This window comes from Nicotiana tomentosiformis, chromosome 7, assembly GCF_000390325.3.
Source record: "Nicotiana tomentosiformis chromosome 7, ASM39032v3, whole genome shotgun sequence".
Classification (NCBI taxonomy): Eukaryota; Viridiplantae; Streptophyta; class Magnoliopsida; order Solanales; family Solanaceae; genus Nicotiana; species Nicotiana tomentosiformis.
Window position 1 is genome coordinate 84,130,889 of NC_090818.1, and position 72,089 is coordinate 84,202,977.

The following is a 72,089-nucleotide window of genomic DNA, read 5'->3' on the forward strand; positions in this document are numbered from 1 at the left end:
TCTATGAACAGTAAAAAGTGGGTCCCTGTTATAGTATTTCTACTGTTAAAATAGTGTATCTACTGTTGAAACAGTGTATCTACTGTTGATGAACAGTGTATCTACTGTTTGAGTGGGGTCCGGCGGCTTCACTGTTGCTGTGGGTCCGGCGGCCTCACTGTTTTTGTGGGGTCCAGCTGTTTCACTGTGCTGGTCTCTTTTCCGCTTCTTTTATTTTGCGGATGAATTCTTCTGTATCATTTAAGTCTTCTTCAGATAATATTCTTTCTGCTTCAATGGGCTGAGAATCTTCAGCGATATCATCGTTGCTTGTTTCACTCTGCATTGACGTATTTGATTTTTCATATTGATTAATGGAATGAAGTAAATTTCTTTTGACCTCTTCCAAGTATTTATTAATCATCTCTGCTTTATCTCCTTCTTGAAAGGAGATCCTTCTGGCAATATGCCTTACTGAACTGTCATCAATTACCTCTTTCTGAGGTTTGCTGGAATATTCTTGGATTTTTATCTCGATTGAATCCAAGAGTTCTTGACCATATAAAGTATTTGTTTTGGGATCCTTCTTCATTAACTTGTCCCAAAAATTGTTGTAAAAAGTCCTGTATAAGCATGGGACTTGTTCTTCGGTGAATCCGACTTCTGGATTCCATTTGTGTATCCAGGGAATAGAAAATTCCAGAAAGAAATAAATCTGGTTGATTTTGTCTGGGTAGCAGATATGATCTGCGTGATATAAATTGTTTATAAAAGGAGAAATTTTTATCCATTCTTTGTATAACATGAGAAATGGATTAGGTAAAATTTTTATTGTTGGACCGTAGTATGACCACCAATTTAGAAACCAGTTAGGAATTGGCTCTGCAAATATCTTTGCACATACTTTAATAAACCAAGTATGCTTGTGTCTGTCATTGTTATAGTATAATACTTTATCAAATGCTTGGATATAATCCCAATAAGTAAAATTTATTAAGGCTTATCTGTCTTTCCTTCATTGTGGATATACCCCCACAACCTAGAGGAAGGTCATCACCTTTAGTTTAATTGAGAAGGCATGGCGGATTACCGCCCGCCACTTGATCCTGTTAAAATGGGCATCTTCTTTCACGGTTAGAACTGCTAGACACATGGGCTCAATAAAAGTATGTATTATATTATGACAGACCCCTTGCTTGAGTAAAGGGTTTTAACCTTCCATACAGTCATTAAACTATATATAAAATTCAAGTATATTTCAATTCTTTTCCTTACTGATTGTGCGGATTACCGCCAGTCTTTAAATATAAGGGTACTGAATTAGCTAGATTAAGAAAGCTTTTGAAGCTTACAATTCGGAGCTATATGGCCAAATTTACCACACTTATAACACTTAATGTCAGCCAGATCTCTCTTAGACCTATTTTTGATAAATCTAGTAGCCTTACGATGGGCTTTCTTAGCTTCACGTTCTTCTTTGGATCTATATCTAGATCTCTTTCTTCTATAAGGACTATCTTGGTTGGTAAAAAACTAGTTATACCCTCCAATTATACTTGGAACACCGTTTATTAACGCCGTTTATCCTTTTACCAGCATAGACTCGAAAGGTTTTACTGCTACTTATAAGGATAAAGAAATTAGTTATACTTTTGTTACAGATCTAGTAACTAGAAATATTAATGCTTTAATTGATATGAAGCAAAAACATGTTGATTCTTTACAATTAGAAATGTTTAGTATGAATATATTTGATACTTTGAATTCTACTAAAGTATAGGAAAAAATCAAATTGATTTCCGAACAGATTGCTATTGATATTTGTGCTGAGCATCCTAGTGCTTTTTGGAATCGAAAAAAGCATATTGTCACTCTTCCATATGAAGATAATTTCACTGAGGATGATATTCCTACTAAATCTCGACCTTGTCAGATGAATATCAGTCAAAGTCTTTTTAGTACTCATATCCTTAATCAAGACTGTTAAATCATCAAGTTTTTTATTAAGAAAACTAATGTTTTCACCCAAAACTTTAACATATAAACTCAAATAATTATTTTGAGAAATTAGTTTATTAATTTCTGTGATGTTGACTGCAGCAATATCTTCATCAATAAATTTTTGAAATGCAGTAAAAGTAATACCTGTATTATTAGGTAAAACAAAAGGCGCTTGAGGAGGGTAAATGACTTTAGTAATATTGTCATTCCCGTCTTTATAAGATCTTTCCAAAACTTTTATAAAAAGTGGTAAATAGGTGGTTATAAACCAAGGAACAAAATACATAATTTGATTATGTAAAGCACAAGTTTCATAAAACTCTTGAGAAATATTGTTTAAATCCTCCTAACTATAAGTATCAAAAAACCAAGTTTTAAACTGGTTCCATTTATCAGTGAAAAATTCTTTTTGAATATAACCTCTAGCTTGTGACCCTGGACTAAAATCAATTTGGTGTAGAATCATTTAGTATCATTGGGGTCAAAATCCATCTCGGACGCAGAAGGAATATCTTTATCAGAAATATTATCATTATCCTGAACAATATTTGTCTTAGGGTTAATCTTAACCCTTTCAACTGGCTTATCACCTACTTTAGCAGAAATTGTGTGTAAAGATGCAGTACGATTTCTAGCTGGTCCATAGACTGGTTCAACAGGAGAAATGTGTTGAATATCAGGCAATAGTCTACGACTAGTAAATGAATGTCTATTATAATTAGAACTAATAGTAGGCAATAGTCTATTATTAGAAAATGACTGTCTACTATAAGTGGAACTATTATCGTCAAACTGAATGCAAATCCTACCATCCGGATTTTGAGTAATATGAGAATACTCAGTATTATAATCTTTTGCCATGCAAGATTAGCAAGGGTTAAGCAAGGTAAAGATTTAACACGTTGCTTAATATTTTTGACCAAAGTAGTGTGACTATCAGTCCAAGGATTTTTATAATTCTTTTTTATCCTATCATATAAGGGGGCTAAATCACGTGATAGATCTTTATAAAAAGGCAAAATATAATTTAAACTTCCCAAAAATCTTTATAACTAAGTTCTATCAGTAATAACATCGGGAAATTTTGAGGCAAAATCAATCGATCTTTGAATATGAGTAATCTTTCCTTGACAAATATAATGTCTTAAGAATCGAATGTTAGTTTGGAATAAACTCATTTTTTGTTTTGAGATTACCAAACCATTTTGTATAACAATTCTTTTGAAAATATCTAAATGCTTAATATGCATTTCAAGTGTTTTGAAAAATACCAAAATGTCATCGATATAGACAATGACGAAGTCTAGATAGGGGTTGAAAATATCATTCATAATTTTTTGGAATTCTGAAGGGGCATTTTTCAAACCAAAAGGCATAACATTCCATTCATATTGCCCAAATGGAACATTAAAAGCAGTTCTATAAGTATGCTCTTTAAATATTTGAATCTGCCAATAACCAGATTTTAAATCAAATTTTGAAAATATATTGGCATCATATAATCTAGACAATAAATCGCTTTTATTAGGAATAGGATACCTAACCCATTTCAAATATTTATTCAAGGGCTTATAATTAATGACCAATCTAGGAACACCACGTTCCAATAGTATATACTATATTATACTATATATATAGCTATATATATATATATATATATATATATATAATTATATATCTTAAGCTGTATATAGTATAGTATAGTATATACTATACTATATATACATCTTAAGATATATATACCTTAATATACATCTTAGGATATATATATATAAATAAAAGCTCAAGTATATATGTATATATATTGAATATATCAAATATATAGTATAGTATTGTATATACTTGAGCTATATATATATATATATATATATATATATATATATATATATATATATATATATAAGAGCTATATATATACGAAAAAGTGTAATTATAAAAAAAAAATTGAGTTTAAAACAAAGTTAGGGGGTTAAATGCCTATTTATAAATAGCTAACGGCTATTTTGGCAGGTAAAACGGCCATATTTTAAATGCCATAAAGGTTATAATGTGGCAGATTTAATTTTTTTTTTAAAATTAGTCATTGGGCTCGGATAGTCCCGTTTAGGACCGCTTGAACCGGCCCACTTTCCAGCCGGTCCCGGTCTCGCGGGCCTCGCCTATGGGACCGGCCCACTACCCAGCCCACCTCCCCACGGTCCCGGTCCTATCCGGTTAGAACCGTTTAGGCCCACTGCCCATTTGGGCTTGCGGTCCTGGGCCGGGCCCGGTCCTAACCGGCCCACAAGTGGAATATTATAGGGAAAACCACGTGGTGTAACTAACTTGTACACCATATTTACCCTAAATAAATATAATTTAAAATAAATATCATCAGTAGCTAATTTTGTATTTTATAACAAAATATAACTACATCCGTATTATAGGTTATTTAGGTATTGCTCTGCTCCTCCCCAACCGCTTCTTCTTCCTATCTTCGGTGCTCTCCATCCGCTTCTTCTTCTTCTTCCTTTAGTTCGCCATTTTCTTTATCCTCTTTTCTCGATCTAGCCGTTTTCCCTCGATGATTTCGAGTTCCAGATCTGGCTGTTGTCATTACCTCCACCATCGTTGCCGGCGTCAACTAGAACGACGGCTTTTTCGGTGACCTTGCTTGCTGTATTTTGCTTATTGTATTTCTCAAATCTAGCTGGCTCAGATCTCGCAGAATTTGAGTGTATTATATATTTTTGGATGTAAATACAATTTATTTTTTGTATTTATGTATTCAAAAGGAGATCGTTTTTGCTGGATCCCTGTATTTTTTGAATTTTTGTGGTTTGAATACAACTGAATTAAATATAGTAAATTGAATACAGTGCAAAAGTAGCTATGAATGAATATAGTAAATTGAATACATCCGAATATTCCTATATTTTTCTTTTGTTGTTATTTGAATACAGTGAAATTGAATATAATGTAAAATAACTAAGAATGAGTATAGCCGAATATTGAATACACCATATTTCTTATTTTTTGTTGTTTGAACAATACAGTGAAATTGAATATAATGTAAAATATTTTAGAACGAATACATTCTAATTGAATTTAATGTAAAATATATAATAACAGAATACATCCAAATTGAATATAATATATATATATATATATATATATATATATATATATATATATATATATATATATATATATATATATAAAACACCAAATTGAATATCGTTTGGCAAAACAATTAGTAGCTAGGAAATATTACTACTATTTAGAAATGATAGTTGAGAAGGACGAACAATGGCAAACCTGTAATTTTAATGTTTAAACAATGGAAAACCTGTAATTTCAATGTTTATTTGGGGCAAATTAGTTACTAAAATTACACCTATTCCGTACATATGTTTTCTTCGTTCATATCGATTAATTCTAGAATACATTCGAGAGCTCTATTCTCTCTCTCACACACACAGACGTCATTTTGTTTCCTTCCCTTCTCTGTTTATAGCCTTCGTGACTCACTAACTGGTCGTGGTTTTCAAATTCCTCTGCTTTGGTTCGAGATTGTCTTGTGTTGTTGTATACCTGAGTTGCGGTAAGTTTTTTCCCCCTTTGTCCTTCTTTTTTATTCGCACTCTCCTTATTCCCTGCTTGCCCTACTAGAATGAAACTGTATTGAACAAAAGTTTTTTTCTTGTGTGCTTGGAATATATGCATTATTTATCTCTTTGACTCTTCTTTGTTTCCTTGACTTTCTTCAATTCAATAAGAGAATATTTTTCTTAATTAATGCATGTTGATTTTATTATTTTTCATGTTTCATGTTTTTGTTATTTTTTGGGGTTTCTAATTTTTACAATGCATGTCGTTCCCAGTTTGATTTTTGGTGGTTCCGGCATCCCTAAGCATTTCTGGGTGATCGTGATTGGCTCTTTTCTAGGTTAACAATTTATTTTATGTTACTTTTGCTAAGTTTCGTTGTGAATTCTGCAATTCAATTTCTATTCAAGGGTTGCACGAACTATTTTGCCATAATTTTAACTTAATTCTAAGTAGTTTTGTTATTGCCCGTAATTAACAATTTGAGATTCAAAATGCTTGTGTTTCCTGAATTATATTATTATTTTAATTAGTTGAGTTAAGATTGAGGTGCAATTAATGGATTAATGTTCTCTGTTTTTCTGTGTGTGTTGACTTGGTTGATTGATGGTTGTAGGTAAAGGGATTATTTTTAGCTTAGATGTGAGATCAGATTAGATTTAACATTAAATTTGACTCATGGTTGAAGAACTCACAAGAATGTGAGATTTATGATTGTAGGAGGTAATACTTCTTTTATACGATCACTGTGTATCTCTAATATATTTTAATTTGAGATAATTATTGCCATTGATAGGGCTCATTAGTGTCACGATCCGAAATTCTCACCTTCGAACCGTGATGGCGCCTAACATTTCACTTGCTAGGCAAGCCAAAGTTAAAATAATATTAGCCATTTTTAAATTTATTAATAATAAAGAAACAAATGCGAAAGTGAGGTCTGAAATATAGTGAATAATCCATAAAAATAACGGCGTCTAAATACCATCCCAGAATTATTGTCACAAGTGCACGAGCTTCTAAAATAATAAAAATAAAGGTCTGAATAAAATAAAGCTGTCTGAAAATAAACACACAGCTAAGATACAGTAGACGGGAACTTCAGAACTGCGAACGCCGCGCAGTTATACCTCAAGTCTCCTCTGAGTAGCTGAAATCCGAGCAAGTCTATGGTACGCCGCTGGAACCAACTCCGAAATCTGCACAAGAAGTGCAGAGTGTAGTATCGGTACAATCGACCCCATGTACTGGTAAGTGTTGAGCCTAACCTCGACGAAGTAGTGACGAGGCTAAGGCGGTTCACTTACATTAACCTGTACGCAATATTAGTAACAACATCAATAATATAAATAAATCGGGTAACTCATTTATAATGGTTGAAGCCAACTTAGTAGTTATAACCAATTATCATTTTCATAAATTCTGTTGAAGCGTGCAACCCGCTCTCACAATATATTCACATTCAATTTTATTGCAGCGTGCAACCCGCTCTCCCAATATTTTTCTTTTAATCAAGTATGTCATATATTTCTTTCATTCAAGTATATATATAGACTTTTAAATAAGTCTGTTGCGGCGTGCAATCCGATCCCCCAATATTGACTTTTCAATAAGTCTATTGCGGCGTGCAACCCGATCCTCCAATATGGACTTTTAAACAAGTCTGTTTCGGCGTGCAACCCGATCCTCCAATATTAACTTTTAAACAAGTCTGTTGCGGCGTGCAACCCGATCCTCCAATATGGACTTTTAAAACAGTCTGTTGTGGCATGCAACCCGATCCTCCAATATGGACTTTTAAAAAGTCTGTTGCGGCGTGCAACCCGATCCTCCAATATGGACTTTTAAACAAGTCTGTTGCGGTGTACAACCCGATCCTCCAATATATTCATTTCAATCAACTCTGTTACGGCGCACAACCCGCTCCTCCAATATATTTATTTACCAATTCTTATAGAATAAATTGCCCCGATAAATACAACAATTAATACAAAATTTTAAAACAACAATCATTCAATAGTTATGATTTAATTATGAAACAAGGAATGACAATTAGCAATTTATTATGAAAATCGGGGAGAAAATAGACAATTTAATATTTAATATGCTAAATGTCAAGTAGCAATTAATACACATAAATCAAATAGCATGTAACAATTATTACAGGAATTCAAGAATTAATATTTGTCAAGGAATAGGAAAGAAATAATTATTATAACAATTAATTCGTGTCTTAGAACAATTTATGATTTTCAAATAATTATGCAAATAATTAATTTGACGACGTATAGACACTCGTCACCTCGCCTATACGTCGTTCACATGCATTTCACATAACAAATAATTTAAGGGTTCTATTCCCTCAAGTTAAGGTTAACCACGATACTTACCTCGCTATGCAAATTCCAATAAATCACTCTACCGCACCTTTTTCTTTTAAATTTGTCTCCAAAAGTTTCAAATCTATTCACAAATAATTCGATATACTCAATACAAATCGTAGGAATTAATTCCATATGAATTTACTAATTTTTCGGATAAAAATCTGAAATTCACTTTAAAAATTGACAGTGGGTCCCACACCTCAAATCTCGAAAAAACTTATGAAATCCGAACACCCATTCCGAGACGAGTCCAACCATATCAAATTCCGACATCGAATTGACCTTCGAATCTTCGTTTTACATTTTTGGAAGGTTTTATAAAAATCTGATTTTTCTTCCATAAATTCATGATGTAAATGAGTATGGAATCATGAAATATAATTAATATAGGATAAGGAACACTTACCCCAATTTTTTCCCGTGAAAATCGCCCAAAAATCGCCTAAATCGAGCTCCCCAAACTCAAAAATAAGTAAAATGACTAAATTCCCTGTTTTATGGGTTTCTGGCGTTTTCGAGCGCCACAGGTAGCGTGGGCTGCCCGTGGCGCACTTTTCAGAACACCAATAATTCCCAGCGCCAGGACTAGCGCCCCACGCTACCCTGGGCGCTGGCGGCTACGAAAAATCTTTCCCGACACGAAAATGGGCATAACTTTCTCATACGATGTCCGAATTCGACGATTCTTTTTGCTATGGCTCCAAAATTTCAATACGAATCTAATGCTTCTATCAAAACTGAATTTGGAATTCATTTGCTTAATGGCATACAACTTATTCTTGAAGAAACGGCGTCGAACGTTCTTGAAATGCCAAAATTAAATTCTGTTGACCACCCGAAATCTACCCGAGGCCCTCGGGATCTCAACCAAATATACCAACAAGTCCTAAAATATTATACGGACTTACTCGGGGTCTCATATTACGTCAAACGATGCTGAAATTATAATTCACACCTCGTTTCTATCTTTTGAGTTTCCAAACTTTTCAATTTACAAATCTTGTGCCAAAACATGTTAAATGAATCCGGAATGACTTTAAATTTGGCACACAAGTCATAAATGACATAACAGAGCTATTTCAATTTTTTGAATCGGATTCCGACCCTGATATCAAAAAGTCAACCCTGTGGTCAAACTTGAAAATTTTTAGCCTTTAAATTGCTAGTTCCGTTAAACGGTCATAACTTAAGCTAGGGACCTCCAAATTAAATTCCGGGCATACGCCCAAGTCCCAAATCACGATACGGAACTATCGAAACTGTCAAAATAGTGATCCGGGTCTGTTTGCTAAAAATGTTGACCAAAGTCAACTCACTTAAATTTTAAAGCTCTATTTCACATTTTAATTCATTTTTCACATGAAAACTTTTCAGAAAATTTTACGGACTGCGCACGCAAGTCGAGGAAGGATAAATGGTGCTTTTTGAGGTCTTAGAACACAGAATTACTTATTAAATTTTAAAATAACATTTTGGGTCATCACAATTAGACCCTCTAAAACAAACGTTCGTCCTCGAACGGAGTTAGAAAAAAAATACCTGAGCTGGAGAAAAGGTGTGGATATTTACTCCGCATGTCCGACTCGTACTCCCAGGTAGATGCCTCTACCGACTGACCTCTCCGTTACACCCGAACTGAAGGATAACTCTTAGACCTCAACTGTCGGACCTGTCGGGCTAGAATAGCCATCGGCTCCTCCTCGTAAGTCAAATCTTCGTCCAATTGGACTGAGTTGAAATATAACACATGGGACGGATCACCATGATATTTTCGAAGCATAGACACATGGAACACCGGATGAACCGCTGATAAACTAGGTGGTAATGCAAGCCTGTAGGCTACTTCACCCACCATTTCAAGAATTTCAAAGGGTCCGATATACCTAGGGCTCAACTTGCCCTTCTTTCTGAACCTCATTACACCTTTCATAGGTGAAACCCGAAGTAATATTCGTTCTCCAACCATGAATGCAATATCACGAACTTTACGGTCGGCATAACTCTTTTGCCTAGACTGAGCTGTGCAAAGTCGATCCTGAATAATCTTGACCTTATCCAAGGCATCCTGTACCAAATCGGTACCCAATAACCGAGCCTCTCCCGGTTCAAACCAACCAACTGGCGATCGGCATCGCCTTCCGTATAATTCCTCATATGGAGCCATCTGAATGCTCGACTGGTAGCTTTTATTATAAGCAAACTCCGCAAGTGGCAAGAAATGATCCCAAGAACCTCCAAAGTCTATAACACAAGCGCGAAGCATATCTTCCAATATCTGAATAGTGCGCTTTGACTGTCCGTCTGTCTGTGGATGAAATGTTGTACTCAACTCCACCCGCGTGCCTAACTCACGCTGTACAGCCCTCCAAAAATGTGAGGTAAACTGCGTACCTCGATCTGAAATAATAGACACGGGCACACCGTGAAGGCGGACAATCTCACCAATGTAAATTTCAGCTAACCCCTCTGAAGAATAGGTAACTGCCACTGGAATGAAATGGGCTGACTTGGTCAACCTGTCCACAATGACCCAAACTGCGTCAAATTTTCTCTGAGTCCGTGGGAGCCCAACAACAAAATCCATTGTGATACGCTCCCACTTCCACTCAGGAATTTCTAACTTCTGAAACAAACCACCAGGTCTCTGATGCTCGTACTTAACTTGCTGACAATTCATACATCGAGTTACATGTGTAACTATATCCTTTTTCATTCTCTTCCACCAATAATGTTGCCGCAAATCTTGATACATTTTTTGCGGCACCTGGATGAATAGAATACCTGGAACTGTGTGCCTCGTCAAGAATTAATTCACGAAGTCCATCCACATTAGGTACACAAATACAGGCCTGCATTCGCAGAATTCCATCTTCCCCCACAGCAACCCGTTTGGCATCACCGTGCCACACCGTGTCCTTAAGGACAAGTAAGTGAGGATCATCATACTATCTCTCTCTGATGCGCTCATATAAAGAAGATCGAGCGACTGTACAAGCTAGAACCCGACTGGTTTCTGAAACATCTAACCTCACGAACTGATTAGCCAAAGTCTGAACATCTGCAACTAATGGCCTCTCACCAACCGGAATATACGCAAGACTACCCGTACTCACAGCCTTTCTACTCAAAGCATCGGCCACAACATTGGCCTTTCTGGGGTGATACAAAATGGTGATATCATAGTCTTTCAACAACTCTATCCATCTTCTTTGCCTCAAATTAAGATCCTTTTGTTTGAACAGGTACTGAAGGCTACGATGATCAGTAAATACCTCACACGAGACACCGTAGAGGTAATTCCTCCAAATTTTCAGCGCATGAACAATGGCTGCCAATTCTAAGTCATGAACATGATCATTCTTCTCGTGAACTTTTAACTGCCGCGACGCATATGCAATTACCTTGCCATCTTGCATTAATACTGCACCAAGCCCAATGTGAGATGCGTCACAATATACCGTATACGATCCTGAACCTGTGGGTAATACCAATACTGGCGTCGTAGTCAAAGCGGTCTTGAGCTTCTGAAAGCTCAACTCACACTCGTCTGACCATCTGAATAGAACACCCTTCTGGGTTAGTCTGGTCAAGGTGCTTGCTATAGATGAAAACCCTTCCATGAACCGACGATAATAACCTGCCAAACCTAGGAAACTCCGGATCTCTGTAATCGAAGCAGGTCTAGGCCAATTCTGAATAGCCTCAATCTTCTTAGGATCCACCTTTATGCCTTCTGCCGATACAACATGTCCCAAAAAGGCAACTGAGTCTAACCAAAACTCACATTTTGAAAATTTGGCATATAACTGATTATTCTTCAAGGTGTGAAGCACAATTCGAAGATGCCGCTCATGCTTCTCTCGACTGCTGGAGTAAATCAAGATATCATCAATGAATACAACCACAAAAGAATCCAAATAAGGCTTGAACACCCGATTCATCAAATCCATAAATGCGGTTGGAGCATTTGTCAACCCAAATGACATCACTAGGAACTCATAATGCCCATACCGAGTCCGAAAAGCTGTCTTAGGGGTATCAGATACCTTAATCTTCAACTGATGGTAACCAGATCTCGAATCAATTTTCAAAAATACCTTGGCACCCTGAAGCTGATCAAATAAATCATCAATTCTTGGCAGCGGATATTTATTTTTGATAGTGGCCTTGTTCAACTGCCGATAATCTATACACATCCGCATCGAGCCATCTTTCTTTTTTACAAATAATACTGGTGCACCCTAGGGCGAGACACTGGGTCTAATGAATCCCTAATCAAGCAAGGCTTGTAACTGCTCTTTCAATTCTTTCAACTCTGGCGGGGCCATACGGTATGGTGGAATAGAAATGGGCTGAGTGCCCGGAGCCAAATCAATACAAAAGTCAATATCTCTGTCGGGAAGCATCCCCGGCAGATCTGCAGGAAATACTTCCGAAAATTCACAAACAACTGGTACTGAGTCCATAGAAGGGACATCCGTACTGGGATCGCGAATATAAGCCAAATAGGCTTAGACACCCTTTCTCTACCATACGCCGAGCTTTCATATAAGAAATAACCCTGCTGGTAGAATGGACAGGAGTTCCTTTCAACTCTAATCGAGGTAACCCCGGCATATCTAGGGTCACTATCTTGGCATGATAGTCCAATATAGCATGATAAGGAGACAGTCTATCCATACCCAAGATGACATCAAAATCTACCATATCAAGAAGTAGAAGATCCACACTAGTTTCAAGATTACCAATAGTAACCACACACGAATGGTAGACATGATTTACTACCACAGAGTTTCCCACCGGTGTAGATACACACACAGAAGCACTCAGAGAATCACAAGGCACAACCAAATATGAAGCAAAATAGGAGGACACATAGGAATAAGTAGATCCTGGATCAAATAGAACTGAAGCATCTCTATGGCAAACTGGAATAATACCTGTGATCACAGCATCAGATGACTCGGCCTCAGGCTTAGCTAGAAAAGCATAAAATCGAGGCTGGGCCCTACCACTCTGAACTGCATCTCTGGGACGACCTCTAACTGGCTGGCCTCCACCTCTAACGGTCTGACCTCCACCTCTAATGGCCTGACCTCCACCTCTAATGGCCTGACCTCCACCTCTAACTGTCTGACCCCTACCTCTAGCTGGCTGAGTAGGCGGTGAAGCAAACGATGTCGGTATAATGGCACGAGAATCTTGCCGAGATCTATTACTCGCCAATCTAGGCCAATACCTCATGATGTGACCAATGTTCCCACACTCATAACACCCATCGTGATGCCGTGGATGCTGAAGCTAAAGCTGACCCAGATGGGCCGGATAACCATTGTAGTAACTCTGGAGTGGTGGTGCACTGAAAGGAGCTGAATGTGCACTGAATAGTGGCTGCCCAGAGTAAGGCATAATAGGACCGTTACTCCCTGAAGCACTAGGAGATACATGAAGTGCTGAATGAAATGGTCTGGGAGGATGACCCCTACCAAAATTACCCCTGCCTCCAGACGAGGCACCACTGTAACCACTGAACTGATGAGGCCTCTTATCGGACCTCTGCCCTCTTTCCTGTGCAAGAACCATCTCAATCCTCCTTGCGACATTAGCAGCCGCCTGAAAAGAAATCTCACTTCCGGTCTCCTTGGCCATCTGAAGTCTGATAGGATGAGTGAATCCCTCAATGAACTTCCTCACTCTCTCTCCCTCCGTATGTAGTAAAAGGAGAGCATGACAGGCCAAATCCACAAAACGGGACTCATACTGAGTAACAGTCATACTGCCCTGCTGTAGACGCTCAAATTACTTGCAGAATTCCTCTCTCAGTGTGATAGGGAGGAATTTCTCGAGAAATAGCTGAGAGAACTGCTCCCAGGTAAGTGTAGGTGATCCGACTGGTCGGGTCAATGTATAATCTCTCCACCACCTCTTGGCGGAACCCGTCATCTGAAATACAGCAAAATCAACTCCATTGGTCTTAACTATACCCATGTTTCACAGCACCTCGTGGCAGCGTTCAAGATAATCCTGTAGGTCCTCAGAAAGTGTACCACTGAAGTGAACTGGAAAGAGCTTAGTAAACTTATCCAGTTTCAATAAGGCCTCAAAAGACACGGCGGGCCTATTACCTGTCTGTGCCGCAATAACTGGCTGAACTACCCCAACTGGCGGGGCTGCTGGAGCCTGATTCTGGGGAGCCATCTGCTCCAGGGCGGGAGTAGTGGGAGTTTGTGCTCTTGCCCCAGCCTGTGAGATGGCTGGTGCCACTGGAAATGTATCATTCTAAGCCACACCCTCCATAAGACTCACCAATCGGACTAGAGCGTCCTGAAGCACTAGAGTGGCTATGAATCCTTCTGGGACCTGAACTGGTCCAACTGGTACATTCTTCAACAGGTGCAGTTGCTCGAGCTCTGGACTTAGCACTACCTCAGCCTCTGCCTCGGCCTCTAGCACGACCTCGGCCTCGACCTCTACCCCTGGCCATAGTTGCCACCGGGGGTTCTGGTCTCTGTCCATCGGTAGAGGTATTACGCGTTCTCACCATCTGCGAGTGAATAAGAGTAGAATGGTTCAATCATCGATGATAGAATAAAATCGCACGACAGAATAAGAAAGAAGTGATATAGTTCCTAAACTTCATAGCCTCTTAGAGATAAGTACAGACGTCTCCGTACCGATCCTTCAGACTCTACTAAGCTTGCTCGTGGCTCGTGAGACCTATGTAACCTAGTGCTCTGATACCAACTGTCACGACCCAAAATTCCCACCTTCGGACCGTGATGGCGCCTAACATTTCACTTGCTATGCAAGCTAACGTTAAAATAATATTAGCCATTTTTAAACAATTTTTAAATTTATTAATAATAAAGAAACAAATGCGAAAGTAAGGTCTGAAATATAGTGAATAATCCATAAAAATAACGGCGTCTAAATACCATCCCAGAATTGGTGTCACAAGTGCACGAGCTTCTAAAATAATAAAAATAAAGGTCTGAATAAAATAAAGCTGTCTGGAAATAAACACACAGCTAAGGTACAGTAGACGGGGACTTCAGAACTACGAACATCGCGCAGTTATACCTCAAGTCTCCTCTGAGTAGCTGAAATCCGAGCAAGTCTATGACACGCTGCTGGGACCAACTCCGAAATTTGCACAAGAAGTGTAGAGTGCAGTATCGGTACAATCGACCCCATGTACTGGTAAGTGTTGAGCCTAACCTCGACGAAGTAGTGACGAGGCTAAGGCGGTTCACTTACATTAACCTGTACGCAATATTAGTAACAACATCAATAATATAAATAAATCGGGTAACTCATTTATAATGGTTGAAGCCAACTTAGTAGTTATAACCAATTATCATTTTCATTAATTCTGTTGCAGCGTGCAACCCGCTCTCACAATATATTCACATTCAATTTTATTGCAGCGTGCAACCCGCTCTCCCAATATTTTCCTTTTAATCAAGTATGTCATATATTTATTTCATTCAAGTATATATATAGACTTTTAAATAAGTTTGTTGCGGCGTGCAATCCGATCCCCCAATATTGACTTTTCAATAAGTCTATTGCGGCGTGCAACCCGATCCTCCAATATTAACTTTTTATCAAGTCTGTTGCGGCGTGCAACCCGATCCTCCAATATTAACTTTTAAACAAGTCTGTTGCGGCGTGCAACCCGATCCTCCAATATGGACTTTTAAACAAGTCTGTTTCGGCGTGCAACCCGATCCTCCAATATGGACTTTTAAACAAGTCTGTTGCGGCGTGCAACCCGATCCTCCAATATGGACTTTTAACAAGTCTGTTGTGCCGTGCAACCCGATCCTCCAATATGGACTTTTAAACAAGTCTGTTGCAGTGTGCAACCCGATCCTCCAATATATTCATTTCAATCAAATCTATCGCGGCGCGCAACCCGCTCCTCCAATATATTTATTTACCAATTCTTATAGAATAAATTGCTCCAATTAGTGCAACAATTAATATAAAAATTTAAAACAACAAGCATTCAATAGTTATGATTTAATTATGAAACAAGCAATGACAATTAGCAATTTATTATGAAAATCGGAGAGAAAATAGACAGTTTAATATTTAATATGCTAAATGTCAAGTAGCAATTAATACACATAAATCAAATAGCATGTAACAATTATTACAGGGATTCAAGAATTAATATTTGTAAAGTAATAGGAAAGAAATAATTATTATAACAATTAATTCGTGTCTTAGAATAATTTATGATTTTCAAATAATTATGCAAATAATTAATTTGACGACGTATAGACACTCGTCACCTCGCCTATACGTCGTTCACATGCATTTCACATAACAAATAATTTAAGGGTTCTATTCCCTCAAGTCAAGATTAACCACGATACTTACCTCGCTATGCAAATTTCAATAAATTACTCTACCGCACCTTTTCCTTTTAAATTTATCTCCAAAAGTTTTAAATCTATTCACAAATAATTCGATATACTCAATACAAATCGTAGGAATTAATTCCATATGAATTTACTAATTTTTCGGATAAAAATTTAAAATTCACTTTAAAAATTGACAGTGGGTCCCACACCTCAAATCTCAAAAAAACTTACGAAATCCGAACACCCATTCCGAGAGGAGTCCAACCATATCAAATTCCGACATCGAATTGACCTTCGAATCTTCGTTTTACATTTTTGGAAGGTTTTGTAAAAATCTGATTTTTCTTCCATAAATTCATGATGTAAATGAGTATGGAATCATGAAATATAATCAATATAGGATAAGGAACACTTACCCCAATTTTTTCCCGTGAAAATCGCCCAAAAATCACCTAAATCAAGCTCCCCAAACTCAAAAATGAGTAAAATGACTAAATTCCCCGTTTTATGGGGTTTCTGGCATTTTCGAGCGCCGCAGGTAGCGTGGGGCGCTGCCCGTGGCGCACTTTCCAGAACACCAATAATTCCCAGCGCCAGGACTAGCGCCCCACGCTACCCTGGGCGCTGGCGGCTACGAAAAATCTTTCCCGACACGAAAATGGGCATAACTCTCTCATACGATGTCCGAATTCGACGATTCTTTTTGCTATGGCTCCAAAATTTCAATACGGATCTAATGCTTCTATCAAAACTGAATTTGGAATTCATTTACTTAATGATATACCACTTATTCTTGAAGAAACGACGTCGAACGTTCTTGAAATGCCAAAATTAAATTCCGTTGACCACCCGAAATCCACCCGAGGCCCTCGGGATCTCAACCAAATATACCAACAAGTCCTAAAATATTATACGGACTTACTCGGGGTTTCATATCACGTCAAACGACGCTGAAATTATAATTCACACCTCGATTCGATTTTTTGAGTTTCCAAACTTTTCAATTTACAAATCTTGTGCCAAAACATGTTAAATGAATCCGGAATGACTTTAAATTTGGCACACAAGTCATAAATGACATAACAGATCTATTTCAATTTTCCGAATCGGATTCCGACCCCGATATCAAAAAGTCAACCCCGTGGTCAAACTTGGAAATCTTTAGCCTTTCAATTGCTAGTTCCGTTAAATGGTCATAACTTAAGCTAGGGACCTCCAAATTAAATTGCGGGCATACACCCAAGTCCCAAATCACGATACGGAGTTACCGGAACTGTCAAAATACTGATCCGGGTCTGTTTGCTAAAAATGTTGACCAAAGTCAACTCACTTAAATTTTAAAGCTCTATTTCACATTTTAATTCATTTTTCACATGAAAACTTTTCAGAAAATTTTACGGACTGTGCACGCAAGTCGAGAAAGGATAAATGGTGCTTTTCAAGGTCTTAGAACACAGAATTACTTATTAAATTTAAAGATAACATTTTGGGTCATCACAATTAGACCCTCTTTGCTTTGAAAGCTTGAAGCTTAGACAATTTGTGACAGTTGTCGTCCTTTAAGACAATCCCTCGAATAGTGGTGATTGAAGCCCGGGAGCAATGAATCTTGAACTCTGTTGAACATGTCTATCTGCTTCATACTATGTTCATGTATATGTGACACATATAAAATAGGTTTTTCGTATTGGATGTTTTTTGCTTTAATTAGCTTTATGTAAGATAATAAATAAACAAAATCTAATAAATGTTAGGATCACAAACTTTTGGTTTCTGTTGATCTTGAATGAAACTAGTCTTCATATTTTGAATTGAGATTTTGTATTTCTCTAACTTTACCTAGATTTTACCTTTTTATTGGGTTCTTCTCTCACTACACCTGTGAACTGCTTATCCTGCACTGTATATTGTCTTTCCTCTTTATTTTTTTGTTGGTTATTTATTTGAAAAAGGCCTAAATTTGTAGTATTTCAAATTGCTACTCGCTTTCTCTGATCGCACTTCAATTTATTTCCATAAGCTGAACGTATATTGTTTGTTTTGTCGTAAATATGTCAAACTTTGAGGACTTTGCTAATGCCTAAGAAGATATCAGTTGATGATGTAAGAAGTGGGAGTATAGGGAAACACACATCATCACTTTTTTGTGAGCATGTCTCTGCTTAGAGGTGGTGAGGTGCAGTTTACAATATAATGTTGTATGTGAAGCAGATCTTTTATGTCATACCATTTCTTTTCCTAAAGATTTCATATGATTGTGATAGCATAACTTGCCAATTTAGAAGTTAGGCATAGAGTAAATAACCTAGAAAGTAAGTTGTAGCAATAGTAGCTACATATGCTTCCAGAATCCTTGTTAAGTACTCCTTGGTTGTAAATAGTAATCAACCATGATATATACCAAGTAATGGCTCTGACACAACTGCGTGCATACCTTTCAGAAAGATGATATTAATTATTTGATATAAATGAAGTAGCTAGGGGAAGTGTCTAATTCCTCATCCAACTCATCGGAATGAGCAACATCAGCACTACAAAGTCAAGATCCATATGCGAATGGTTACTTTGCCTCCATCTGTAGTACGAAATTCGCTAAATTCGCTGCTACAATTATCTGGTGAGTTTTATTCTCCCCTTATTTTATATTTTTTTCTGCCTTAGTTTTTCCCAATTTGTTTTACACATATGGATTTCTTCAAGTAGTAATTTGATTTTCGTCCTCTTTCTTCATGCCCATCAATAGATTAAACGGAATTTCAATTGCGAAGGCATGATTGTGCAGCTTCAAAAAATGTTAATAATTAGGGAAACTTTGTGATATATATTGCTTTTGCTCCTAGGAAGTTGGTTTAGGAAGGGGTAACAATGTCGGTTCTACTGGTCCTACGGACTATGTTTAGTACTTTGAACTGTTTACTTTAGCTTTCCAAACATGTTGCATTTTGAATCTCATCAAACATGGCCTCAATCCACTCTTGACTCAATTAGCTGGTGTTATGTCTCTACAATTTTCTGACTCAAACTTTGGTGGACTTAAGACATTTAAACAAAGAGAAATATTAGCATGATGAAATATTTTGGTTGACTGTGACAACAATTCAATTTCACTAATCGGGGCACTGGTGAATGGGCAGTTCGATGCACAAAGCATCCCCCATTCACGCAAGGTCTGGAGAAGGGGCGCACTCAAGGGGCGTGATGTAGACAGCCTAACCTAATCGGGGCATTGGTGAATGAAATAGTGCAAATGATCTTGGTAATTAGTTGGCCCTCTTTTCTTCTTCCCTTTGCAATACAGAAATCGGATCGTCTAAATTTATAATAATAGTATTACAAATAAGAATAACTCAAATTAGGACCGATAAGGAGAAGTTCATGACATTTTCAATTTTCTCTGATAATAGTTTGATTGATTTTAGTTGTTCTGTGGTTAAGAGTGATAACTCCACTTGAAAAAGGCCTAAATTTATATTTCTAATTGCTACTCGCTTTCTTTGATAATAACTTGGTTGATTTTAATTATTCCGTGGTTAAGAATGGTAACTCCAAACATTACACTTTTCGCTTAGTTAAGATTAGTATGACATTGGCATTACAACCGTGTAATTAAGTTTTTAGGTTTAAAGATATATGTAGTCGACATTTTTTTTTTCTTCTATTTGAAATTTATCGTTACTAATTCTTAATAATTGTCTTACTTTGTACTCTAATTTGCCTTCTTTGGTTAAACTTTCTGAGTGGGTTTTTTGGACAGTTAGGCTGCCTTTGAAAAATAATAGAGTGTCGATTCGTTCTTGCGCCACATACAACCATGTTTTGGACATAAATCCACCATGCTTTACCCAGGAAGAAATATGATAATTGTGATGTTCTATTGTTAAACCAGTGGCTTTTCTTCTTTCTCTTTGGTCAAATTTGTTTGTTTGACTAAACAAGATGGGTGACGAGTGCTTAATCGGGAATGTTTCTTGAAAAAATTAACATAGTAGAGAAAGGAAAGCATATGGAATCCATTGATCTTTGTAGATATTTACGTCTATTTGGGTTTGCCATTTTATCTTCATTTGGTTGAGGAAGAGGAACTTTTCTTCTAATTAGAAAAATGGTTCTAATTCAATGATATCTTTCTAGGTTAATGACCAAAATATTATAGAAAATGTTGGTATTTTAATGGCCTCCAATAACGCATTGTTTCAGGTAAAATTTCAGATTTCAATGTATTCTTACTCAAAAGATACAGTGTGTTATCCTTATTATCTTTTTGGAAATTTACATTTACTCGACATGTAATCAACAAGTTATGATTCCAAAAATACTATGACGAGGTGATGCCATATTTGAAAACTATACTGGCGAATGTAATTGATAAATCTTATCACATGCAAATGATAAATCATGAGTTCAAGAAAGTTCACCTACCGGAGTTATTCAAGGTACATATGTTAACATATTTATTAATTCTCAGTGATATTTCAAAAGTCGTTTTTGTGCTTTTATTTTGTCTCCTACAGTTTCTCAACAAGCAATTACATCTTTTGGTGTTTGAAGCCTGCTTTGAAACCTTGCAGGTTCCTCCATCTCAAGAGAAAATGTTCAATTGTTTTCATCCTCCATTGGAATTGCTTCAACTTTAGAGAGTGAATATGTTTAGTTTGTAAACTCTCTGAGTTTCATTATTATAACTTAAATAATTGTACATTAAATACGTATTGTATATGTTGCTATGATACAATCAGTAACAATTATGATATTATAAAGAGAAAATTACCATATATAGCCCCTCAAAATTTTAATAGCCCATGTTTTTGCCCATTGACACAAAATGGCCCTCCGACCCAAACATATTACATCTAATAGCTCGAAATGTCTATTTTGTATATTTTTTTATATATTGACAGTCTATTTTATATATTTGTTGTATAGTGACAGTCTATTTTGTATAGTGACAGTCTATTTTGTATATTGTTTTGTATAGTGACATTCTATTTTGTATATATTTCGTATAGTGACAGTCTATTTAGTATATTTTTGTATAGTGACAGTCTATTTTATACATAATTTGTATAGTGACAGTCTATTTAGTATATTTTTTGTGTAATGACAGTCTATTTTTGTATATATTTTGGATAGTGACAGTCTATTGTATATAAATTGTATAGTGACAGTCTATTTTGTATAATGACAATTTATTTTGTATATATATTTTATAATATACCAATATTCAAAAGAAATGTTCTCCAGTCTAATACATAATCTAAAATGACTTTTAAATATTAGCCTTATATACAATTTTTTATGAAAAAGTTGGTGCAAAAAAAAAGATTGATAAAATATTCATGTTTGATATGCACGAGGTGCAACAATGGGTAGGGAGAGTAATTGATACTTGGGGGCCAAATGGGAGCCAACCCTCTTACTGGTCCCTGTTTTTTTCTAAAATTATGAATACATATAACTAAAATGGCTGTGCTCATCCACGTTGTACTGTTCCCACCTATGCATAAGAAAATACACATAACCCAATAAGGAAGCGGTTTAATTCGAGCACTAACGACCAGGCACTGAACGTCGTAGCTTATAAAACCTTCGACTGAGCCAATGAGGAGAATTACGGGAGTTGGTAATCGGTCGGAAGCTAGACCGACGAAAATTCTGAAGGCTTTTCCGATGTCTTTAGCGACAGAGAGGTTGTTGAGTTGGAGTTGTGTTAAGGACATAAGGGATTTGAGTGCGTCAGAGTAGTTGGAGAAAGTGTAATTGTTGCCGGAAATGGATTGGACCCAAACAACGGCGACTAAACCCAACCATTTTTTGTTCGGAGATGGGGAAGAGATTTGGCTAGCCGTTATAATTGATTTTGGGCTATAAAATGTATATTGCAATTTGTGGCTAGCGGCCGATATTAGTTTCTGGCGGATGATTATAAATGAATTGCTCTATTATAAAGTTATCATATGTTGTTCACAAATTATCACTATATACTTCACAAATTAATTATGTTGGGACCGTGCATAGGACGAGCTTACCTTACTACTAATTAGCTAAACTATAGCTAATCCTTGCAATAAGCCTCCAAGTTAGTATATGTCGCAGTTCCTTGTTTCCTGCTCCATTCTCTCTCCCTATTCTCTGTCAGCTCTCATTAGTCTCTTCCAGTCCCATCAATGGCAACACCAATGGTTCTCGATCCAACACCCGCTGCGGAGCTACCGGCAACTCGGCCGTACTCCTCCGTACACGACGTTACCTCCGACGGCGGCGAAGATGACCTCTATGGCCGCCTCAAATCTCTTCAACGACAGCTCGAGTTCATTGATATTCAAGAAGAATATGTGAAGGATGAGCTTAAGAATCTCAGGCGCGAAAACCTACGAGCTCAGGAAGAGGTCAAGCGGATCCAATCGGTGCCGCTCGTAATCGGCCAGTTCATGGAGATGATTGACCAGAATAACGCCATAGTCGGTTCCACTACTGGTTCCAATTACTACGTCAGGATACTCAGTACGATTAATCGGGAGCTCCTTAAACCCTCGGCTTCTGTTGCTTTGCACCGCCACTCGAATGCCCTTGTCGATGTTTTACCTCCTGAGGCAGATTCCAGTATTTCGCTGCTTAGCCAATCGGAGAAGCCTGACGTTACTTACACTGTAAGTCTTTGGTTCCTGAATTTTGCAGTTAGGCTTTTTACCTTGATGTGTTGAGTATGGTTCTTATGTCAATTTGTTGATTAAAAATTTTGTATCTCTGATATGATAGTTCTTAATAGTACTTATTGTTGTATCTATTCGTGAAATTTAGGGCTGTTATTCATGATTGGAACTAGAGTTTTATAATTTAATCTATAGTTTCTGGGATGCGCTAGGGTTTGCTATGTTGAGAATAGGAGTTGCCGATTTAGGCATGAATTGAGACTAGCTACAAACTCTTTGCATTGCAATCATAGTTTTAAAACTTCAAATATGAATTAGGTTTAGATAAGGGGTTATAGCCTCAGCTCTCAAATAGTTATAGGGAAGTATTTATTAGCTGCCTAAAAATTAGATACTTAGCTTTTCAACCTCGAACATCCTAGAGTCTGATGTTACATTCTCGATTGTTGAAGATAAAAGAAGAGATTGAAAGTTGATTTTCAAATAATGTCAAAAAGCATATCAACACATGTTATTGTTGCAGATTAAAGAAGAGATTGAAAGTTGATTTTCAAATAATGTCAAAAAGCATATCAACTCATTTTATTATAAATTTCATTAAATTACGAGCAACCAACTTTCACTGGCCTCAACTTGCAAGAAACTTTTCCACTGGCCACTAAACAAGATTTTTAAATTTTGTAAAATAAATTGTGGCCACTAAACAAGATTTTTCCACTGGCCTCAACTTGCAAGAAACTGTAGATAGTTGACTATTATTAGGAGTTGCGTGGAAGTGACATGTGAAATATTGCATCATGTAGACATGTACTAACAATTTATTGATTCACATGTAAATAGCATGTAGGTGATTGGAAGGGAACTTGGAAATTTAACTGACACAAAAAGGAACTTTGTCATTTAAATTCACTTTTCCTTATTAGCAGGGAAGATGAATGTGGAGGGCACAATTATTAACATTTCTCCAGTTTTGTGCTTAAGACCGAAAAAGTCTACTGCTGTTAGAGGGAAAATATTGTTCTAAGCTTAGAATGCTTATTAGGACAACTATGTGGCCTTTTGGTTTAGTAATTGCACCTTACATATGCACATGTGCATGTAACGTGTCTGGCTACTATATTGGAAGTAAATTTCTGGTTTAATCTGGTTCCTGTTATTAGTTTTTATTTATTTCCTTACTTTTTACACACATTTTCCCTGAAACCAGGATATTGGAGGATGTGACATTCAAAAGCAGGAAATCCGTGAAGCTGTTGAGTTACCTCTGACCCATCATGACTTGTACAAGCAGATTGGTATAGATCCACCCCGTGGTGTTTTGCTGTACGGTCCACCAGGTACTGGAAAAACTATGCTTGCAAAGGCTGTTGCGCATCACACGACTGCATCCTTCATAAGGGTTGTTGGCTCGGAATTTGTTCAGAAGTACTTGGGTGAGGTAAGCATTGAAATCTTGAAATGCCCTGAGCCTTGATATTTTATGTGTTAATCTGTTGTTATCACCTATTACTCATGACTGTTGAACTCTTCCAGTTGCATCCATTCAAACAAAAACTTGGCATTTAAAGTCTTTCCGGTTCTGTCTCATAAAGGGGGATTTGGAAGAAAAGCAACTTTTCTTGCATGAGAGGTCCATTTTCCGTTTAAATGACGTAATCAGTAGCTAATGCAAGAGCGACGGAAATACTCCTACTATGGTCTTGTTTAGGCAATTAACACTGTTGCCCTTGGAACATGTTTAAAAGGTTAGAATCATGTTTGGAGCTTACACATGATTTTTTGAGCTGTTTGGCTATCTAAGGTTGTTTTATGTTTTAGACCTGTGAACCATGATTCGTTTTGGAAGAAGCGGACTCCAAGTAATCATTCTTAATGTTTAGAACTCAGTCAACTTTTGCTTAGTTTTAAAGTATGATAACACGAGAATAACTTAATCTTAGCTACACTGGTAGAATTAGGTCTACTAAAGTAAATGATGCAAAGCAATGGGGAATATGATAGAAAAACTTCTTGTTCAAAAACTATTCTTATGAGGTTTGGAAGTATTTTGAAAAGGTTGAGTTTGATGACTAATCAAGGTAATTCAATATTATATTAAGGAGAAGAAAGATGCTGAATGAGTGGAGAAACAATACCTTTGTTTCAATAAATAAGAACAAATGGAGACTCACTTGGGTGTTTTGTGTGACAAGAAGGTGCCACCGAAACTTAAGGGTAAGTTCTACAAAGTGGTGGTCAGATCAACGATGTTGTATGGGGCGGAGTGTTGGCTAGTCAAGATCGCTCACCTACAGAAGATGTAGGTAGCAGAGATGAGGATGTTGCGATGGATGTGTGGGCACACCAGGTTAGATAAGATCAGAAATGAGGTTATTCGCGACAAGGTGGGTGTGGCCCCTATTGAGGACAAGATGCGGGAAGCGCGACTTAGATGGTTTGGGCATGCGAGCAGGAGGAGCACAGACGCCCCGTCGATGAGGTGTGAGAGGTTGACATTGGAGGGACTACGGAGAGGTAGAGGTAGGCCAAAGAAGAAGGGGGGAGAGGTGATTAGGCAAGACATGGCGCAACTTCAACTGAGGACATGACCCTTGATAGGAAGGTATGGAGGTCGAGAATTAGGGTAGTAGAGTAGGTAGTCTAGAGTGTTCATAACAGTAGTATTGACACGCAGTCTCGCTTCCTGTTGGTAGTAGGTTTTTATGATTAACCGTTGTTTTCTTTCATTGTTGATCACCTTACTATTTTGTTGTTTTTATTCTGCTTTTATATGGCTTTTTGGTACTGTCCCTTCTTGTCTATATTTTCATTAATGTGGTGCTTATGCTTTCCTGAACCGAGGGTCTATTGGAAACAACCTCTCTATCCTCACAAGGTAGGGGTAAGGTCTGTGTACATACTACCTTCCCCAGACCCCACAGTGTGGGATAATACTGGGTATGTTGTTGTTGTTGTCAATAAATAAGAACAAAGTTGTGCGAGTTATCGTTGTACTAATCTTATGAGCCGTATGGTGAAATTTGTGAAAGAGTGTTAGAGCATAAACTTTGGGACATTCCAAGTGTGATAGAGAACCATTTTGGATTTATGCGCGGTTGATCTACCATAGAGCTTTCTTTGCAAATAAAACTGATGAAAGTTTATAGGGAAAGAAATGCAGATTCCCACATGATACTCGTTGGTTTAGAGAAAGCATATGACATAGTATTAAGGGAAGTCTTTATCAAAAAGTTATGTTGAAGAAAAGTCTTTTTGTGGGTGCTCAAGAGGAAAGGAATTTATAAAAATATATAAAAATGCAATGAAGGATATTACGGGGAACAATCATCAATGCAAGAGTGCGAGAATACAAGGATGATATATAGAGAAGTTCCCAATAATTGTGGGTTTACACTTATGATCTACCTTGACCCGTACTGTATATCCTGATTATCGACGAACTAACCAATAGAATACAAGATAAAGTCTTGTTGTGTGTTATTTTCAAGTAATACTGCGTTAATGAAATAAATAGCAAATGAGTTGAACAAAAGCAGGAATTATGGAGCCACCCCAGAGAACAACGTTTTCCGAAGAACTAGAAGTTAGCTTGAATTTATCACTAAAGGTTTAGCCCATAAAAAGAATAAAAGTGAAGTGAGAGAAATGCAGATTCCCACATGATACTCATTGGTTTAGAGAAAGTGTATGACATAGTGTTAAAGAAAGTCTTTATCAGAAAATTATGTTGAAGAAAAGCCTTGTGTGTGCTCAAGAAAAGTGGAAAGGAATTCGCATAAAATATGGAATGCAATGAAGGATATTATGGGGAACAATCATCAGTGTTAGAGCGAGAATACATGTATGATATATAGAGAAGTTCCCGATAATTGCTGGTTTACACTTAAGATCTGCCTTGACCCCGTATTATGTATCCTGATTATTGACAAACCAACCAATATCATACAAGTTAAGGTTGTTATTGTGTGTTATTTTAAAATAATATTGTGTTAATGAACTAGCAAAGAACGAGCGAAAGTAGGGATCGTGGAGACACTCTATAGAATAACGGTTTCTGAAGAACTAGAAGTTAGAATTTATCACCGTAGGTTTAGCACATAAGAAGAATAAAAGTGCAGTGAGATTCTATAGGAGTATGATGTCTAAATGCAAACAATGCAAATATCTAGACCCAGTGTTCTAGGAGAATGGAAGTGTGACGACTGAATGTAGAAGTGTAGTGAGATTGTTACATGATAAGAAGATACTTAAAAAAGTGAAAGACAGGTTTTATAGAGTGGTGGTGAGGCCAAATAGAACATATTGGTTTTGCTATGTCCTCTGTGGATCTTAGCACACACTATTTATAGATGCGGCATAATGATGATTGAAGGTAGAAAAGATGGACGAGATAAAAATCACATTGAGGGTAGTTACTTCAGAAGACCTACAATCTCTCGGAAGCACATGGACATAGCTAAGAGCAGAAGACAATATAAGCAAAGGATCGAAATAGGTGATAACAACTGTTAGTCTAAGGTTTAGTTGTTTTTGATGAACTAAGAAATTTTCATTAATGGCATCAAGCAGATGCAAAAGGAAAAGAACAAAAGGATGATGAGTACAAAAGAAAGTCTTAGCTCCAATACAGGCTAGCTAAGGTAATTCCAAGGATCTAAAAAATTCAAAAAAGCTCAGGGGAATTTACGGGGGAGAGAATTGCACCAACTACTTGGTAACAAAAAACATTTGAGCAAAGGTGTAGTTGATGAAATGACATTAATTTTTCGAGAATTGCCCAAGTTTTCTTTGTTTTTGTAAGATACCTGTACTCCAGTTTGAGGATAAGTGTGAGATTTAGAGAATTTCTAGTTCTAGAGATTTTATTATTCACTATTGGCATGAAATATGGTCGAATAGAGGATAAAGATTACAAAGATTAAATGTCGTCAACCACAACTAATTTGGGATTGAGGTATAGTTAATTAATTTACAGATTTATTATTTACTATTGGCATGAATTATGGCCGAATAGAGCATAAAGATTTTGGAGAATAAATATTGTCGACCACAATTAATTTGGGATTGAGGTAGTTGGTTAATATTCCAAGGAATGTATTAGACACTAACAACTTGTAATTATGTAGCACTTCCTCCGTTTCAATTTATGTGTCTTATTTTCGCTTTTTGATTGTTTAAAAAAGAATGTCACATTCGATATTTAGTAAGTCATTCCCTTGTAGACTTTTGTTGTGTATGGTCAAGTCTCTAATACCCAATTCCCCATTGCTTTTTTTCTTGTATGATTTTGGACCAACTAATAAGATGTTACTTGTGAGAGCTGTTGTTTCCTTGCCAAAGGAAGTTCCTCCTGATCTTGTCTAGCTGCTTATGAACCTTGCTAGGAATGGGGAACAGTGACATGTAGTAAGTGGCGATGCTATCAAGGACGCTGTTAATGAAAGTTAATCTCTTCTCTCCCATGGATAAGTACTGCATCTGCAAAGCTGCCAAGTTAATCTCTTCTCTCCCATGGATAAGTACTGCATCTGCAAAGCTGCCAGTCTCTTTTCAAACTTCCCAATGATCTCATTCCAGATTTCAACGAGCTTTGTTACACTTGTAATTATGTAGCACTTCCTCCGTTTCAATTTATGTGTCTTATTTTCGCTTTTTGATTGTTTAAAAAGAGCAGAAGCAAATGGCTTTAGTAGGCAGTTTGGCCTTCCAGATTAGTTTCCAAGGCCAGAAGTCAATTATCTGATTCTGAAAACTTAATAGCTGGTAGTATTCCTCAAAGTGAAAATACTGATGTTTCCCCAAATCAGTCTGTTAGCTTTGGTTTCATCAATGGTGCACCACTCCACACTAGCTAGTAATTCCAACAGACTGTCTATCTCCCAATCCTGTGCATATCTTCTGAATAATACATTCCAGTTGTACCTGCATCTGTTTTGAGCAATGGAGGAGTTCTTGTCTTAGGCAATCTGAAACAAATTTGGGTATACCTCCATGAGTGGAGTATTGTTTAACCATTTGTCCTTCCAGAAGCTAATGTTTAAACCATTTCCTGCTTTGAACGATTCCTGCTCAGAGAATTCATTTCCGAGCTTGCTGAAATGTTGCCAAGGATCAACCCCATGAGATGTAGTGGATATTTTTGTTCTCCAGTTGTCCTTTCTACCATGTTTAGCAACAATTACTTTCTTCCAGAGACTTGGTTCATCTATACGAAACCTCCATAGCCATTTCATGAGTAGACTTTTGTTGTGTATGGTCAAGTCTCTAATACCCAATTCCCCATTGCTTTTTTTCTTGTATGATTTTGGACCAACTAATAAGATGTTACTTGTGAGAGCTGTTGTTTCCTTGCCAAAGGAAGTTCCTCCTGATCTTGTCTAGCTGCTTATGAACCTTGCTAGGAATGGGGAACAGTGACATGTAGTAAGTGGCGATGCTATCAAGGACGCTGTTAATGAAAGTTAATCTCTTCTCTCCCATGGATAAGTACTGCATCTGCAAAGCTGCCAAGTTAATCTCTTCTCTCCCATGGATAAGTACTGCATCTGCAAAGCTGCCAGTCTCTTTTCAAACTTCCCAATGATCTCATTCCAGATTTCAACGAGCTTTGTTACACTTGTAATTATGTAGCACTTCCTCCGTTTCAATTTATGTGTCTTATTTTCGCTTTTTGATTGTTTAAAAAAGAATGTCACATTCGATATTTAGTAAGTCATTCCCTTGTAGGAATCACATAGTATGTTTAAAGACCACAAAATTCAAAGAGTATTTTGGTATGTTATATACAACTTTATTTTAAGATCACAAGATTCAAAGATTTCTTGTATCCAACGGTGTGACCTAGTGGTCAATAAAGTGAGAAAAGAACCATGGTCTCGGGTTCAAATCCCAACAGAGGTAAAAAACACAAAGTGCTTTCTTTCCATTTGCCTAAGCCTTAGTGGATAGAGTTATTTGGTACCTTTGCTGGTGAGAGGTAACATGTACCCGGTGAAATAGTCAAGGTATGCGCAAGCTACTAACTCAAATGCCACAATCATAAAAAAAGAGAAAAGTCCAATTTTCCCTTGAACTCTACAAAATGGTCTAGTTTGGCCTCCGTTAATAGTTGGGGTCAAATCTACCCTATAGTTACAAATGGACTAGATTTACCCTTATTGACTAACGGCGGAAGGTTAGTCTCTAATGACCCTTTTTCACAAGGAAAGATGGTCAAATTTGCCCATGAAATTTTCGAAATGGTCCAGATTTGACCACTATTTTTCTCAGTCGCCATCTCTCATCCCTCTAAATTGATCGCTACCATAACAATTAATTCTTCTCCTCAAAAACACCATATGAAGAGCATCATTAATCCACCAGCACTTCACCCCTACGCACTGTTGTCAAAGGCGCGCTTAAAGCGCGCTTAAGCCCTGAAGCGAGGTTCAAAACATGTTGAGCGCTTCGCCTCGCTTAGCGGGCTTTTCAGTGTCATCATCAAGGCTATAAGCCATACTTTTCATTGCCAATGGGTGTAATCTGAAAAGGCGACACTAAACAATTGATATTTCACTTTATCGTAATTCTTTTTTAGTTTCTTTGTCCATGTAGTGTTATTCACACTTATAATTATTTAATCTTGGACTACACATGCATATTTGTATTTTTTCTCCATTTGCGCCTTTCTCCATTAAAGCACTCGCTTTATTTACGCTTTGCACTTAAAGTCCCAATGGACCTTAGAGCTTTTTTGCACTTTTCGTCCTTGATAACATAACACTGCCCCTACGACTCACACAGATAGAGCACACAAAAATCTACATGAAAACTACCCCACTCAAACGATTTATATCACACCTTCATCTGTACCACTTCCCTCATTCATTATTCTACCTCTGCCAGAAGACCACCGGTCCTTAACTACTATAACCCCACCATGACCGGCACAATACTGCTGCAAATGATTTAGGAGCTAAATTTTGTGTACCTTGTTATTGAATTCTCTGTACTTGGGTTTTGTTTTAGCATTAGGAGGTCGATGTAGAGTTTTGGCATTGGTATTGGTGATCTCAGAAGAATTGGTGATGGAGTTGTGTCGATGGAGTTCCAGCAGAGGTGGAAATCTTATTTGGTGATGCAACTAATCATTGTTTGAGTTCCATTTGGGCTAATTGAGGCTTGACTCTTGAGCTTGGTTATTTTGAGCTTGGGAATAAAGATCTAGTCTTTGGAGTTTGGAGTCTTGAAGAAGACGGCAGTGAGCTGCCGGAACAGTGACCATGTTCTTCAAAGCTTAGGAGGAAATTTGGACCATTTCGAATAGTTCAAGGGCAACTTTGATCCCTACCCTTGTAAAAAAGGCCCACGTGTTGGACACATGCGGTTAGTCAATAAAGACAAAGCTAGCCCATTTTTTGTAACGGCAATGATAGATTTGACCATTTCCAAAAACCAAATATTTCTTACATTCTTAGACTGTGTCAATCGTGCCTAGTTAAACCAAGAATCAAGATACATAAAATGAACCAGAGGGAGTAGTATGGTTGCAAAACGGCAAAAGCCTGAAAATATTAGTGGAGTCCTGTTTGTTACAATCGATTCATAGTTTTGCCTTTGTTGGAGTTTTGAGCCTACAATATATCTATCTGGCACTACCTCCACCCCTAAGTACATGACCTAGTTCCTGTCGTAATTGTTGACTTTATTGTTGGTCTAGTCTTGGAAAAGGTAATCCTATGAGTCTGTGACAAGTTGTCTGCAATGGCTATTGTGAGTTTCAGATTCTAGTTCAGCAAGTTTTTTCATTCGTATAACTGCAAATATGGTGCAAGTCTAGGGGGCATATTTCTCCTTAGTGCAAATGTTCATAAGCTACTGCAGCTCCACTTACTCAATTGTTGAATAATGAAAAGGAAATTAGATGATTTGCTTTTTCTTTCTACTTTTCACAGGAAAAAAATTGATTATCTGACTCTTTCTGACAGCATGCCTCTGCTTTCCACTGGCACTTTCCTAGACTCTTTTACTCCATCCTTTATATGGAAACTATTCTTGGTTGACAACCATAACTTGAAGCATGCTGGTTGCATTTTTGGAATCATACTGGTCTCCTTCAATAAGCATACTTCCTAAGCACTCCAAGAGAATGCTATTGGTACCAGTCTCAAAAAAAAAAAGCACTCCAAGAGAATGCATCCTTCAGTAGACTCTCTGTATTCTTTTTCCATGAATTTAAACCATTTTGTTTTTATGAAGTAAGGTGTTTCATAAAAAAGAAAAGAACTGAAGTACAAGAGCACCAAAATATACTTTGTTAGCCCCTTTACATTGTGTCAATAAAAAAATGAGGGAACTAACAAAGTCAAAAAAAGGGTCAAAGCTAATTACAGGAGTTAAGTTGTCCAACAAAAAAGGTTAAGCAGACAGCTAGCTTTAAGCGATTGAATTGGAGTTGAGATCCCAGCAAAACATCTATCATTCCTCATTCCACATGCACCAAAAAATAATTGCAGAATCATCACCCAGATCTTCTTGATGGTCTTGTCAACTCTCCATAGGCTCCAGCTTGCATATGCTTCACTAACATGCTGTGGCATGACCCAGTGAATGCCAAAGATAGAATAGAACATATTCCATAGGTCCTTAGCCACTCTACAATGCAAGAAGAGGTGGCTGGCTGACTGTCTCTCAACTGTTTTGACACATATAGCATCTGTTAAGAGCAATCCAGCTGAAGCAAATGGCTTTAGTAGGCAGTTTGGCCTTCCAGATTAGTTTCTAAGGCCAGAAGTCAATTATCTGATTCTGAAAACTTAATAGCTGGTAGTATTCCTCAAAGTGAAAATACTGATGTTTCCCCAAATCAGTCTGTTAGCTTTGGTTTCATCAATGGTGCACCACTCCACACTAGCTAGTAATTCCAACAGACTATCTATCTCCCAATCCTGTGCATATCTTCTGAATAATACATTCCAGTTGTACCTGCATCTGTTTTGAGCAATGGAGGAGTTCGTGTCTTAGGCAATCTGAAACAAATTTGGGTATACCTCCATGAGTGGAGTATTGTTTAACCATTTGTCCTTCCAGAAGCTAATGTTTAAATCATTTCCTGCTTTGAACGATACCTGCTCAGAGAATTCATTTCCGAGCTTGCTGAAATGTTGCCAAGGATCAACCCCATGAGATGTAGTGGATATTTTTGTTCTCCAGTTGTCCTTTCTACCATGTTTAGCAACAATTACTTTCTTCCAGAGACTTGGTTCATCTATACGAAACCTCCATAGCCATTTCATGAGTAGACTTTTGTTGTGTATGGTCAAGTCTCTAATACCCAATTCCCCATTGCTTTTTTTCTTGTATGATTTTGGACCAACTAATAAGATGTTACTTGTGAGAGCTGTTGTTTCCTTGCCAAAGGAAGTTCCTCCTGATCTTGTCTAGCTGCTTATGAACCTTGCTAGGAATGGGGAACAGTGACATGTAGTAAGTGGCGATGCTATCAAGGACGCTGTTAATGAAAGTTAATCTCTTCTCTCCCATGGATAAGTACTGCATCTGCAAAGCTGCCAGTCTCTTTTCAAACTTCCCAATGATCTCATTCCAGATTTCAGCATTCTTGTATTTGCTCCAAGAGGTAGACCTAGATAGGTGGTAGGGAATGACTCAATTGTGCAACCCATGATGTTTGACAGATCTAATTAGGCACATTGTTGACTGGATACATGATGCTTTTCAGCATGTCGATATGTAAACCTGATAAAGCTTAAACGAGGAGAAGAGTTAAATTCAAATACAACATTTGTGATGTTATAGCCTCGTAGAAGATAAGTGTATCATCAACATATAGCAAGTGTGACTCTGTGATAGAATTCCCAGGATCAATACTCACGTTGAAACCTTGAATCCACTGCATTTGCCTAGCCTTTTCCAACTTTTGCTCAAACCTTCCATTGCTATAATGAACAAAAAGGGGGAGAGGGGTCTCCTTGTCTGGCCCCTCTCTGAGGTGAGAAGAAACCTACTGGACCTCTGTTGACTATCACCGAATATTTCATGGTTGAGATGCTAATTTTGATCCATCTGTCTCCAAATCCCATTTCCCTAAGAATAGAGATGAGATAGGACCAACTGAGCTGGTCAAATGCCATTTCTATGTCAAGCTTGCACATCACACCAGGTTCACCACTTTGAATCCTCCAGTCAAGTACTTCATTGGCTATCAGTGCTGCATCCACGATTTGCCTGTGTAAAATTAAAACCATTTATTAGATGTCAAGCAGAACATAGTGTCTGAAAAATTCTTCAAGTCCCAGAACAATCTTGAGGAAGTGGTTTGGCCAAAAACTACTCTCAAGGATGCCCTATGTTCTGGTAGCATTTTTGGAAATACTTATTCATGAAGTATTTCTTCGATCCTTATGAAACAAAGAGGCAACAAAGAAAGAGGCCTAACTACAGAATGAAAGACTATAAATTTGCTAGCTCGGTAAGAACAATCAGAATACAAGGATGCAAGGACGGGACCAGGCTAGAGGACTCTCTATCGTCCCCATCGTCCTAACAGCCAATCACGTCACGCAATTTGAGTTACGAACTGTTTGATTGTTCTTGGGAAACTGAATCCGTAACACAATCAGGGGTGCCGGGCTTGGCTCAATATCGGGATAGAAGGAGGCCTAGTTTCCTAGGCTGTTTTCCGGGCTAAGGTAACAAAAGTAGGGTGAAAGCTTTGATAACTAATAGTAGCTCACTAACTTTTTGTATCTTACGGATACAGTTTAATATTTCAGATCAAATGCCTGAGACCTAGCAGCTAACAGATTTAGAGTTGGGTCCTAACTGTTAATTACGAGATACATACTGTATTCTTAGCTAGCGTTTGGCCATAAATTCCCAAATTTGTTCTGAAAAATCTGATTTGGGTGAAGTTTGGTTTGAAGATGAAAATGTGTTTGGACATCAGTTTTCAAAACATATTTCCCAAATTTATTTTGGAAAAACATGAAACATGACTTATACCCACAAGTTCTAAAAACTATCACAAATACCCAACAGTACCATTATTAATAACATTCATTATATTATCGCAAACCATAGTCCTGAACATAAATAAATTTGATACAAAATTATCATTTTTATAATGAACTACATGATACACTATCAGGTGACCGAGAAGACGAAGCAACATTGTTACAAAATAATAAATGGTGGGCTATTTTATAAAATACAAAAGTTTGGGGCAATTTTTAAAAAATATAATAGTGATATTTTGGTCCATTTGGGATTTGGAATTTTGCCAAAATGTAGGCAAAATCTATGGCCAAACATGTGTTTGCCAAATAAAACCCAAATTTATTTTGGCAAAATCTATGGCCAAACGGGTCCTTATATTCTAGCTGACTTTACTTTAAGAAAATCCTTAATATGAGCAATATGTATTTTTGGCATTGCAGCCCTGTTCCAATTGCTGTCCTTCCAATTTTGGATTTGCTTTCATCCATTGTCTAACAGACCGTGTCCACTATTGATCCACTGGTTTCTTGAGTTCTTTCATCACTTTTTTTTTTTGCAAAATAGAAAATGTTCTGAAAAATTGAAATCGAACTGGAACAAAATTTACTTGTTGGCCTCTTCCTACAACAACATACCTAGTATTATCCCACACTGTGGGGTTTGGGGAGAGTAGTGTGTACGCAAATCTTACCCCTACCTTGTAAGGATAGAGAGGTTGTTTCTATTAGACCCTCGGCTCAGGAAAGCATAAGCATCACATTAATGAAAATATAGACAAGAAGGGACAGTATCAAAAAGCCATATAAAAGCAGAATAAAAACAAGATAGTAAGGTGATCAACAATGAAATAAAACGACAGTTAGTCATAAAAATCTACTACCAACAGAAAGCGAGACTGCGTGCCAATACTACTTTTATGAACACTCCAGACTAACTACTCTACTACCCTAATCCTCGACCTCCATACCTTCCTATCAAGGGTCGTGTCCTCAGTCAGCTGAAGCTGCGCCATGTCTTGCCTAATCACCTCTCCCCACCTCTTCTTTGGCCTACCTCTACCTCTCCGTAGGCCCTCCAATGTCAACCTCTCACACCTCCTCACCGGGGCGTCTGTGCTCCTCCTCGTCACATGACCAAACCACCTAAGCCGCGCTTCCTGCATCTTGTCCTCAATAGGGGCCACACCCACCTTGTCGCGAATAATCTCATTTCTGATCCTATCTAACCTGGTGTGCCCGCACATCCATCTCAACATCCTCATCTCTGCTACCTTCATCTTCTGGACATGAGCGATCTTGACTGGCCAACACTCAGCCCCATATAACATCGTTGGCCTGACCACTACTCTGTAGAACTTACCCTTAAGTTTCGGTGGCACCTTCTTGTCACACAAAGCACCGGAAGCGAGTCCCCATTTCATCCATCCCGCCCCAATACGATGTGTGACATCTTCATCAATCTCCCCATCCTCTGAATAATAGACCCAAGTTACTTAAAACTTCCTCTCCTAGGGATGACCTGCGAGTCCAGCCTCCCCTCCTTGAGTCTCGCCACTGAATTTACACTCCAAGTATTCTGTCTTGGTCGTGCTCAACTTGAAATCTTTAGATTCCAGGGTCTGCCTCTATACCTCTAATTGCGCGTTGACATCGTCTCGCGTTTCGTCAATCAATACAATATCATCTGCAAATAGCATGCACCACGACACCTCCCCTTGGATGTGGCGCGTCAGTACGTCCATCGTCAGAGTAAACAAAAAAGAGCTGAGTGCTGACCCCTGATGCAACCCCATCATAACCGGGAAATGGTCTGAGTCCCCACCCACCGTCCTCATTCGGGTCTTTACTCTATCATACATATCCTTAATCAACCTAAAAAGACAAGGAAAGAGAAGGGCAAACCGATAAGCAATTAAAGTATAGAGGAAAATAGAGTAGCAAAGACTAGAGAATAAATCGACTACGTCATAGACTGGAATACAGATGTGCACCAGCTATCAGGTGTCATGTATGGAGTATCTGGTCTCAAAGAAGAGCGAATGTTCCTTCAATACGTGGAAAAATCCCTATTATAAGTTTTTATTTGGGACTCACATGTTTCCCAAGTTTTGATATTATTTTGTGTCTATTAATTTTACTATTAGGTGTATTGTTCCGATCTGCTTGCGAAAGCTGTTTGCCTTGTGCCTTTTAAATCACTGCTATAAAGTAAGATGGAATGTCCAGGAATACCTCCAACCTTAAGGAATACAACGATTGGGACATCAGGTTCTTTGGTTTCAATCATCTTTCACTAGCAGACATCATTTATGAGAACCATTTTTCGAAATACGGAAGTTATTGTAGACAGATCTGTTTGCAATCAGGTAGCAGAGTCCAATTATGTCAAAATGCAGTTTTGCGTTGCATTTTGTATGTTTCGTTGCAGCATGTTCATCTGGATACAACCTTTTTGATCCTGAATGTAGAGTGGTGAAATGGGATCGCTTCAATCCACCATTGGCTTTAATTTTATACTAGTTTTGATCATTTCACTTAATCTTTGACTGTTGTAGGGCCCACGAATGGTTCGTGATGTCTTTCGCCTTGCCAAAGAAAATGCACCAGCAATCATATTCATTGATGAGGTAGATGCAATTGCTACTGCTAGGTTTGATGCTCAGACTGGAGCTGATAGAGAGGTCCAGCGTATCCTTATGGAGTTGCTAAATCAGGTATGCTTCTTTATTTAGATCTGAAGTAGTTCTGGCTGTATAGATGTAAAAACTTTGAATATTTATGGAATTTCTTTCTGGTTTTTGTCTGCAGATGGATGGTTTTGACCAAACTGTTAATGTGAAAGTTATTATGGCTACTAATAGAGCTGATACATTGGACCCTGCACTTCTGCGTCCTGGAAGGCTTGATCGTAAGATTGAATTTCCTTTGCCTGATAGGCGTCAGAAAAGGCTTGTTTTTCAGGTGAGTTTTGGTTGTTAGATGATCTTCTACTCATGTTTGTCTTCTTTCCTCACTCATTCCTGGGAAAAAAGAAGTGAAGAGGAAGGACGAGTGTAGGCAGTTTAGATGGATGAACTTGTAAACTGTGCATCTCCTGCAAAAGTATTTCCGCTTTTTCATACTAAATCAAGCACAATTTAAAATTGATTATTTTGGGCAGGTCTGCACTGCTAAGATGAACTTAGGTGATGAGGTCGACTTGGAGGACTATGTTTCTCGCCCTGACAAAATTAGTGCTGCTGAGGTTAGTCTTTCAACTCTCTATCTGCTTTGGTTTGGTAAATAGGGTCCTTTGCTACTTATCTAGAATGTCAAGAACAGTGGTCAGTGCTCATGGTTCTATAGTTTGGTGCAACTGTTTTGTCCTTTCTTTCCTCCCTTGTATTGGATAAATACTGTGGTTAGTAATGATAGAAATGCAAGTAACCATTATCAATGAGTCAATTTGGGCAATGCATATATGTGATGCATGTTGCAATATCTTCAGATTGCTGCAATATGTCAAGAAGCGGGTATGCATGCTGTGCGCAAGAATCGATATGTCATTCTTCCCAAGGACTTCGAAAAGGGGTACAGGACGAACGTGAAAAAGCCTGATACTGATTTTGAGTTCTACAAGTGATCTGTGAAAGTGGCCAAGCAAATCTTTCAGAAAACTTTTATGCATGTCCATGAGGTTTTTAATCATCTGGTTGGTTGGTTCTATGTCCAAAAGTAGTTTTTATCCTTCTATTATAATCAATCATTTGTTATTTCAGAAATAGTTTATAGGCAGCCTATGGTTTGGCTTTAGGTGCAGAATTCTTATATCTTGATTCACCTTTCGTCAGGCCTCAACTTATTCTCATGGTGTGGAACGGTTGGGTCTTGCCACTTGTGGATTGCTGTAATATGTTCAACTTGTTTTACGTTGCAATGATTCCAATGCTATTTTTAATGGTCATATGCAACATGCATCAGATGAGAGGTAATTTCTCTTAGAGATGTGTGAGGATCTTTGTCTGTTGGGAGCTGGAAAAAAACGGACAGTACTCTGTTATAGCAACTGGCGCCAACATGTCTTTTATCCACATTTTCCCCTTTAAATGTTAACTAAATATTAAAGTTGGTTACCTAGTGTCTTCTCAAAACTGCTGGAAGAGGATTATTTCAACCTTTGGGATGCAAAAGTAAGAAGTACAGACAAACAAACAGTTTGTCGTCTTTAAAGGAAACCTACGAGAAATGTGTCGTGGCTACCATGGAATGCTTTTCTTTTTTTCCTTCTGAAAAGGGAAAGAAATATAATGTTTTATGTAGGCTTAAATTCCAAAATTGGTGCTTCCTGAAATTGGGATCAAATGACTTTAGTCCCACTCATGGCCACGTTTCCTCTTATGTGTCCCGTTTTTGATTTAATATCTTTTCCTGCGCTTATCTTGTATTGAGGTATACCTAAGAAATGCGTAAAAGTAGGCAGTAGAAGGGGAGGGATTGTTGTTTTCTCTGTGGACCTTGTTGTGCTTGTTCCCCAAAGCATTGAAAAAGCCCTTGTTGTGCTTGTTCCCCAAAGCATTGAAAAAGCAAAATTTGTTGCTGATTCAATCTTATCTATTGCTGCTTTCGAATAGACTGAAAGAGAATTTTGATGTCAGAAATTGTCTTATCAACCGCAGAACATAGGTAACGTCAGGTCAAAACATAGGTAATATCAGGTTTAGCGATTGTAAAATATCTAAATTTTCGTCCATCCTCTATCAAATTTGAACGAAAATGGCGCCTGTCAAAACATGAGTTCGAACAGATTTGGGCAGAGTGTTTTTTTTTTTTTTGGGGGGGGGGGCGTCTGCATGCTTTTGAAATTATGCGATCACAACTTTGAGATAGAATCTGTCAAAGCATGTTGCATTAGGACCGTGCATAATTCGGAAAATACCAAATTACCATACCGAAAGCGAAATTTTTGGTATTTGGTTTAAAATTTAAAAATATTTGGTATTAGGTATGGAATTTGGTATTTTTTAAAAATTACTGAAATACCGATACCGTACCGAAATACATACTAAATTACATAATATACATATTATTTATAGCATAAATATAAAAGTTATAAAATTTTACTTCCCTTTATTCTTATTTATTTTTTTAAATATTTCCCACCTTTTATTTTCACTATACGTACCTTTCCCCCCATTTTTTTGGTTACCTGCTTACACCCTGTCGTTTCTCCTTTTTAGTTTTAGGTTTAGAAATCTAAAATCCATCATTTTCAAACCTTACTTCAACTTAGACCATAGTCAAATCTCTCCAGCTCTTTTGTTGTAAGCTGCGCCTGGCTTCTAGTTTCATGTTCTTTTGTTAAAGCCTGCGCGCCACCTATTTTTGTCTATGTGGTTAATGGATGTTACACAGAGTGGTTTTTGTAAACAACACTTGTGAAATACTTATTTTGGTCACATTTTGAGAAGCTTACTGGTGTCCGGTGCATTCTTTATGATGATGCAAGTTAGAGCTTTAGAGCAGACATATTTACATATTGAAGAGGTTTGTAAACATTATTCTAATCTTATGCTCCTGTTTATAGAAGTCTCATATATGATGTATAGTTTTGCTGCATTCATAAGATTGATTTTATTGGCTAGTTATAATTTTAATTTTGTTGGCTAGTTAAGGTGCTTTTCTCCCCTAAATATTATGTAAGTTGCTTTAGAGCCGAACAAACCGAAGTTACCGTACCGAATAAATCAAAATCGAAAGGCGAAAAACCGAACCATACCGAATTTAATTAGGTACCGTATTGGTATAGCATTTTAGGAAATCGAATACCGAAAATACCGAACTAAATTGTCTAAATACCGTACCGACCGATGAACACCCCTATGTTGCATTGTCTTCCTCCAATTCTTTGTAGATGTGTTATGCCCTTCTCAATTTCAACACAAGCAGATGCGAGAGGAAATGATGATTTCAAAGGAGTTTCCAATACACACAAGATTCAATATATAATATTGAAAAAATTAAAATCTAAACAGTTAATTAATTATTGGGTAATTAGTAGAGGCCGTGAGGTGGAAGGGGTCAAGGACTTCAGGAGAAAAGCAATTTGCTGGGCATGAGCCTCTCTGTCTTTCCTCAGCTCCTCTCTAAGCTCCTTTGTTTCCTTCCTTATATAATCATTCTCATCTCTTAGCTTCTTTTTCTCCTCCAAGGCCAACTCCAGTCTCATAGAAAGCTCAGCTGCTGCCTGGTATGAGTGTTGTACCACCATCTCTGGACTTCATATCACTACACCCACACTGCTTTAGAATCACATTGTCCATTACATAATTATAGTTTCCATACTTAAGCTCGGGAAGATCCAGTCAACAGGAACCCATATGGTATTGCATGGGAAGTTTTGGTTGTGTCAGCAATCTCCATATATTTGATCATCGATCCTGACAGATTTATTGGTCTCCCAGTATCTAACAACTTCATCACAGTCATGTCTAGAAGAGTATCTTCATGCCTCATTTCAAATCTTTGAAGTATGCAGGAGTGCACAAAGTGAAACAGTAGCTTGTGAAAGGGGATCATGTCGATTTTGAGCACTATAGTAGGAATGTCCAATTCGAAGTTCTGAAAGAACTTTCTTGTCACATCAACCCCAACGTCCACATTGTCATCAATTGCTGGCTACTTCTTCTTTCAAGCAGTTATCAAAGCCTTTGGAGGAAATATCCAACAGTAATCCCAAGTCTTCATTATCAAATTACAGATCAAAGTCTCCTACTGAACATTTTTTTACAGTTTTACCATCAAACTAAAAGTTTCACTAAGAACTCCACTACAGCTAGCTCACAGGTTGGAGGAAAAGGCCTCACAAACAGATGAGTCCAACCTTGCAACTCAATCTTTTCTTTTAACTAAGCCATACCCGGTTCATAAATATTTGCCAAAATCTTCCCATTCAAAATTTTTCTACTCCCAAACTCCTTAACTCTGTCAACTACTTCAGGCTGTGCTGATTTCTTTTTCCCTTATTTCTTCCCTTGATCCTCAAAAGTAGTTTCCTTTGAAGCTTTTACAGTATGATTCTTTTAGGTAACCACCCTCTTCTTAACAAGTGATACAGTTTCCTCATCATTAATTTCTACCACTGCTTCTTTAGGCGCATTAGACTTTTTGCCTTTACTGCTCTTCTTGGCAATTTCGGCCAATATCTCATCTTCTGCCTTCCTTTTACTCCTAGTAATAGGAGTTCTACATGGAGGAACAACAACAACAACAACAACAACAACAACCCAGTAGAATCCCACTAATGGGGTCTGGGGAGGGTTGTATGTAGGCAGACCTTACCCCTACCCCAAAGGAGTAGAGAGGTTGTTTTCGAAAGATCCTTGGCTCAAGAAAACAAAAAGATAAAACGACAAGAGGAGACAACATTAGTATCACCATAACAATCATAGAAAAAATAGGAACACCATGAAATACAGAAGAAAGATGCAAAGCAAAAACGATAGCTAGTAAATAGGACATGCACTGAAAAGCGAAGTAGTAAAACACAACATTGTCACTAGCTACCCTAGACAAAAACCCTACGTGGCCAGTACCACAATGGTACGAAGTAAGTCAAGACTCAACTACATCCTAACCTATAAATCTAATACTCGACCTCCACATCTTCCTATCAAGTGTCATGTCCTCGGAAATCTGGAGTCTCGCCATATCCTGTCTGATCACCTCTCCCCAATACTTCTTAGGCCGCCCTCTACCTCTTCTCGTGCCCTCCACAACCAGTCGCTCACACCTCCGTACCGGAGCATCTGGGCTTCTCCTTTGAACATGTACGAACCATCTAAGCCTCGCTTCCCGCATCTTGTCATCAATGGGAGCCACGTGCACCTTCTCTTGAATAACATCATTCCTAATCTTATCTATCCTAGTGTGCCCGCACATCCACCTCAACATCCTCATTTCTGCTACTTTTATCTTCTGGATATGTGAGTTCTTAACGGGCCAACACTCAGCCCCATACAATATGGCTGGTCTAACCACCACTTTATAGAACTTACCTTTGAGTATTAGTGGCACTCTCTTGTCACACAAGACTCCAGAGGCTAACCTCCACTTCATCCATCCTACTCCAATACGGTGTGTGACATCCTCGTCGATCTCCCCTCCCCCTGGATAATCGAACCAAGGTACTTGAAGCTGCCTCTACTCGGGATGACCTGTGATTCAAGCCTCACATCCACGCCCACTTCCCCTAGCTCAACGCTAAATTTACACTCCAGGTATTCCGTCTTCGCCCTGCTCAACTTGAAACCTTTAGACTCAAGAGCCTGTCTCCAAATCTCTAGCCTCTCGTTAACACCGGCTCGCGACTCATCAATCAGAATTATGTCATCGGCAAATAACATGCACCATGGCACCTCCCCTTAGAGGAACAACATGTGTGGTAATCTTTGATGCTTTCACAGATTTCTCTTTAGTTGAAGTAATTTGCACAGTGTTTGACTTCTTTTTTCTTTTCTTACCAACTTCCGACAGAGGTATATCATCTTCATCACTTTCAAAATCTTCAACACCAGGGAATGACGCAAGTAAAGTCCTTGATTCTTCAATCACTCCTTCCATAGTGGGGGAAACATAGTCATCTCTAAGGTTTTCCAAGGGACCAATGACTTCATTCCTGTGAGTCATAGAACCCTTAGACTCCTGACTCTCCTACTTATCCTCTTCATCAGTCCCTGTTGTACCCTATTTTGCACGAGCCAAAATAAGATTCAACTTGTGGTTCCTCTGTTGTTGATGAAAGAGAGTCGCCACCTAATATTTAAAGGTATACTAGGGTACTTATTTAATTACTAAAGTCATATTCTTTATTAGTCTGCTAACCGGTGAGATTTTTGGTAAGGGTTCTTGTTCTTCTAATGGTAAGGTGCTAGGCACCCCTTAAAATCTACCCGAGGTAGCTCCATAGGACTTAGACAAGATTTAAATAATTAGTTGTTTGTATTATACTTAATTAGTATTAGAGAGGCATGACTTACTATTTACCTAAGTGAGAGTATGATGTTAAAGGGAATCCGAAATTTAAAATAGGTATGAGTCTTGAAAACTACCGTTGGTGTAATTGGAAGAGTTCTAAAATTGAATAGTTTGCATGAAGCATGTAGAAAACACTTTGTTTTTTTTAAAGAATGGATGCTCATATAATTCTAAGATGTTATAAGCAAGTGAGTCTAAGATATACCTTGGCTTCTGAAATTACTTAAATTTTAGACTTGAGGGAATATTTCGAGGTCTTTGCTGGACGGCAACCCTTAAGCTTTGAACGAGTCAATTTCTTTTATAAGGCTAGTCTTGCGATTCGTTTATGGTTTTGAAAGAGGGGCTGCCGTCTTTGCTAACTATTTTATCTTCAAAATCTTCACGAAAAATATTAGCAAAACATAGCAGATTAGTAATGTGAACAGTACATGATTAATGAATTAAAAATAGTTACTATCTAGTATTTCTTTTAACCCTATGTTCTTTAAGGCTTGCTTAAGTTATTTATGTAATTCAAAAGGTAAAGCAAAATACTAAATCAAATATGACTAGTGCAATGTATATACATGTAAGAGAATATAAATAACAAGATGTAATAAAGCAGTAAAAGGTAAGGAATGACTCTGGTTTGGGCCTGAAAGAGGTAGGCCCAATAATCATCGAGAATGGACATCAACAAGCTCCAAATTTTGGATGCATGACGCGGAGTTTGGGCTTGAGTTCCTTGAGGACTCAGCAGGCCCAATGGCTGTACATGTTCAAAACAAAAGAGAGAAAGTCATTAGAAATAATATTCCATACATACAATCATACATGAAATATGTGAGTAAATGACAATAAAATATAGCAACTAACAATAGTTAAATATTATGAAAGGTCATACTAATGTGGCGATTATGTATGGTAAATGATTTACATAACCTTTCGTTGTCATTAAACACTAAACCTAAAAGGAATAATGAATATCAATGGATTAGAGGCTAAGGGTAGAGTTCCACTCAATGTCAAAGGCCCCTTTGAATGCCCTAACACTTCAAAGTTCCCAATGGTCTAGGGCAATGCTTGTTCCAGGGAGAGCAATCCAACCTAGAGTCAACCCTACTCCCAAATACCCCTAACCATTAATGACTCACTCTTCCCTGCAGGTTTACATGCCAATGAGGCAATCTCAATGTAAACCAGTCACCATAATAATACCACACCACAGAAGTGTACCCCTTTCTTAACAGGGCCAAACAGAATAATATAAGGACACAAAGCAGTTTTATTTTCATAACTATATTTTCAACACTAAGTGGATTATTAACACATTAAGCAAGTCCAAAGGCTAAGTTTCAAAAACACATAGAGGCAGAGATATTATCATGCTACCACTAAAGAACCAAACACCTGAGATCATGTATTTTAAGGATAGAGAAAGAGCACACAGTTCAAATCTTCAATAGTTTATGAATACAAATGTATTTTCCTTGACAACCCTTAATTAGACTAAGTACTGATTGGTCTGACTCAAGTCTTATCTTAGCACACACAAGTTAATGATACTACTGGAAGATTTGAAAGTATCAAATAAAGTTTTAGACAAATAGTCATAGTCAGAACCTCTACAGATGTTGTTAGAGATACCAAAATACAATCAAAGTTTCAACAAGACTACATGTTTATAAATTTAAATAGAACTCTTAAGAGTACTTAATAGAATCTCATGCCACCAATCTTTCTTATCTTTGAAGTTAATGACATGACCACCTCTCTCTAAGAATGTTAATCTCACACTAATCTCATTAAGAGTAAGTAGGTTGTTATATCCAAGCAGTAACAACAAGAAATTTTCCTTAGAGTTCACAGACTAGGGTCAGTTCACTTTAAAAGAGGAAGAGAGCTTAATGTAGTTTCAAGGCATTGCAAATATGTATGAAATCATTGAAGAACCAGAATGAGTGCAGGATCACAAAAAATATACAAAGGCACTTAGCAGAGATCATAAACTATGTCTTGACTTATATTAGATGCTGGGTTGTTAGCTTCATTTAGGAATCTCTTAAGAGCATTAACAGATTTGTTTGTGCTGGTTGACAGGACAATATTACCGTAAGCATGTGATATGATTGCTCTCTTTTTAAAGAGCTCTAGGTCTCACATTCATGCTGTATTTATTGGAAGGTCAAAGAATATTGCAATATTCAGGTAAAGCAGATAATGTCAAAGTCTTCCATTAGTTCTAATAGTGGATCATAGTAGACTCAGATGAACTCAACAGGAATGATACTGGATACACAAGCATGAGAATGAAGGACAAACAAAGATGGATGCAAATCTTTCATTCAAGTACTTACATAAGATATTTGAGCCAAGATTATGACTTTGCAAACAAAGCTGAGTTTCAAACCTTATGAAGTCAAGTCAACAATATCATTAAAGAAGTTTAAGATATGGGAAACTTTATACTAAGTAGGTTTAACTTAGCTGTACAGATTAAGGGGTGATAGTCTAAACATGATGGAGTTATATTCAACTTATTGATATAATAATTAATACTCATCCACAACAGATATGATTATAGCCTAATTCATAAGAGATGACTTGATCATAACAGAATACATGCAAGAATAGTTACTGAAGTTCATTAGAGTTAGCCTAGTTATCTTAATGAGACTGTTTCATATAATAAGGCTTATAGACGTGATTCATATTTAAATACAAATACAAGACTTTCACAGTGATGACTCAAAGGCTACTTCAGGATTAACAAACACTCATGTGAAGAAAGAAAACACCTTAAACACTTAGACTGACATACTCCAACCAAGTGATGAAGGATTAAACCTTAAGAATTCATGTATGTTATAGTTAAAGTCATCAAATAACAACCTCAAATACAAAAGAACAGACTACACTAAACAGAATTAGTGTGATAGATATGAAGACCACAACAGAACAGTAAAGAAATCTGAAGTCTAGACAAATTTGGGAAGCCATTAAGGCATATCAAGGAACTTAATTGTATAGGCTGTTTGATTCAAAATAATAGTCATCAAGATCACATAATAGTTCAATCAATACTGATTCGAGACACACAGAAGCATAACAGTCAGTCATAAATTAGTAACAAATCATTATGAGCAGGAACAAACAGTCATAAAATAATGACAAGTATCATAAACGAAAGCAGTCAATAGAAATACAAAAGTGTATTCATGATTTCGAATAAGACAATCAAAAGAGAAGGGCTGGAGATATACTGATCTCCTTTTGTGCAGCAGACCAAACAAAGGTTTACTTAGCCGTATAGGAACCAAAGCTTCAAGCTTTGAACAGTGAAAGAACTCGGAAACAAAAGAGAAACATAAATTAGTGAGAGAGCCTAAGCTTTTAAGATCTTAATGTGGGTTTTTTTGGGTGCTCGCATTAGGTTTTTTTAAGCTCTTGTTAGGTCTGTTAGGTGAGAGCATTCAAAGCCCCAATTTATAGTGGCTGTGAAACCCTAGAGTTTCAGAGATTCAAATCAATTAGTGGAGAGAGACGGAGGATAGATGATGATAGAAAAGAAGGTGAAATCAGAGTGAATCAGAGGGAAAACGAGTGAGAATCTTACCATGAGTGCGTGACAACTGCTACAAATGAAGAACCCATCGGACCAAGACTGGAGGTCCAGAGGTCGTTGCATTTGACCTCTGGTTTAGAATAATCATCATAAGGAGCTCATGCATGCTCTAATTTCGTCGCAACATCAGAAGATTTGAAGACTGAAGTTTCATGTTTGTGTTTGGGTTAAAGAACTCGAGATTTTAAATTTCTATGATGCAACAGGGAGATAGCAGCGAGATTCGTGGAGTCAGAAGGCATCGGGAATGATTTGGTGTCATGATTCATAACCATGCATCATTTGGTGCAAGGTTTCTGGGATTAATGGTCTGGGGCTTGAGAGAAAATGAGAGAGGAAAGGGAAAGGGGGCGGCAGGGACGAAGTGAAAATGATTTTAGAATTTTGAGTGAGACCAACCAGTCTCTAGGTTAAAGCGGAAGGGTTTGATATGGGCCGTTGATCTAAAAGATCAACGATCCCGATATTTTAGGGAGTTAATAATTTTGGTAGGGAATTTTAGTATCTGTTGGATCTTTGTGATCCAACGATGAGGATTAAATCTTCTGGGTATTTTAAAAATAAGATAAAAATGGGAGTTAAAACGTAGATCGTTTATGGACGGTCTGAATTAAATGTGTTTGTTTTGTGAGTGTGGGAGACGGCTGACGTGGCGAGCTGCGATTGGTTTAGGGAGAGAGGATTGGATCGTCAAGGTGGAGTAGGGAGGGGGTTTGGACTGTGTCAGATTTGTTTGGGCTTGTCATTTGGGCTGTTATTTATTTAAAGAATAGCCCATTTGTATTAAATAGAGAATTGCAATTATAACCTTTAGCCATTTTCATCCTTTTAAAATTAAATTATATAAACTTAATTATTTTCAATAAAATATAGTAAAAATTATAATTATCCGATATACTACTAATTATTGTAATTAATTATTTATAAAATACTTTATTTTCTAAATTATAACACTAATTTCGAATTATTAACATAGTAATCTAATTAATTAGAAATTAAGGAGTAATTAATTAAATTGATTATAAAGCCTATGTGATGTGTATAAAAATCATTTTAATAATCTAAAATGATATATTTAATTATAATTACCATAATACTAATGAAAAAAATATTAATTTCAAAACTACTAGTACTTAATTTTGTGAAAATAAGTATTATTGATTGAAAATATTTTCAAAACATTCATTGTAAATTATTAAGTATAAATAAATTAATTCAAAAAGGGAGGGTCAAAATTGGCCGTCAACAATCTAGTGTCTTGTTTTTCATCTTCACTTCTTTTTTCACGATTAGCTTCCTCTTCACTCTCACTTTGTTTATCACCTTGAGCCTCTTCATCACTTCCACTTTTATTTATTTTTCTATATCTCCTTCCTTCTCACTTTCTTTTTCTCTCTCCTTCTCAACTTCATCACTTTCTTTGTCATCACTCACATCCGCTGTCGAACTATAATTTTTCTCTACAGAATCAACATTCTTATCTTCATTCTCTTTTTCTATCTCCTTATTAATTTCATGCAAATCGCCAGTTTCTTCTACAATAGATTCCCCCTCAACTGATATTTTTTCAACTACTGGTTCTACTAAAAGTTCAGCTACTGCTAATGGTGTACTTACTATAGCAGAAGTTAACATATGGAGCTTAGTAGGAGATGCATAAATTACCTATAGTAGTCTCAAAAGTAGGAGATTCCCTCTGAATCTTTGAGCTCTCCTCTTGAATGAATATCGTTGCTGATTTCCTAGAAGGGATCTTGACCTTTTAAGGTTTGGATGAGGACTGCGGTACAATAGGAGTAGATTTTACAGCCTCTGAAGAAAGGGGAGAAGGTTTGGGAACAACTACATGAGATGAAGAAGGTTTAGTGGTCATTGATGGTAATGGAGAATCCTTGACTACAACTGAAGATGAATCCTTTGTTTTCTTGGATTTTTCAGACTTGGTTTTCAAAGACGGTTTTATGCTTGACTTTTCCTTGATCAGTGTTTGTCCAGATTTTGTCATGGCGAAGAAAAAATAAGGACGAGAATGCAGGGATTTTGTAGAGAAGGCTTTCAACCCAGTATGGTTTCAGAGAGGATTTTAGAAGAGAAGAGGAAGAATTGGGATTTATAGAATAGACTAGAAAGGAGTCATGATTTCACATAAAGAAGAAAATCCTTGATAAACGTCTAATCTCAACTGTACTTCTTTAATAGTAATATTTTCTTTTCTTTTATAGCTTAGCTGTTCGAATTTTTAGGGAGAGACTCCTAACCATTATGGGCAATTAATTTGATCCCCGCTCACTTTGGGACTACAGACTGAGCAATATTCTCCGAATTGTTAGCATAAGATCTAGTTGAAGCAGTTTACTTTTTAACTATTTGGACCTTAAATATAATTTGAAAGAAGGCACATACCTGGACTGGAGGACCAAGTTCTTAAGCTACTTCTATTGCTTGACCCATGGTAAAGTCTCTGAGATAATAAGGGTAATATTTTAAGAAATCAATAATAGTCAAATTTCCAAGGCAACCATGCATACTAGGTATTGTGTAACACTATAGTATGTATTAGTCACTTGACACATTCCAACTACAGCCTAGCTAGTCATTGGGAGATGACTTACCGAGAGCACCTTATCAATTTCAGTTCCAATCTATTCTTTTTAAAGTGATTTCTACTCAGTGCCTTGGTGAAAATGTCAGTAATTTGATCCTTAGTTTTGTGAAAGTTTATAGAAATATGTCTTTTCAATATTATGTCTCAAAAAATAATGCTTCATATCTATGTGCTTGGTCCTTTTATATTAACATACATTTATATCAATATTTATAGCACTAGTGTTATCACAGAAAATAGGCACACTGTCAACAAAAATGCCATAATCCTTGAGTTGTTGCCTGATCCACAACAGTTGTGCACAACATGAAGCTGCAACTACATTTTCTGCTTCAGATGCAGATAGAGCTACTGAATTTTATTTTTGGTTCCCCAAGAGATAAGACAAGAACCTAGAAAATGTGTTGTTCCTGAAGTGCTTTTTCTTTCTACAAGTTTAAAATTATACCCCCCGGGATACCACAAGGAAAGATTAGGTGTCCCCTTCATGTATTTGAAGATTCTTTTGATTGTCTTCAGGTGAGATTTCTTTGAATTAGCTTGGAATCTGGAACTCAAACCTATACTAAAGACAATGTCAGTCTACTAGCAGTTAAATATAAAAGGGAGCTTATCATTCCTCTGTACAATTTCTGTTCCACATTTTTTTCATCTTCATCCATATCAAGCTTTGTGGTTGTAGCAATAGGACTGTCATTGGAATTGGATGATTCCATATTATATTTATTTACCAGTTCTTTGATATATTTTTTTTATCATGGATCATTGTTCCAGTTGAGGTTTGCTTAATTTGTAAACCCAGAAAAAAATTAAGTTCGCCTATCATGCTTATCTCAAACTTATTCCCCATCAGGGTAGAGAACTCTTTGGACAGTGCATCATTTGTAGCTCCAAAGATGATGTCATCCATATATATCTGCACAAGTAAAAGATTTTTATCTTTTTTCTTAAAAAATAATGTGTTATCCGCCTTTTCTCTTTGAAATTTATTATTCAACAGGAAGTTTGGTAGTCTTTCATACCAAGACCTAGAAGCCTGTTTCAGGCCATACAGAGCCTTGTCCAACTTGAAGACATGCTCAGAGAATTTTTCAGTTTCAAATCCAGGAGGTTGCATAACAAACGCTTCCTCCTTCAGATACTCATTAAGGAAAGCACTCTTGAATCTATCTGGAGCAAAGCAAATTCCATGTATGCGGTAAAAGCTATCAACATTCTAATAGCTTATATTCTAGCAACAAAAGTAAATATTTTGTCATAGTCAATCCCTTCCTCCTAGTTGTACCCTTGAACAACCAATCTAGTCTTGTTCCTTATGACATTTCCTTGCTCATTTAGTTTATTCCTGAATATCCATTTGGTTCATATGACTGTTCTATTATTTTATCTAGGTTTCGAATACCAAATTTTAGTCCTTTCAAGCTGATTTTAGTTCTTCTTGTGTAGAGAGGTGTTAGGGGTCTCGACGGGCATCTCTGGTGGGCACAAATGAGACTGGTGATGGAATAAAGTGGTCTAAGGTAAAGTGAAAGCAAAGAAGGCGACGTACCTGAAGTTAGTGGGGAGCATAGGTGAGGAGGAGAGGCGAGTGTGCATGGATAGGTATAAGGCAGCTAGGAAGGAGGCTAAGCTGGCTATCACAGAGGCTAAGACTGCGGCTTATGGTCGTATGTACGAGGAATTTAGGGAAAAAGGTGGGGAGAAGAAGTTATTCCGGCTGGCCAAGTTGAGAGAGAGGAAGGCTCGGGATTTGGACCAAGTGAGATGCATCAAGGACGAAGATGGTAGAGTATTGATGGAAGATGCCTAGATTAAGAGGAGATGGCAGACTTACTTTCGTAAACTTCTGAATGAAGAAGGGGATCGGGATATTTTGCTAGGCGAATTGGAGCATTCCGAGAGTCACCGTGACTTTGGGTACTGCAGGCGTATCGAGGTTGAGGAGGTCGTGGGAGCTATGCGTAAGATGAGTAGGGGCAGAGCGACCGGGCCAGATGAGATTCCGGTGGAATTTTGGAAGTGTGTGGGCGGCATTATCCTTCGCTTTCTACAATCGTTGAGGGAACGGAGGTGGTGGCCTCACAACTATCGGTGGTGGTTTCTCAGCCACTGCCTCTTTAGATGGATTCTCTGATTCCTTTGATTTTTCTGATTTTGACTCTATAGTGGCCGCCTTCTCATTAAGGTCACTTGTTTTCTCTTTTTTGACCGGACTTCTTCTAATTATCTCCCGTTCCTCAATGACACAACACTAATAGATGCTTTAGGATTAGCCTCAGTGTCACTTGGAAGAGCTTTAACTAGTCGAGGATTTTGGGAACTAAAAAGTTGTCCCAATTAGAGTTCCAAATTTATCATTACTGCGGCTTGGGCTTGTTGGTCAGCCATCACTTTCTTCATCATCTCTGCTATGTGGGCTTGCTGGTCAGCTATCAATTTCTTCATCATTTCCTCAAGGTGACTTGTTGAGTTTGTATGTTGTTCAGCCTGAGGTGGTCTATATTGTTGTTGAGGTACTTGTGGTCGGTATTGATTCTGAGCACCTTGGTTTCCACCCCAAGAGAAATTTGAGTGGTTCCTCTAGTTGGGATTGTAAGTGTTCCCATACTGGTTTGTCTGGCCCCTATTTGCATTACCCATAAAGCAGACCAACTCTGGATTAACTGGGCATAAATCGCTCGTATGACCCTCTCCGCATACTTCATAAAACAATTAAACCTGTTGCATTGGCTGAGCTTGTTGCTTGTTAATAACCAAGGTCATCTAATTGACTTGGTTAGTCAATGTGGAAATCTGCGCTGATAATGCCGAGACGACATCTAACTCGAGAACCCTTGCAGATTTTTGCACTGTGTGTGTCCATCTATCCTTGCCAATCAGGATTTCTTTTGGATAATTTGTTCAATAACGCATATATCTCATCAAAGCTTTTCTCCAACACTTGACCTCCAGCTGAAGCATCTACCATAATTTTTGTCTCAGGATGTAGCCCTTCTATGAAAGTGTGAGCTAACACTTCGTTTGTCTGATTGTGATGAGGATAGTCTCTGAGCAGCCCCTTGAACCTCTTCCAAGATGAGTATAAAGACTCCTCTGCTTTCTGTTCGAAGGCGACTATCTCACTTCTAATATTTGTAGTTTTGCTTGAAGGGAAGAACCTTGCCAAGAATTTCCTTGCCAGATCATTCCATGATGTAATAGAGTTAGCTAGTTCTGCCTTCAGCCATTGCTTTGCTTCGCCCAACAGAGAGAACGGAAAAATTGTGAGCCTCACATAGTTTGGAGTGACCCCGTTAGTGATGTAAGTATCACTAATATCCAATAAATTCAGGATATGCTATTGTGGATCCTCGTGTGGAAGACCCATAAACTGCCCATTTGCATGAAGTAGCTGGATCATGCTTTGTTTCATCTCAAAGTGCCCAGTGATTCTGGGCTTCACAATGCTGGAGGTGACATTAGCAATGCTGGGCATCGCCACCTCCTGCACAACCATATGTTGCTCCTCTGCCATGTTCACAGGAAATTGAACAAGTGCCTGAAGATTATTTGTATCCCTTGCTTCCCTCAACCTCCTATGAAATGTTCTCTCAGGTTCGAGGTCAAATCCTTGAAGTTTGTACTGGCTTCTGACCCTTCGCATTCAATCAAAGTTCCCAAGAGCAGAGCAACAATCAAGTAACGTTAGACTTGTTGAACTAAACAATTACAACAAGAACTAGAAAGTAGTCAATATTCAAGTCCCCGGTAACGGCGCCAAAAACTTATTGCTGCCAAACGCACACGGAAGTATACGTGGTCGTACAAGTAATAAAATGATAAGTCGAGTGTCGAACCCACAAAGAATTGTATTACTACTCACTAAATTCACCAAGATTGTTATTCAGTCGAGCCAATTCGAGATCAAAAGTGTGATTATACTAAACAATAATTCTAACTAGTAACTAAATTATCAAGCAGCAAAATAATTGTTGTGTATTCAGTAGAAACAAATATTTCAGGGTTGTGATCGATTCACCAATCCTAGAACTATGGGTTTTAGCCACTCATGATAATAGCAAACAATTTCATAAGTGTTGGATAATTGAAAATACTAAGAAAAGATGAAGAAAACTGAGATCTCTTCGCTCCCGAATATTTCTCGTATGTATTCCCCCTACAAAGTGGCGCCCCCTCCAAATATAGGCTTAGTCTTGCTTTTATACGCGTTGAGTAGGTCTAGGGCCAAAATAATCTTGTCTCGGGCAAAGTTGGACAATTTTTCCGTCGCCAGCATCCAGCCCAGTGCCCCACACTAGCCCTGGCGCTGACTTCTTGTGCATTCTGCGCCTGGCGCCACAGGTGACGCCCCACGCTGCCTGTGGCGCTGAAAATTCAACTTTCCTTTTTTCGTCTATTTTGGCTCTAATATCACACATTTCGCCCCCAATTGCTTCCAGATAATTCCTACACATAAAAAACCCCTAATTAATATAAATCAACACATTTTACATCCGAAATCCATGAAATACGAGTAAAACATGAGGCGATATACATATAAATATATATACTTAAAGCTAAATATCAATCAACGACTCCGGAATGGAGTTTTAATGGTTCTAATATCTTTGTATGGTGCTTTAGTACTTAGACATATATCCGGATGTGGATTTGGAGGTCCATAGGTTGGTTTGGTGCTTTTCGATGAAAGTTGGAAAGTTGAAGGTTTGAAATGTTGATAGGTTTGACCAAGAGTTGACTTTGTTCATATCAGGTTCGGATTTTGGTTATGGGATTAGAATAGGTCCTTTGTGTCATTTGGGACTTGCATGTAAAAATTGAGGTCATTCAGAGTTGATTTGATATGGTTCGGCACGAGTTTTGGAAGTTGAAAGTTTATTAGACTTGAATTGGGGTGATCCGTGATTTTTATGTTGTTTGATGTGATTTGGGGCTTCAGGTAGGTCCTCGTTATGTTTTAGGATTGGTTGGTATATCTGGACGGGGTCCTGGGGGACCGGAGTGTGGTTCAGTTTGATGTTGGATCATTTTGGGACTTGGTTGCATAGCTGATGATTTCTGATTGCTGGTATTTTCGCTTCTGCGAAGGGATGGTCACAAGTGAGGTTCCACAAAAGCAGACATGGATCCGTATAGGCGATGCTTGGTGGATTTTGGGTGAGATCGCATAAGATCACAGATGCGAGGTTATTTCTGCATCTGCGAGTCCGCGGATGCGGACAAGGAGTCGCAGAAGCAGATTGAGGCTGGGCAAGGCAGGAACCGCAGACGTGGATGTGCAAATGCACAGGTGAAGTCGCAGGTGCGGATGTGCGGGTGCGCTGAGTGATTCGTAGAAGCCAAAGGTTGGGATGTTGATGGGGATCCTAGATGCGGTCCATTGATCGTAGAAGCGGTACCGCAGGTGCAGTTAAGTGACCGTAAATGCGGAATCGCTGGCAGAGTTATATGTCAAAGGGTTTGAATGTTTTTCTTATTTTTGAAATTTTGGAACTTGGTCTAGGGCGACTTTTGGAGTGATTTTCATCACAATTGAAGAGGTAAGTGATCCTTACTCACTTTTGGCGTTAGATATCGATTACCATTTAATTATTACACCTAATGTATGAGAATTCAATGTGGAATTTGGGGGTTTTTGGACTATGTTATTGGAGAACGAACGAGATTTTATGATTTGAAGGTCGATTTATGATAGGAATTGGATGATTTTTGTATGGTTGGATTCATATTTGAATGGGTGTTCGAAATTTGTGAATTTGATTGGGTTTCGAGGTGTGAGTCTGGGGTTGACCTTTTGGGTTAACTTTTTGATTTGAGTTAAAGATCTTAGCTTTATCTTTTAGAGTCGTTTCCTATAGCTTTTATTAATGGTATTAAGTTATTTGACTAGATTTGAGCCGTTTGGAGGTTGATACACGTGGGAAGGGCTTGTTAGAGGAGTGATTTGGATTGCTTGAGGTAAGTATCTTACCTAAACTTAGTTGAGACACTAGTTACCTGAATTATTTGTGATAGCTTCGTGCTATGAATGGCACATATGTGTGGGGTTGATCCCATATGTGTGCACCGGGGTACTATTTCATGCTCGGGGTAGTGCTTAGGCTATCATATGCCTTGATTTAATTGCAAAGCTTCATACTGTGATGTATCTCCTATTTGTACCCCTTCTGTTAGCTATTTGTATCGACATTTGAAGTTACGTTGAGGTTATTTTCCTGATGGAACCTGATAAAATGAAATTTTGTGACGAAATTGTCTGGTTGAGCTGTGATAACACACATTACACATGCCTACACCATAGCATGTCATTTATACCAGTTTAAGAGTATGAAACTTGATATTCATTGATAATGTACATGTATTCTTGTATACATGCTTTTGGGTGATATGATCTGGACTGGTATCCTGTGGCCACGCCGGGCGGATTATGATTATTGGCACGTGAGTTTTCCATGTGATTGGTGTCATTGGCACGTGAGTTGTCCGTGCAGCATGTAAGTTGTCCGTGCAATGTGTGAATATGGATCTATCCCCTAGGGTCAACCTCTCACGTGCCTTCTTGATAGTGTACACGCGGAGTTGATATTCACTGATCAGTGGTTGGTGCGATTATGGAAATTCTGAGGAAAATATGGCCAATGTTGTTTGGTTATTGCATTTTATTTTTACTTGCAATTTCCTTGATTATTTACCTGATCTACTTGCTTATCATCTTTATATGCTGGATTATTGATTGGGTAGGGTACTTGATAAACTGTGTACACCAGGATTGCTCTATCTGTTCTTTATGAATTGATCATGTTATCGTTCTGTACTAGTTGAATTTATAAACTGTACAGGTTATAGCGAGTATCATTTATAATTCTTTCTCCTATTACCTTGCCGAAGTTAGTTATTATACTTGCTGAGTAGATGAGGTTAGTTGTACTCATACTATACTTTGTACTTAATTGTGCAGATCCAAGTGTCGAACCCAGCCATCAATAGTGGAGGTTTGCTTGCCGGGTTATCTGAGAGATGAGGTAGAGCTGCATTCTGACCCCAGTCTTGGTATCTCTTATCCTATGTACTATTGTCCTTATTTCAGACAGTATTGTTGTTTATCCTTCCAGGCTTGTATTTCTATTTTAGAGCTCATGAATTTGTATTTACCAGTTCTGGGGGATTTATCATGTATTGACTCTATTATGCTATATTGAGATATTAGACTTGTATCACTTTTGTTCTTTCGGTATTATATTTTTGTTTTTGTTATGCTTGGCTTGCTTAGAAAGTGAGTTAGGCGCCATCATGCCCAATTGGTAGTTTTGGGTCGTGACAAGTTGGTATCAGAGCCTTAGGTTCATAGGTATTACGGTTCATGAACATGTTTAGTAAAGTCTTGCGGATCAGTACAGAGACGTCTGTACTTATTTTTGAGAGGCTACTGAACTGTTAGGAAAACTTCACTTTCTTGCATTCTTGTTGTGCGGGTATGTTATTTACGAAGTTTGATCCTTGAGTCTTCTATTTTCTCATAGATGGTGAAGACACGTGCGATCAAATCAGGCAGATGGACGCCAGTACCACCAGTACCATCAGTTAGGGCCGCGAGAGGCCGGGGCCGCGGTAGAGGCTGAGGTGGGGCTCGCACTACAGCTAAGGCAACACTTGTGGAGCCACCAATTGCTCCAGCTGAGGAGCGTGTTCCAAATACTGTTGAGTCGGTGGGAGCAACTCAGACACCAGTGGTACCTATTGTTATTCCTGGTCTTCAGGAGGCTTTGGCTCAGCTTGTGACTGTGTGCACGAGCTTGGCTCAGGCGGTTACGGTCCCAGTTGCACCCGCTACCTCACAGGCTGGGGGAGGTGCCCAGACTCCCGGCACCCGTACTCCAGAGCAGCTAGATCAGGGTCATCACACACCTAGGGTATTACCAATGCAGGTAGTTATTGCTGCTCAGGCCGAGGTTGGTCCACCTATGACTGATGCAGAGCAGAGGAGGTTGGAGCAGTTTAGGAGGCTTGATCCACCCGAGTTTGGTGGAGGATAGTTAGAGGATGCTCAGGAGTTTTTGGACCGATGTCAGTAGATTCTTCGCACAACTGGTATTTTGGACACTGGTGGGGTTGAATTTACTGCTTTTCAGCTGACAGGGGCAATGTACAGATGGTGGTAGACTTATGAGTTAGGCAGGCTAGCTGGCGCAGTTCCACTTACATGGAATAAGTTCTCCATTATCCTCTTAGAGATCTTTGTCCCACAGACTCGCAGAGAGGAGTTGCGTAGAGAGTTTGAGCAGCTATATTAAGAGGATATGACTATGATCTGGTACGAGATGAGGTTTGCGTATTTGGCATGATATTCTATATGGTTGGTTCCTATAGAGAGGAAAAAGATCAGGAGGTTCATTTATGGCCTCAACTATGGTTTACATTACAGATTGGCTCGAGAGGTTGAGATGGATGCAAGGTTTGACCAGGTGGTCGAGATTGCTAAGCTTTTAGAAAAGGTTTGCAGGCTTGAGCGTGAGGAGTGGGAGGCCAAGAGGCCTCGTGGTCCAAGTTGTTTTAGCAGTGCCTCATCTGGAGGCCAGTCACATTACAGTAGAGGTTGTCCTTTTAGACCCGCTCAGACAGCTCGTCATTTTACTCATGGTTCTCAGTTAGCCACAGTTCATACAATGCTTGCCCAACTCAGTCATCATTCAGTGCACTTCCAGCACGGAGTTCTTGCCGTGCCCATCTGTTTAGGGTTCTATAGGTAGTTATTCATATTAGCAGGGTCAACAACTTTGTCAGCGGGGGGGGGGGGGAGGTTGCTTTGAGTGCGGGAATTCTATTATGGTGGATCGTGTATATCAGTCATGTGTGGTTACCATTGGAGGTTGGAAGACTAGGGTTGATCTATTGGTTCTCAGTATGGTTGATTTTGACATGATTTTGGGCATGGATTGGTTGTCACTATGTCACGCTATTCTTGATTGCCACGCTAAGACCGTGACTTTGGCGATGCCAGGGTTTCCTAGGTGTAAAGCCCCATAAAATTTTGCCAAGTAATTTAAGGTTTTATGATGCCGAGGTAGGCTAATGTGTTGGAAAATTTTGTGGAGTTGGTGGAAATGTTTTGCAGAACATGGCGATTCTGCGGTCCATTATGCGACCGTAGAACTGTTTCGCTGGCTGCAGAACCGTCGTGGAGTTGAACAGAAGAAGCTCAATTTTGAAAGGCATTTCGAGGTCCAATATGCGCCCGCATATCCATTTCGTGAGCCGCACATCCATCATAAAATCAGCATGAAGAATTCCGGAGGGAGGATTCACGGTACATTATGCGGCCGTATAATCACTCTGCTGACGGCAGATCTGTCACAGACCGTACCAGGCCAACCCAGGTTTTTGAGGACCATTCTACGGTCCATTCCATGGATCACATATGTGTTTTTGCGGTTGCATCTGCGATTGTAGATCTAGTTCGGAGGGTCCATTTTGGGGATATTTCTAACCCGACCATATTTTAATAAAAAGCCATTGAGGTCATTTTGGAAGGCATCAGACGGTTGTTTTAGAGAGAGGGGGAGTATTTTATAGAGAGAAGAAGAAGCTCCAACCATCCTACTCATCCATTCTTGCTCAATCTTGAAGAATCAAGGAAGCCACTCACTAGGCCATCAACTGTTCGGGTAAGTACTTGTCCTAAGCTTTCATGGAAGTTGTTATGGGCCTAAGTAAGTTATGGAGTAGGAGATAGGCCATGCATGTACCAATGAGAGGTGGTATGTAGGGTTGTTGAACTATTACGGGTAGATTCTTGTTGAGATTGGTTGAGGAAAGAAGGGATTACCATTGCAGAGCCTTGTAATTGATTTTGCATAGTAGGTATTTGACGAAATTTTCAAAAGACTTATATCATGAGAATCCTTCTAATTATGATTCAATTTTATCATCTTCCTATAGATTGAAATTTCTAGGAGTATTGGAACGTTGTAGTAATTCTAAGGAAAGCTCAAGCGAGTTATGTTGGCAAAACCCCTCTTGTAGAATCGAATTCCATGAATCCCTTGTAAGCCTCAAGCGTGGTTTGCCCAAACTCTTAACTCTAATGTTCCGAGCTATTTCCAATAAGTTGAGTTATCCCCTATGAACAATGTATCGAAGGTCTATATACTCAAAACTGTGTTCTAATTACTCATATCATATTAGGCTCCCCTTCGGGAAAATGTTTCAAGCATGATTAATGTATCGAATGCTTTAACTTTAATTCATGTTTTAATTGTAAATCATTATGCTCTCTTCTGGAAAGAAAATTCAATATGTTTAAGACTCTTATTACTCATGTATTTAAAGTCTTGATTTCAAAATGCTCTTTATGCTGATAACCTATGATGATCCTTGAAAATGAAAGAATGAGAGTATTAAATATAAAACGCGGCCATCGAGCTAAGAACGAAGGTTTACATTGTGTGGCCAAAAGTGTCTATGAAATGGAATATTTTATGAAAAAATATGAGATGAGTGTTTTCTTTATATAATATTATTTTGGTAGTATCGTCAGATTACCGAGGAAGGGCGGGTTGAAAAGACCTAAACCCAAAACTACACGTGCCAGTGTAGGAGTAATTGAGGGATAAATTCCCGTGATGACGTGTTGAGATTATTCCCCTTAATTGGGATGAATTAATAGCTAGCAAGGACCATGTCCACCTGCACACATTGGGGTGAGACGACTTAGCTGATCGGGCGGTGGTCGGTCCCCATCCCATTAGCATGGCGGTGGTGTTGTGTTTCCATGTCCACCCGCACACATTAGGGTGAGACGACTTAGCCAATCAAGCGGTGGTCGATCCCCAGGCTATACGCATGGTGGTGAAGTTGTGTTTGTATGCCAACCCGCACACACTAGGGTGAGACGGCTTAGCCAATCGGGTTGAGATCGATCCCCATGCCATAAGAATGGTGGTGTGTTGGTACCAAAGATCTCCCAACCTAAAATATTAATATTTACTTGAAGATTTACCTTGCTCTTAACTTGGCATTTTGATATTATTTGAGTTTCTCTCCTTTTATATTGGTACTCTATTTCATGAGAGGGTATTTAACTTTACATACTAGTACTATTTCATATGTACTAACGTCTCTTTTACCGGGGGCACTGCATTATTAATGGATGCAGGTGGTTCCACAACAGGCGACATCGATTATTAATAGTAGTACATCCTCTTCTAAGCTGACTTAGTGAGCCCCACTTCCTCTCAGGGCCTTGTGTCTTTTGTTCCTTGTACATTGTATATTGAGGTATAGCCGGGGCCTTGTCACCGGTACTTCCATACTATACTCCTGATATTTAGAGGCTCTGTAGACATGTTGTGGGTTGTATTTTCATTTGGGCAAAACAAACTAGAAATGTTGTAGTTGTCAAACATGTTTCCACTTTTAAACTATGAACATGTAATATTTTGGAAATCGTAAATGAAGTTTTTATAAGTAATGAAATTTGTGTTGGACATGTTATTCTCTCGCTTGTCTAACTCTTGGTATTCATCCTCACATTATTCATTGGTAAGATTGGATAGAAGGCATCAAGTAGGCTTGCTTGACTGGAATATCTCGGTTGAGCGCCGGTCGCGCTCCCCAAGGTCGGGGCATGACACTAGGGTTGAGTGGATAAGTTCCTTAGATTTTGTTCCTAGTAGGGTGATTTTATATTTGACCTTTGTGATAGATGTTAGTGCTGGTACTCCTACCATTGAGTTAGTTTCGATAGTGAGGGATTTCCCAGATGTGTTTCCTACAGACCTGCCGGGTATGCCACCCAACAAGGATATTCATTTTGGTATTTACTTGGTGCTTTGCACTCAGCCCATCTCCATTCCTTCATATCGTATTGCACCAGTGAAGTTGAAAGAGTTGAAGGAACAACTTTAGAAGTTGCTTGATAAGGGCTTCATCAGGCCTAGTGTGTCACCTTGGGGTGCACCGGTTTTATTTGTAAAGAAGGACAGTACTACGAGTATGTGTATTGATTATAGGCAGCTAAACAAGGTTATTATTAAGAACAAGTACCTACTACCGCGCATTGATGACTTATTTGATTAGCTTTAGGGTGCTAGAGTGTCATCGAAGATCGATTTGAGATCAGGGTATCATCAGTTGAAGATTCAGGATTTAGATATTCTGAAGACGACATTCTGAATCTTCTATGGTCATTATGCATTTCTAGTGTTGTCTTTTGGGCTGACCAATGCCCCATCAGCCTTTTTGTACTTCATGAACAGTGTGTTCCACATGTATCTTGATTCCTTTGTCATAGTTTTCATTGATGATATTTTAATCTATTCACATAGCTAGGAGGATCATGAGCAACATCTGAGGATCGTGCTCCAGACTTTGAGGGAGAAGAAACTATATGCTAAATTCTCCAAGTATGAGTTTGGCTTGATTTGGTGGCATTTTTGGGGAACGTGGTATCTAGTGAGGGGATTAAGGTAGATCCTAAGAAGATTGAGGCAGTTTAGAGTTGTCCCAGACCATCTGGGAGAAGATGTCGTTCTCCAATTTTTTGGTTTGAGCTTGGGGAGGATAGGTTGTTGGGCACTGATTTGGTCCGTGATGCTTTGGACAAGGTAAAGTTCATCCAGGAGCGGATTCGTACAACACAATCCAGGCAGAAGAGTTATGCTGATAGGAAGGCTTGTAATGTTGCATATATGGTGGGTGAGAAGGTTCTGCTTAGATTTTCTCCCATGAAGGGTGTGATGAGGTTCGGGAAGAAGGGAAAGTTAGGCCCTAGGTAAACTGGTCCTTTTGAGGTGCTTGAGAGAGTTGGTGAGGTGGCCTACAAACATGCCTTACCACCTAATTTATCGAGGGTTCATCCAGTGTTTCATGTCTCTATGCTCCGGAAGTATTATGGTGATCCGTCACATATTTTGGACTTCAGCACGGTGCAGCTGGACGGGGATCTGACTTATGATGTGAAGCTGGTGGCCATTTTGGACCAGCAGGTTCGGAAGTTGAGGTCGAAGAATATAGCTTCGGTGAAGGTTCATTGGAGAGGTCAGCTAGTTGAGGAGGCTACTTGGGAGACCGAGAGGGAGATACAGAGGAGATATAAACACCTATTTGAGACTCCAGGTATGATTCTAGATCCGTTTGAGGATGAACGTTTGTTTAAGAGGGGGAGAATATAACGACCCGACAAGTCATTTTGAATATTTAGCCCTATTTCCCATATTCGATGCTTTACATTTGTGTATTTGTGGTTACGTGACTTGCCGGGGTGGTTGATTTGACTTCATGGAGGTTATGGAGTGAATTGAGGCACTTAGTCCCAAGGTTAGAAGCTTAAATTGTAAGAATTGAGTCTTAATGGTTATAATAGCTTTGTATGGTGATTTTGGACTTAGGCGTATGTCTGAATGTGGATTTGGCGGTCCTTAGGTTGGTTTGGTGCTTTTCGGTGAAAGTTAGAAAGTTGAAGGTTTGGAAGGTTGATATGTTTGACCGAGAGTTGACTTTGTTGATATCGGGTTCGGATTTTGGTTTCGGGTTTTGGAATAGGCCCGTTGTGTCATTTATGAATTGCATGCAAAATTTGAGGTCATTCGGAGTTGATTTTATATGGTTCGTCATGAGTTTTGGAAGTTGGAAGTTCATTAGGCTTGAATTAGGGTGCGATTCATGGTTTTGATGTAGGTTAATGTGATTCGGGACCTCGAGAAGGTCTGCATTATGTTTTGGGATAGGTTGGTATGTTTGGATGGGGTCCCGGGGGCCCCGAGTGTGGTTCGGTTTGATGTCAGATCATTTTGGGACTTGGTTGGATAGCTGATGATTTCTGATTGCTGGTGTTTTTGCACGTGCGAAGGGATGGTCGTAAGTGTAGTTCCGTAAAAGCGGACATGGGTCTGCATATGCGATGCTTGGTAGAGTTTGGGTGAGATCGCATATGCGAGGTTATTTCCACATCTGCGAGTCCGCAGGTGCGGACAAGGAGTCGCAGAAGCGGATTGAGGCAGGGCAAGTTAGGGTCCGCAGATGCGGACCGCCAGATGCGAAGGTAAAGTCGCAGGTGCGGAAGCGTAGGTGCGCTGATTGATCCGCAGAAGCGGAAGGTCGGGCTGTTTATAGGGATTGTAGATGCGGTCCATTGACCGCAGAAGCAGTACTGCAGGTGCGGTTAAGTGACCGCAGATGTGGAATCACTAGCAGAGTTATATGTCGAAGGGTTTGAGTGTTTTTATCATTTTTGGAATTTTGGAACTCGGTCTAGGGCGACCTTTGGAGTGCTTTTCATCATAATTGAAGAGGTAAGTGATCGTTACTCACTTTTGGTGTTAGATATTGATTACCCATTGATTATTACACCTACTTTATGATATTTCAAGGTGGGATTTTGGGGGTTTCTGGACTATGTTATTGGAAAATGAGATTTGATGATTTGAGGATCGATTTGTGGTTGGAATTGGATGATTTTATATGGTTGGACTCGTATTTTAATGGGTGTTTGGAATTTATAAATTTGGCCGGATCCGAAGTGTGGGCCTGGGGATGACTTTTTGGAATGACTTTTTAATTTGTGTTAAAGATCTTAGCTTTATCTTTTATAATCATTTTCTATGGCTTTTATTGATGGTATTAAGTTATTTTTGCTAGATTCGAGCCATAAGAAGGTTGATATACATGGGAAGGGCTTGTTAGAGGAGCGATTTGGCTTGTTTGATGTAAGTATATTACCTAAACTTGGTTGAGGCACTAGTTGCTTGAATTAATTAATATAGCTTCATGCTATGAGTGGTGCATATGTGTGTTGTTGAGCCCATATGCATGCACCAGGGTACTATTTCATGATCGGGGTAATGCTTATGCTAGGATATAACTTGATTTAATTGCTAAGCTTCATACTATTATGTATCTCCTATTTGTACCCCTTTTGTGAGCTATTTGTATTGCATTTGAGGTTACATTGAGGTTATTCTCTTGATTGAAACTGATAAACTGCTATTTCGTGATGAAATTGTCTGATTGAGTTTTGATAGCACACATTGACAATGCCTACACCATAACATGTCATTAACACCAGTTCAGGAGTATGAAACTTGATATTAATTGATCATGTACATGTATTCTTGTATATATGCTTTTGTGTGATATGATCTGAACTGGTAGCCTATGACCACGATGGGTGGATTGTGATTATTGGCACGTGAGTTGTCCGTGTGGTTAGTATCATTGGCACGTGAGTTTTTCGTGCAACACATGAGTTGTCCATGTGGATCCAGATATTGATATTATTGGCACGTGAGTTGTCCATGTAGCACGTGAGTTATCCATGCGGTTGATATTATTAGCACGTGAGTTGTCCGTGCAATACATGAGTTATAAGTGCAACATGTGGATATGGATCCATCCCCCTATGGTCACCCTATCATGTGCCTTCTGGATGGTGTACACACAGAGTTAATACTCACTGATCAGTGGTTGGTGCAGTTATGGAAATTTTGAGGAAAATTGGGCCAGTGTTGTTTGGTTATTGCATTTCATCTGTACTTGGAAATTCCTTGATTATTTACCTAATCTACTTGCATATCATCTTTATATGCTGGATTATTGACCGGGCATGGTACTTGATAAACTGTGTACACCGGGATTGCTCTGTCTGTGTTTTATGACTTGATCATGTTATCATTCTATTCTTGTTGAATTTATAAACTGTACATGTTATATCGAGTCTTGCTGCTATTACCTCACCGAGGTTAGTTATGATACTTGCTGAGTCCATGGGATCAGTTGTACTCATACTACACTCTGCACTTAATTGTGGAGATCCAGGTGTCAAACCCAGTCATCAGTAGCAGAGGTTTGCTTGTCGGGTTATCCGAGAGACGAGGTAATGCTGCATTCCGACCGCAGTCTTGGTGTCACTTATCCTATGTATTGTTGTCCTTATTTGAGAAAGTAGTGCTGTTTAGCCTTTCATACCTGTATTTTTGTTTTAGATCTCATGACTTTGTATTTACCAGTTCTAGGGGATTTATCATGTATTGATGCTATTATGCTATTTTGATATATTAGACTTGTATCACTTTTATTTTTTCAGTATTATATTTTTGTTTTTGTTATGCTTGGTTTGCCTAGAAAGTAAGTTAGGCACCATCACTCCCAATGGGTGGTTTTGGGTTGTGACACAGAGGAGCTGGCAAAAAAGCGAGCGACCCTTAGTATTTTTAAATTCAGTTCCACGATATGTCCTAACAAAGATGCATAACACATCAAAAGACCCATCCTTAGATGCAAGAAATAATGTCAAGGTATATCTGGAATAATTATCAATAATAACTAGAACATACTTCTTACCACCTCTGCTCATGACTATCATAGGGCCACAAAGATTCATGTGTAGTAGTTCTAATGGAGTTGAAGTACTTACTACATGCTTAGACTTGAAGTAAAGATTTCACATGCTTACCACTTGCACATGTATTACAAACTCTGTCAGCAGTGAATTGGATTTTTGGTAACGACTAAGTCCTTAGCAACCAGTTTTATTTAGCTAAGATAGACTTGCATGCCCAAGTCTTCTGTGCCATAGTAGTGGATCGTCCTCTACTATATTTAAACAAGTGAGTTCACTTTCAGGGAGAGACATAATTGATATCTTGTAGACATTGTTATGTCTCTTTCCCTCAATACAATTTCAGCAGTGTCTAGCTTAGTAACACTATAGTTAGCTAAGTTAAAATTTACCTCATTACTTTTGTCACACATTTGAGATATGGTAAAAAAAATTGTGCTTGAGTTCATCCATATAGTATAAATCCTCTATGGCATGGAAGAGTGACCTTCCTATCTTACCAATTCCTATAATCTGACTTTTCTTACCATTTTCATAAGTCACACTCTCTCCTTGGAAGGTTGTTAGTAAGAGAAAATTCTTCTTTCCACCAGTCATATGCCTTGAGCAGCCACTGTTCAGGTACCAGTCTTGACTGCTTCTTCTCACCTTAGCATGTGAAGAGCGTAAAACCGGTTTATAAAATTTAGGCTCGCTAGTCAAAGATAGTATAGTTATTAAATTGTCACCACATGGATTGGTTCAAATAATATTCAAATAAATCTTCAGCTTAACACTATTCAGAAAAATAAACATTTGATTTAGAATTATCAACAAACTAAGAGCAAAACTAATATTATCAATTACGAATGATTATTGGAAAATGGGTAGCTAAGTAGCAACAATTGAATATTAATGGGAGAAATAAGGGCATTGACAAGATATGTGCTCAATTATTATTCGGGATTTAACTCTATTCTAAGTTCAACTCTTAAGTTCTATTGACTCTTTCGGTTTCAATAGATGATTAGATTATCTTAAGGATTCAAATTCTTCTTCCGAATGAATGAGAGTTCTGTTAAACAATCTAATGACAAGTACTATGAACATAAGCAAGAATATGTTGAATGAATGGTCTTACGAAGAACGTCTCTAGATTATTCCTCTAGATTGGGTCAATGGATAACTCTACAAGCTCTTTAGATTACATATGAGAGTCATGAAATTAACCCAAGCAACATTTCTCTTTCGGTTAAAGTAAAACCACAAATAATCTTGCAATTCAATTAAAAACTCGTTCAACGAATTTAAGCAATTAACCTGAATCAAATCCTTGAATAATAATCAAGTCACAACATCTATCAATAACTCTAAGAAGGATACTCCATTGTGGAGAAATTGTTCATCACAAGAGTATTAAGAGGACAAGAAAATATTACAACCTACGAATTCAAACAAACTTTCGTATTGAATGATTCAGATGAAATATTCAAAGTCTCCATTGTTTCCTTGCCTTCTTCTTTCCAAAAGTTCCTCCAAAATCCAAGATACCTAGTTTGGGACGTGCTTAGGCTTCATATAGGTCAAGGGAAATTCCCAGAAATTATAAAATTTGGTCAGACTAAAATTTCCTAGAGGCAGACGTGCGCTGCCGCGCACCTGGGTAGTTGGACGCGCATCACCTCCAGGTCGTCTATCACCTGTGCATGTTCAAGGCTTCAGTTGCGCGGTCTCACAGCCTTTTCTTCCTTTCCTCATCTTTGTTTTCTCCCACTTTGTGCATTATTTGTCCACTGATCATCTCATCAACACCTGCATCGAAAAGCAACATGTTAGACTATAATTCAGTCAAAAGTCCCTATCAAATCAATCCGATTAAGGACACAATCATGGTCTAAATGACAAGTTATTTTAAGCTCATCAAACACCCCCACACTTAGCTTTTGCTCGTCCCGAGCAGATCTTGAAATAAATTGCTCCTAACACAATATCCTCGTTAGAGAGGTGGCCGACAAAAATCAACTTGACACCATCATGTCGTCATAGTCAACCTTAACCTCGGTCATGGAATCCCACTAGTGCCGTGGTCAAACTGGCTCCAAATCCTCGATACACCTTACAAGAAAGAAACAATGCCCATTCATACGTCAATTACAACTACAACATAGGGCAATACACAACAATCACTCACCCTAACAAAAGAAGTGAATCATGCCTTCAAGAGTACCATAAGCTTGGCCGTCGTGTGACTCTCTACTAATATAGGAACATTTTCGTCTAGATCATGTCGGGCTTTGCATTTGGTTGTAATATAGGCTATAGGACAAGTCAGATAAGGTTTGGATAAGAGTACTTTCACCTCCCTAAGCACTTTGCTACCTACAACTTCATACGTGACCTACTCTTTTTTCATTGACAATTGTCCACAAACTTCCCATTCAAAAGGACACCCAGTTCCCATTTCTTTAAGCACAACATACAAGGATTTAACATCAGCAGGGGAATGTTCACTTTTGTTCACTTACACAGCATAAGAGTATTGTCCCCTTTTCTTAATTTTTTTTCTTTTTGTTTTTCAATTACTTTTCATAATCCCCTGTTCGCGTACCTCACATACATTCACGATGGTGCACCTTTATCCGCTTCTCATTGGTTCCACTCAAAACCAACCCCCAACCTCACACTTAGCTCTCTTTATCTCTTAGAATCACGCACTCGGCACTCGAGTGATTAGGGATGGCTACGGGTTTAGGTTTTAATATGGTTGCCAAGGAAAGAGGGAATTAGGCTCAACTGGGCTAACTAGGGATAACTTTGTCAATTCTTTGGAGGGTTCAAAGCAGCATAGAAGGGCTAACAAAGAGGGCCTACGGTCATCTCCAAACTCCACTATTACTTGTTATTTCGCCTTGAGTCACAATCAAGCCAAATTCTAGACTATGTCGGGCATGAATACTAAGCAAACATTCATCTCACCACACATAATATTTTGGATAGGCACTCAATTCAGACCACGGTCATCGATGGTCTCTCTGGCTTACAAGGATAGGATCATGTATCTCACTAGTCAGGCACAATCAATTCTGCCAACCACCACAAGCAACTTTTCCACAACTCATCTAAACTAGCGAAGTGACCAAAAAAAAACTACTCTAGAAAGTGTTTGGTTTAAAATATTACGAACATGGTAAAGAACCAAACAAGAAACCCATGGAAGTAAAAGTCAAGAAGTTATCCTAGAAATATATAAATAAAATATTTTGGGGTTTTGTTTTTTTCATTTTTTTTCAATTAGAAAGTAATTAAATAAAAACTATTTACAACCCCACCCCCACACTTAACTAGTGACATGTTCTCATGTCACAGAATTAAAATGCAAAGGTGAAGGAAACTCCCCTGACTTGGTCAATCTTTGTTGGAGACTGTACCGGGGTCCATGTGACAATCCCGACTAAGTGCACGCAGCTATGCCATGATCTTCCTCTCTGCTTTTGCATTTTTCCCAGCAAACGACTCCACTCGAGTGTCCAATCCTTCCACGGAAGTGCGCATTCCAGCCATCTCCTATTCCAACGCAACCATCTGCGTTTCCCACAAACTGCCTGATGGTTCCCCGGCAACCTGCTCACTTGGTGCACTAGCATCAACCACTTCCATGTTTACGTCCCTTCCTCCACGGGTTCATCCGAATCCTTACTCTCATCTTCAGCAGCAACGACATGTTCCTTCCTAATGATATCTTTATCGGCATGAAATTTCTCCTCCCGCTTTACCTTTTCATCCGTGGCTTTATTTTCTGGTACCCTTGCCACACGGCACACATGGGTGACTAACGAAGGGAAAAAGAACCCATACCTTGCACCAGACAATGAATTTCCGTATCATCATAAATAGCCTTAGTCACATCAAAGTCATGTTCATTGACCAAGCACCATATATGAGCTGCCCAGGGACCATTCACCTTAGTCTTGTTCCGCGATGGCATTAATATATTATTGATGATGTGTAGCCAACACTTCCTTTCAGTGGTTAGTGAGGCGGAATAAAATTTATGGTCCCTGATTAACAACACCACCTCCTTCTCGGGTACACATGATAGTCTTAAAAAACATAGCCTGCGGGTATGGTTCTCTGTTGTGCATCACAAAGTGGTTGTGTTCAAAAACTTGGTCCACATACTCTGGTAAGCTGTAGGCCCTTTGGATAGCTTCCTTCGAAAAGTCAACCTTTTTCTTCCTCACTGTACACACATAATCCTTATATTCTAGGAAATTCGCATAGAAATTCCCTTACGACAACCAAATTGGATTCATCATATTCTTCGAAAAACACTCCCAACCCCCGACGGACTAACTCATCATGTATCTTGGGATAATCGTTAAGGAGGGCCAGTATGTCTATTCCCCTTTCAAGCACGGGCGTTTTATCCGCTTTGCTATTAAATAGGTCTTGAGCATCATAGGAGACAAATTTGTTATGATCATAGGGTCGAGAAGATACAGAAGCACGTGATCCAGAAGTACCCACATCTTTTGATTTGGACGTGCCCGCCTTCTTACCAGTGGAAGTGCTCGGAGTCTTCCTTTTCATTGAAGTGAGTGCACAAACACATAGTAACAATGGGTTACTCAGACTTCACCCCATATGATGTCAAAACTCGTGCATTCTAGGTCTCTTCCTCATGTCATCAATTCCATTGAAATGACGAATTTTACCCATCACAAATTCAACCCTCGACTTTAAAGTGAAAATTGTCGGGTAGCACACATTAAAACTACCATAATCACCATTGTGGCATTAAATGAAACACTCCACATGCATAGTTGCTCTTACTCCTCCAAATTTTGCAATTAGCCCTAGAGTAATTACAATACCAACCCAATTGAGTGTAAATAAAACCATACATACACATAACTTGCATCATTCTCAATTGAAATCCTCATATTCTAGACAATTCGCATAGAAATTCCCTTACAACAGCCAAATTGGATTCATTAGATTCTTCGAAAAACACTCCCAACCCCCGGCAGACTAACTCATCATGTATCTTGGGACAATTGTTAAGGAGGGTCCGTATGTCTATTTCCCTTTCAGTCACATGCGTTTTATCCACTTTGCTATTAAACAGGTCTTGAGCATCCCAGGAGACAAACTTGTTATGATCATAGGGTCGAGAAGATGCGGAAGCACGTGATCTAGAAGTACCCACATCTTTTGATTTGGACGTGCCCACCTTCTTACCAGTGGAAGTGCTCGGAGTCTTCCTTTTCATTGAAGTGAGTGCACAAACACATAGTAACAATGGGTTACTCAGATTTCACCCCATATTATGTCAACACTCGTGTATTCTAGGTCTCTTCCTCATGTTATCAATTCCATTGCAATGACGAATTTTACCCATCACAAGTTCAACCCTCAACTTTAAAGTGAAAACTGTCGGGTAGCACACATTAAAACTACCATAATCACCATTGTGGCATTAAATGAAACACTTCACATGCATTATTTCTCTTACTCATCAAAAGTTTGCAATTAGCCTTAGAGTGACTACAATACCAACCCAATCGAGTGTAAATAAAGCCACAC

The 72,089-nt window shown here is 38.4% G+C and overlaps 1 protein-coding gene and 1 long non-coding RNA gene across 3 annotated transcripts in view; both read left to right on the top strand.

Annotated features, from left to right (window-relative positions):
• LOC138895158 (uncharacterized) overlaps window positions 1-6,348 on the top strand; it is a 9,942-nt gene extending 3,594 nt beyond the window's left edge. The window contains exon 2 of the long non-coding RNA XR_011409375.1: window positions 6,185-6,348. This is a non-coding gene — a long non-coding RNA (uncharacterized lncRNA). The remainder of the gene's footprint in view (window positions 1-6,184) is intronic.
• Window positions 6,349-22,262: 15,914 nt separating this feature from the next.
• LOC104089061 (26S proteasome regulatory subunit 6B homolog) lies at window positions 22,263-38,910 on the top strand. 2 transcript variants are annotated; one of them, XR_011409849.1, is made up of 7 exons: window positions 22,263-22,971; window positions 24,182-24,412; window positions 37,523-37,681; window positions 37,776-37,928; window positions 38,128-38,211; window positions 38,455-38,658; window positions 38,798-38,910. XR_011409849.1 is itself a non-coding variant. In XM_070181688.1 (6 exons), the coding sequence occupies exons 1-6, from the start codon at window positions 22,489-22,491 to the stop codon at window positions 38,587-38,589; spliced, it is 1,245 nt and encodes a 414-aa protein (XP_070037789.1). In that variant the 5' UTR covers window positions 22,264-22,488; the 3' UTR covers window positions 38,590-38,910. The 2 variants fall into 2 exon arrangements, 1 of the variants encoding a protein (XP_070037789.1); XM_070181688.1 differs by having other exon boundaries at window positions 22,264-22,971; window positions 38,455-38,910.
• The last annotated feature ends 33,179 nt before the right edge of the window (window positions 38,911-72,089 follow it).

What these genes read in the sequence shown, in the direction of transcription:
- LOC104089061 (XM_070181688.1), top strand. Translation starts at nt 22,489, where the DNA reads ATGGCAACACCAATGGTTCTCGATCCAACACCCGCTGCGGAGCTACCG. An exon ending in TTCAGAAGTACTTGGGTGAG is followed by an intron (nt 24,413 to 37,522) that starts GTAAGCATTGAA and finishes TGACTGTTGTAG; the next exon opens with GGCCCACGAATGGTTCGTGA. An exon ending in TTATGGAGTTGCTAAATCAG is followed by an intron (nt 37,682 to 37,775) that starts GTATGCTTCTTT and finishes TTTTGTCTGCAG; the next exon opens with ATGGATGGTTTTGACCAAAC.